We start from the raw sequence: 72,089 nt of genomic DNA on the forward strand, positions 1-72,089 counted from the left end.
TTTTTATGCTCAATATGTTAGGTTAAAACATTGAGGGTTTAATACTACTATTATAAGTGGGTCAATAGGTTAGTGCTCACCAGCAGAATTGCGAGACCTTGACCACAGCAAGTGAATTAGTAAATAAGTGCACATCAGTTGAAGTGTGAGATACTATAAGCACATCTGGAAGGAAATAATAATCCGCCCTGATCTGGTATTTAAAAGCAAAGACTAGTTTCGCTTTCAGTTATCCTTTGCTTTGTCATTACATGAAGTAAGTGTAGAACATCGGTCTGGTTCTCGCACACGTCTCTTCGTTCATCATGGGTCTCAGTAGTTCTGAGAAGGAGGGCTGCCGACAATTACTTTACCAGATGGATGTGTCTGATTTATTGTCTCTGTACAAGACTATCAGCAAAATCGAAACATCGGTCCGTGTCAAAGCAGGTAAGACATTCTTTTAGCCAAGTGAGACAATAACTACTTAAGGGCTAGAAGGATTTGCCACCTTAATGACCAGGCCATTTTTTGCAATATGACACTGCATCGCTTTAACTGAGAATTGCGTGGTCGTGTGATGCTGTACCAAAACAAAATTGATGTCCCTTTTTTTCCCACAAATAGAGCTTTCTTTTAGGGGTATTTGATCAACTCTGCAGTTTTTATTTTTTTGCGCTATAAACAAAGTGCCAATGCCAGTGACAATTCAAAAAAGTATATATATTTTTACTTTTTGCTATAATACATATCAAAAAAATATATATAAAAAAACAAGTGTATTCATCAGTTTAGGTCGATATATATTCTTCTACATATGTTTGGTAAAAAAAAAAAAATCGCAATAGGCGTATATTGATTGGTTTGCACAAAACAATGGGATAGATTTAGGGACTTTTTTTTAATGGTTTCTACTGGTAATAATGTCAATCTGCGATTTTTAGCAGGACTGTGACATTGCCGTGGACAAATCTGATCCAAAATGAAATTTTTTGGGAACCAGTGACATTATTACATTGATCAGTGCTATAATAATGCACTGATAAATGTAAAAATAATGCCGACAGGGAAGGGGTTAATACTAGGGGGTGATCAAGGGGTTAACTGTGTCCCCCCTAGGTATGTTCTAACTATAGGGGGGATGGGCTTCCTGGGGCATCATATAGATTACTGTTCCCAATCACTAGGAATAGGGATCCACCCTGTTTACAAAGGCAGATCCCTGTTCTGCCTCTGTACTAGGTGATTGCGGGCCACCACAGGCACGCACCTGCAGCTGCGCCTGCGCGAGCCAATGTACAGGGCCATCTATAATATTGACTGGACCCTGGGCAAACATTTTCTTGGGCCCCCTCTTCCATGCAATTTCACTCTCCACATGCTGGGGCATACAATAAATAGCAGCTAGATTAAAAATCAGTTTACTGAATCAGATCAGGCAGCGATTGTGATTGGTTGCCAGAGGTTACAGTGTATCATTACCGCTCACTGACTGGCTGCTAGAGGTTACAGCACACATTATGGCTCAGTGTTTATTTCCTAGAGGTTACAGCACATGACTTCTTGTTGATTGGTTGCTAGTGATTACTGTACATCAATACTGCTCACTGATTGATTGCTAGAGGTTACTGGACATCTATACCACTCACCAATTGGTTGTTAGAGGTTACTGCACATTATTACTGATCACTGATTGATTCCTTTTTTTTATTTTTGATACTGCATATCCTTACCGCTCAAGGATTGGTTGCAAGAGGTTAGTGCACAGTGTTACTGCTCACTGATTGGTTGCTAAAGGTTACAACACATCATCTCATCACTGCCTGCACACCATGGACTGGAGAGATGAGGGCACCCATCAATAGACAGAAAACTCCTAGGAATCCTAGAACTCCTGGGATAAGTGGTAATGCTGGGGGGGGGGGGGGGGGGATTAGCTAGGTGTACACTGTGGCAAATTCTGAATCATGTAGACAAATCCGGAAATCTTTGGCAAGTATATAGTGGATTCTACCAATGTAATGGGGAATTTACAATGACCACCAATGCGAGGGGGGATTTACACTGACCATCAATGTGAGGGGAAATTTGCACTGACAGCCATGTAATGGGGAATTTTACACCACCCACCAATAGAAAAGAGGGATTTCTACACTGACACCAATGTAATAAGCATTTACACCAACCACCAGTGTAAGGGAGGATGTACATTGACAACCAACCTAATGGGGGATTTTATATCAACAGCCAATAAAGGGGGGTTTCTACAATGGCCACCAATGTAAGGGGGATTTACACCCACCATCAATTTAAAGGGGGCTTCTACGTGGATCACCAATGCAAGGGAGGATTCGAAACTGACCAAAAATGCAAGTTTGGATTTTTTAAGGATTACCAATATAAAGAGGATGTTTTACACTGGCTGCCAATGTATTGGGAATTTACACTGAACAACTAATGTAATAGGAGCATTCACAGTAACCACCAATGTAAAGAGGGATTTACACTGACCACCAATGTAAGGGGTACCTTCACACTGGCCACAAGTGGGGATGAAAGGATTGTACACCAAGCCCCAATATAATAAGATTTACACTGGTCACCAATGTAACTGAGACATTTAGCCAGCGTTCACATTTGTGTGTGTCGGGAATACATGCAAAATAGCTTTCCTGACACCACAGAAACATGCTTAATGACGCCCTCATGCATCGCCTTTGATGTGCCGATTCACATGCACCAAAATTCAGGGTGCTCTGGCACCATGTTATTGTGAAGAAGGGTTCCACCTCATGATGTCAGGCTTAATGACTATAGTTGTAGGCAGGACTTTCAAGCATGCTCCTTTACCTCTCCAGTGGGCAGCATTCAGCTGTGATGGTAGATATGATCTAAGGGGACATGATATACATATGAATAGCGCCACTATTTACATATCAATGCAGGTTATTTACATGTAAAAACAGCGTATGCAGATGAGTCATCTGTACATGGCAATAGGGCAGAGCTGGGCAGCAGCAACAGAACTTTACACTGAGATATCGGGGAACACAGCACGGGACTAAAACTTTAAGGGATAAGGGAATTTAAACTGGGATAGTTGGCAAGTATGAGGCAGCTACTTTGGGCCCCACAACAATGATAGGGCCCAGGGCAGCTGCCCCTTTTCCCGTGCCTTAAAAACGGTCCTGTTAATGTACAATGACAGCGATTCATGCAGGAGAGCCAACCAGCCGCAGTACAATTGTGGCGGGCGGGCGTTAACTGCTTAAACTGCACACAAATTAATAACTGGGACATGTGTATTTTATAGTTACCTACTGAACACACACTGTTCATTATAACATATATAGAGAGGTATATAACATAGGTTAGAAAAACACCAATGAACAATGATGTAACTTAGTGATTTGGCTCGGAACAAATCTGGGTTTCTTCAGATAATAATATATCAAATTCCGTTCCTAATATTCAGAGAAAGTATCCAGATTAGAGTCCTAGGCAAATTTGTTGGTTCCTTAGGTTGCAGTCACACCTGAGCATAGCGTCTTTGAGCATTTTTTGTCGTACTTTTATGTGTGACTCTTTTATACATCGTTTTTAAGCTTTGGTGGTTTTTTTATTAGCCCATAGAGAAAACTATTATCTGTTGCATTATTTGTTTCTAGCTATTTCAGCTCTTTTAGCTTTTCCATCTGCTTTTACTTCTTCTTTTTATTATTATTTATTTCGTTATTTTCATTAGAGTAAGGGGATAGGATTAGGGGTTAGGATTACTTATTATTATTTTTTTGTTAGGGTATTAAAGTGGTTATAAACGCAGAAAAAAAGAAAACCCTGCAAGACAAAGGATACTACTACTACAATGGCTACTACTACCACTACTACATCATAAATAAATAATTAACCACTACACTTAACCCCTAACCCTAACAAAAAATAAATACATTATTATTAACTTATTTAGTTTTGTTTGGTTTTTGGGTGTTTATTATTATTTTACTATTATTATTACTATTAGTTATTATTATTATTATTATTATTATTATTATTAATACTGATAATAATCATCAGTTAGTTAATTTTTTTAAGATTAAGGGTTAATTATTATTTATGTATTATTACATTTTATAATTTTTTTTATTTATTTATGATGATTTTTATTTATTTGTGTATTTATTGTTCATTTGTTCAGATATTATTGCATTATGTGTACAAAAACACGTGAATGGCGTGTTTCTATACATTTTTATGAGAATAAATGGCTTCTGGTGGCTTGGAGTGGAGATGTGGACCATATCCATAGAGAATAACTGATTTGTTCTCCTCCAGCATTTAAGAGCTAATCATGCAAATATATTCTAAAACGTATAGTTGTTGGCACCCCTAGAAATTATTTTAAATTGGATCATAGTAATATACAGGCATACCCCACTTTTAACCCCCCTAGCGGTAATCCCGAGTCTGGCTCGGGTTGGGAATTTACTAGCAGGAGCGGTAACCCCGAGCCAGACTCGGGATCGCACCACTGGATGCAGGGGAGGACACAGTGAGATTTACTTACCTTGTCCCCTGGAACCAGCGATGTCCGCCGCACTGTGTGATCGAGCTGTCCTCCGCTCAATTCACAGTGCCGAATGCCACCGAGCTCCGTTCCCTGCGACGTTATGGCACACGGGAGTGGAGATCGGCGGCAAATTCAAAAAAGTGAAAAGACACAAAAACACACACAGTACTGTAATCTTACAGATTACAGTACTGTATTAAAAAATTACACACCCCCTTTGTCCCTAGTGGTCTGTGCAGTGCCCTGCATGCACTTTTATATTATAAATCCTGTTTTTTCTGCCTGAAATTTGGAGATTGTCCATAGCAACCAAAATGTGTCCTTTTTTCAGTGTTTTAGGATTTGATTACATTATTGAATAACTTTTATTATTCTTTATTATATTATAAACTTTATCATACCCGGGATGACTGCTAGACTCTGGTTTGAACAGATTTAAGAGAGTTATTCCTAAGAATTACAGGACTACAAAATAAAACGCCAGATTTCCATGCAAAATATTTGTACCGCTTTCAGCACCTAAATCCAGACTGAATCATACCGCCAGGGAGGTGAAGTACACAATGTGGTTTATTTACTAAAGCTGGAAAGTGCAAAATCAGGCTCACTTCTGCATAGAAACCAATGAGCTTCTTTTTTTCCTTTTTTTGCCACATCAGCGAATTCTCTAGAGAGACATAAATCAACTTTCCATTCAACATTGTCTCCTTTCGTCTTCACATCATTGTAGCATATCAATATATCTTTTTCTTATTAAATACAAATCTTTTATTCACCATACACCTTTTAATTTTTCCTAATCCCTTTCCCCGAAAATGTTAGTATTTTTCCCTACCCTTGTCCTTCACTCGTATAGGTCTATTATGATCTTAATTGTTCTGCACAGCTCCAATCTTAAAGTCTTTCCAACATTTCCATTTTTTTATTAATTCTTCTCTTTTATTTTCATCCCCACACCTTAAATTTTCCATACTGTGTGTCTCTTCGACTCCATCTACCCACTCCCACATCGTTGGGCATTCCACCTCCTGCCAATTCTTATGCAACGTATACACGACCGGACTTTTCGAGGGACTAGGTCTGACAGACTTTCGACGGAGTTCTGACGGACTTTCCAAATGAACGGACTTGGCCACACACAATCACACCAAAGTCCGACGGATTCGAACGTGATGACGTACGACTGGACTAGAATAAGGAAGTTCATAGCCAGTAGCCAATAGCTGCCCTCGCATCGGTTTTTGTCTGTCGGACTAGCATACACACGAGCGGATTTCTCGGTAGGAACTGGGTCCAGCAGAGTTCTGGCGGAAAAATTTGAAACATGTTCCATTTCTAAAGTCTGTCAGACTTTTGCAAATCAAAAGTCCGCTGCAGCCCACACACGATCGAATGGTCTGCCGGAATCATTCTGTCGGACTTTTGATGTTGAAAAGTCCGGTCGTGTGTACGCGGCATTAGGAATCAGTATTTTCGCTGCGTTAAGTAGGTGTGGGATGATAGTTTCTTGATATTGTTTTGCGTCCCTCTTTGTACCATGAAAAAGTACTATCCAGGGATCCGCTTTCCCAGTTGTATTAGCGTCTAACCTCGGATTGTTCAATTAAGCTTTGGTAATAAAACCTGAAAGCTCATTGGTTTCTATGCAGAAGTGAGACTGATTTTGCACTTTCTAACTTTAGTAAATAAACCCCATTGTGTACTTAAAAGTGGGGTATGCCTGTATAACTGTTTTCTGTAATTAGTAGGACACATATTCAATCTCGTAATTAGTCATTAAGCCTTTTTAATTGGAGAAAGGTAGCCATTGTGCTGTTTGATATTATTGAGCACAGTCGATCGATCGTCCCGCACTACTTACCCCATCCAGGTCACAGACGGCTTCACCGGTTTCCCCACTGCTTCTCCTACTTGAAGGCTTTCCAGGTGGCTTTGGCTGCTTCCCAGTTACTTCTCCCCCTCAGTGGCTTCCCAAAATCCATATCAGATCTTTATCTGAGCAAGCAGCAAGGGAGGTCAGGAAAGGGAGTGGACAAGCGACCGGCCCCTCCTGAATCATACCAGTTCTTAAATAGGTACATGCTGGGGCAGTGATGTCACAACAAGGCGGAGCAGAGCAAAGCCCTCCTGCCCCAAAGCACCCCCCCCCCATGTTGAGGGCATGCGGTCTGGTATGGTTCAGGGGACAAGCGAGTGCCCCCTCCCTTTCCTGACCTGCCGGGCTGCATGCTCAGATAAGGGCCTGGTTTGGATCTGGGGAGGGACCCCACGCCATTTTGGTGATATATTTTTTTGCCGGCAATTTTCTTTTTACATTCAGTTGACAGCTGATGACTCATCGGTTGTTAGGAATGCAGCAGCCGGCTTCCCAGGCTGCTCCTTAGCAAGCAGCTATATACAGATTTTTTAAAGAAAACAAAATGCAAAATGCACAAAAACTACATGCAAAAAGGCATCAAAAATGCAGGTTTAAAAATTCAAACGCATTGCAAAATGTGCCTGAAAAACACATCGACCACAACCGCATAGAAGTGAACCTAAATTAAAGGCTATAAAATCATCTCCAAGTAGCAGGATGTTCCTGTGACTATATTTTCAGATATTATTATTAGTTTAATGATTAAGGTCCATGGAAGTGTAGTCAACGTCCTTGGATGGCCCTGAAGAGGAAATCAGTCCTAGATTGCACAGAAGGTTAGTGTAGGTAGACAAAGAGTCAAGCAAAACCTTTAAATGACAAGCTGAAGTCCAAGGTTAAGAAAGATCAGTGTCCATGACTCTAAACTCACATTTTTTTATAAAATAAAATCAGAATGTTTAAACATAAGTAGAACATATCTTCTATTTCTTTCTTCCTTTACATCACTCAAATACATGCTTTTTTCTGTTCTTCTCAGACTTCCTTTCCTCAGATGGCCATATTTGTTCTCCATGTCCCCTTGTGTATGTGAACGTAGCCACCTTTTCCTGCTCGCCCAAGAGATGGACTACTTCATTCAGACACATTCAACCCTATAGGAATTGCAGTGTGCATAGAACGTATCATGTGGCCAGAAATAATGCACGCTCTATACTACTTGAAGTAAGATACATCAGTGGAGGATAGAGAGCATGCAAAGGACAAAAATGAAGCCTGAAAACAATTACAATATAATGCCCTGTACACACGGTCGGACATTCCGACCACAAAATCCATCAGATTTTTTCCGACGGATTTTGTCCGAAACTGATGTTGCATACACACGGTCGGACAAAATTGTCTGAAAATCCGAACTTTCAGAACGTGATGACATTCGTTGCGTACGACGGGACTACATAGAGGCTAGTAGCCGATAGCTTTGGTCTCGTAATTTGATCTGAGCATGCGTGGCACTTTGCCCGTTGGAATTCTCTACAAACGATCGGAAAAAGTCCGATCTGATTTTTTTGTCAGAAAATTTTAGATCCTGCTCTCAAATTTTTTCTGTCTGAATTTCCGATGTAAAAAGTCTGATAGAGCCCACACGATCGCATTTTCCGACAACATAATCCGATCGGACCTTTTCCGTCTGAATTTCCGAACGTGTGTACAGGGCATAAGAGACCTTTTAAACAGAAATAAAACTGACTCATAGTATACTTTATATTTTAGAACAAGTTTAGCGTCACTTTAAGTGACACTGGGATCAAAGGAAGAAGACTCAGGAAGACTTCACTGTTGAAGGAAAAACATAAAAAAGAAACAGAAAATTTACTGTGCTGAGAGCACAGCTCCCGATGCATACTTGAGATCGGGAGCTTTCAGAACATGTGACTGCTGTGACTGCCAATCATAGTGGTTACATGATTGGAATACCCACCTCCTCCTCCTGGCATGTAGAACCCCTTAAAGGGCCGTGAGGCAGCGGTGGGAAGGGGTTAACTAAAATAGTGCTTTTTTAGGCCTGACGTTTCAACATAGGTGTGTTGAAGGTGTTTTCCTCTAGTGCACTGGAGTGCCATTTAACAGGATTGCAAATGCATGCTTTGCCTTAATTGGCCTAAATAAAAGTATGACTGCCCAGAAGCTAAAACTCAAGGGAGACCTGCCTGTAAATGCCACAGAATCTAGGCGTAGCTGGAAGCTCTGGCTTAGAGAATGACGTAAAATGAAGACATGGAGTGATTCAACTCTCTGCCATCCACCCAAACGGGAAATATCAGTTTTACCCACAGCTATATTTTTATTTTATTTTCAGAACTTATTGAGAAAATCATACAAGAGAGTAATAATGTTGAAGAGCTCTTGCACCGGAAAAGGGTTTACCGACACATTATTTTTCAGTATCTGAATAACGAGCATATTTTTATTCCCGCTAACAGCACAAAGGAAAAGGCCATAGAAACAGCGCTACAACACTGGAGAAAATCAGTAAGTATTACAGACTTGATAAATTCCTCAATATTCTCCCGAAGGTTTTCTCTGAAAATGTTTACAGTTGTTCTCTTGCTGCAGCTAAAACTGGTCAGAAGTGAATAGGCTGCCCAATACAAAAGGTCCTAGACTACACTCATCAATTTAGGGCAAAGACATAATATATGCTTTTTCACACTATATAGTTTTGTACACAAGCATATACTAGTCTACGAGCTTCACACAGCTGTGTCTAGCAGAAAAAAACAAAAAAATAGGACACAGTTGCATCTAGGGCTGTAATTTTGGCCATATTTGGTGCTATGTGGGTGTAACGTTAGCACGTTTGTGCTAAAATAGGGTGAGTAGAGCCGAGGGACCCTATTGGCCACCACTGCTGCTCTTGACCAACCTGTCACAATTAACAATGTGAAATCAGCAGCTCCTGCATCTCTGATTACATACTATCAATCTGATCAAGTCCTTAATGCGCTAGCATTTTATGCACAGAATGACCTTAGGTAGTCATTCATGAATGACTTTCCAAGGACATTCTGCACATGCGCTACTAGCACATCATTGACTTATTCAGACCAACAGCGTGTAATCAGCAGTGTGGGAGTTTGTTGTACGCATATAAATGTTGCACAGATGTTCATGCATACAGCAACTATGCAGGATCTTTTTGCCAGCAAATTATTGTGTATTATGCAGATGTATATCGGACACATCCATGCTAATGAGCCATTAGGGGAGCACCTCGGGGGGGCTATTGTGAGCACTTCTGACATAGGAAGATCTGGTTATAAAACTGATTTTCTATCTTGACCTTCCTTCTTTTCATCATGAATACTAAAGGAGGGTTAATGTATATTTGAACTTTAACACTGGGCCATGCTGAATTTTGATCTGTTCTGTATACCATTGTGAGCATTTTGTTATATCAGTTTAAGGGCAAATAAAATGTTGATCTTGTCAAGAAGTTCAGAATTCTCCTGTATCCTCTACACACTTCCTATGCTATCTCCATGAGCCGTCCTAGTTCTTATTGTGGACTACAGAATAAGCCTTTATGTTGTGGCAATCTGTGAGTGAGAATGGTTGAGCAGTTTAGCAAAACAAAATACACTGGGCAGGGCTGACACTACTTTGTCCAAAAAGAAAATGCTTTGTGTTGGCAGCCCACAACAGGAAAGAGTGCATTTCTGGAAGTTCAAAGGTTTTTGTTATGTACTTGCAGGGTCTGAAATGAGTAGTGTGCATGTATTACAGAGATATGCTATTTTTTTATTTATTTTTTATTTTGCCTTGACATACGCTATAATTGTGCCTGGCCTGCAGCCAGCCTTCCTACTTGTACTAGGAGACTCTTGTAGATAATCAAGGAAAGGTAATGGAGAAAAGCTGGAAAGTGACCTGGGGTGTGCTGTGGTCACATGGTCAGTATGCCTAAAAGGGGGCAAAAATAAAGACAGTAGGATGATCATGAAAAGAAGGTTTATTTGAAACAACTGCACCACAAATTAATCAGTCAAGTGTGCAAATGCATGGGACATCTTGACCTGTAGATCTGGAATATACTTGGAGTAGCATGACAACTTCCACCTACCTAACATCTTGATAATGTGACCAGGTACCCCCTTGCTAGAGGCCGTTGAAGCAGTCCCTATCCTGAAAAAAAGACCCGAGTATGGATAAGGATGCAAATGTAGTATTCCTGCCAAGTATGTCTTAATTGTGTTATGGGACAGTTCAAGCTGTGAGAGGCAGTAGGCCACAAAGCCAGAAGGTATTGAATGTTGTAACAATCAGGACTAGGGTATCATGCTTGAAAAGTCTGGAAAGTATTCCAGGCCGTGTTATAAGCCTTCCCCGTTTTGGCAGATAACCTGTTGGACAAGCCTAGACCAGTGAGTATCTAATCCATCATTAGAAGTGAGAAGTGCGGGGACGGGATAGCACAGGCGTCTTCGTCTGGGACCTGCTGGAAAACAACGGTTAATTAAAAACGAGATAGGTTCGACGCCGGCCTTCCGGGGGAGGAGCCTGTAATGGTGTGTGTCTGTATCTAACGTCCAGGAGCTCCATGGCCCCCACCGCATGGACAACGCCGCCGATAGCGGCTCCCCGATGATCTCCTCCTTCTGACCCGTCCCCCTGGCTGCCTGTCTCTGCAAGGATCTTCCCTACCTTCCTCCTTCGTGCCTTCCCCTCGGACCGGGACGCACGACAACGGGCTGAGCGGCACCCTCGTTGGTGACTGCGACCCCTCAGTGCGGCTTTGGTGACCCCCTCGTAGGAGCGCGAAGAAGAGGTTGGAATGAGGGTTTATTTGGGCCATACCGAAGGTAACGCAAAAAGACAGTGATAATAAGAAATTTTAAAACTATAACGCAGTAGATAAGGAAGATCGCTGACACCTGTGGACATTAAATAAAATACAAAAAAAAAAAAAAAGGGGCAAGAACAGGGAAGAGGCACATCTAATAATAGCAATAGAGGCGATTAATTAAAGCTGTGCTAGATGAAGGGAAAAACAGCAAAAGCAGGGGTAACCCCGAAATCCCCACGTCGGAGCTTAGTCGCCAGCCCAGGTGCTATGAACAAATATGTTACACAGACGGCAATCACAGAGAAACAACAGGCAGAAAAACCTCAATCCCAACACATAAAAATCCAACAGACAGAAAGTACCGAAAAAAGGGAAAGAGAAAAGAGCAGAAAAGAGAAAAGAAAACTTCAAACACAAAATTCACATGACATGGATGTATTACTTGACGTTCCACCAGAGGAAGGAACAGGCTCAATAACTGAACCAGATCAAAGTATTGAATTTTCAACATCCCAACAGACACAACTAGAAAATCCTCAAGTATTGCCCACTAAAAATGAGATAATCTCTATGTTTGCAGCTCTGGAAAATACCATGAAAGTAAAAATGGAAAGATTACATCAGAACCTAGGACATATACTTGAAAGGATGGTAAAGGTGGAAGAAAAAGTGGAAAAAGACACAAACATAATAAAGAATTTGGAAGCAGAAATACAAAGTTTAAAAATGACACAACAAGAACAAGCATATCAGATCGAAAATCAAGAAAATAGACACAGAAGAAAAAATCTAAGAATACGAGGGGTCCCAGACGCACAACAACGAGAAGATTTAACGGTTATAATTAAGAAGATTTGCATTCCTTTAATGAACAAAGAAAGGAGTAATGAGATAAAAATAGAAACGGTTCATAGAGTAAGGAAACCTAAAGGTCTCCCACAAGAAACGCCACGAGACATTATAGTGCGATTCAAAAACGAAGAAGATAAATATCAAATATGGAAGAATATTAGAACAAAAGCACCATTAACATATGAAGGAAATGTTATTCAGATATTTCAAGACATCTCCCTGGAAACTTTGAAGAGGAGAAGAGCCCTTAAACCGTTACTGACAATCCTGGTTGAGAATGAAGTGCAATATAATTGGGGCTTTCCTGCAAGTTTAATAGGGAGAAAGGACGGCCGCACAGCAAGATTAAGATTTTTAGAAGAAACCGCAGAATTTTGTGGAAAATTGGGGATCCCAGTTCCGGGGGGAGGGGACGAGGTGAGGGGAGGGAGCAGAGATGAAAATTAGTCCCTCCTCTTCTCGCGAGGAGATGGAGGGTGACGTGAAGGATAAAGTTACAAATTAGTGAGGGGGGGAGTTATACTCCCAGTAGGGTGGGACGTTTTTCTTTCTGGGTGAGGAGGGGGGGGGAGGGTGCGGTGGGGGTAGGGGAGCCCCTTGTACGTGGATTAACCACCCCGCCAATGAAAGACGGGATGGGCGATCGCACCTTTGAGCAGAATTCCACCCTAGGGCCAAGGGATAACTGGAACGAGGAAGTTCCAGATAAAAGGTCCCGGACCAGTTGGTCAAATATACATCTAATGGGGGGATGGGGTGGGGGACGGGATGGGAGGGTAAAGGGGAAATGGGAGGTGGGTGGAGGGAGGGGGGGGAAGGTTAAATCTGTTGACAAGAAACCATTGCTCCTACTAAAAAAGGTTAGAAAAAATTTTAAACACGTATAATGCCGGAAATTAAAATAGTAACATACAATGTCAGAGGAATGAATTCTCCAAAAAAAAGGTATAAAATACTAAGGGAGCTGGAGGGCTATTTAGCAGACATTGTGTTTTTACAAGAAACACATTTGGCTCTTGATCTAAGTCTCAGATTAAACACACAGAATTATCCAATGTGGTATTATGCAGACACCCCAATCAGGGGCTCTAGGGGAGTGGCAATTGGGATCTCTAAAAATGTCAAATGGAAAGTAGAAGAAATAAAAACGGATCCACAGGGGAGGTACTTATTCGTAAAAGGATTAATAGAAAGAGACAGATACACACTAGTAAATATATACTGTCCCAATAAAGGCCCAAAGAAATATCTAAACAAAATGCTGAATATTTTAGAAACATGCAAACAAGGCCATATAATTTTTGGAGGGGACCTAAACTTCGCCATGGACCCATATATAGATAGCACTTCACTGGGTATGGTACACGAAATCAAACAACATAGAACCTTGAAAAAGAAGATGTTGCAGCACCAATTAATGGACACTTGGCGAATATTTAATTTAAGGAAAAAGGATTACACATATTATTCCACAGTACACGATATGTATGTTAGGTTGGACTATATATTTGTAGACCACGAACTACTAGAAAATATATTAGAAGTTAAAATAGGACCTATAACCCTCTCGGATCATGCACCTGTAATAATAAAATTAAAAGATCTAGGAAGAGAACATAGTAAAGGGTTATGGAGACTAAACGAGTCCCTTCTGGAAGACGTGGAAACTGAAAACATTATTAAATATGAAATTGAACAATACTTTCTAGCCAATGACTCAGAGGAGATCCCAAGGGCTACACTCTGGGAGGCCCATAAAGCCCTAATCAGGGGGAAATTAATATCTATAGGATCCTGGGAAAAAAAAGAGAGTGAAAAGAAGCTAAACGAGTTAAAAAAAGAACTTCACTTATTAGAACAGAAACACAAGTGTCAACTTGATAAAAACATTTATAAAGAAATAATACATAAACGTACGCAACTAAACAATAGATTGGAGCAAGAAGCAAGAAAAATCTATAAGCACGTAGCTAAAGAAAGATACATGTGGGGTAATAAACCTGGGAAACAATTGGCCAGAATAGTAAAGGACAAAAAAGCTATGAATTATATAGAAGAAATCAAAAACGCAAATGGTGAAATAAAATATAGAACATCAGAAATAGCCAACGCGTTTAAAACATATTATAGCGCCCTATACTCAATCAGGAACAAGGAGACTGAAAGTCAGAAGGAGACCAGGAAAATTAAAATACAAGAATACCTGAGGGAAGCAGATCTACCAAAGATAACCCCTGAAGTGTCTAATAGCCTAGAAGCCCCAATCACACCAGAGGAAATTGAGTTTGCAATAAAGGACACGCCCAACGGGAAAAGCCCAGGACCAGATGGTTTTACCATCAGGTATTATAAAAAATTCAAACAGCTGTTGGTCCCACAGTTATGTAAACTCTGGAATAAATGGGCAGAGGAGGAGCTTCCGAGGAAAGAATCACTCCTAGCTAATATCACATTAATTCCAAAACCAGGTAAAGATCCTTCGAGTTGCTCTAATTACCGTCCAATTGCACTCTTGAATACAGATATTAAACTGTATGCAAAAGTGTTGGCAACGGGGATAAAAAATCTACTCCCAGAATTGATCAATGAAGACCAAGCAGGATTTGTACCAGGGAGGGAGGGTCGTGATAACAGCTTGCGAACGCTGTTATTAATGGGGAAAGATAAGGAAATCTATCCTCCAATGATTTTGGTCTCGATCGACGGAGAAAAAGCTTTTGACCGAGTCGATTGGAGCTTTATAATGGAAACATTACAGTCAACGGGACTAGGCCCAAAAATGTTAAAATGGGTAAACAATCTATATACGTATCCATCAGCCAGAGTGGGGGTAAATGGGAGTATGTCGTCCGCGTTCGATATGCAGAATGGTACAAGACAGGGGTGTCCCCTTTCGCCATTGCTATATGTGTTAGCTCTGGAACCCTTACTAGCAAAAATTCGCAACAACGCAGATATCGAAGGAATAAGATTGGGGGGGGAGGAACATAAAGTGGCGGCATACGCGGACGACATACTCCTATACTTGACCAACCCCCAAACATCTCTATCAGGTATGATGAAGGAGATCAGAGACTACGGGGCCCTATCCAATTTCAAAATAAACCCAATTAAAACCGTTATCCTGAATATCGGATTAGATCTATACGAAGAAGAAAAGATACGGCATAAATTCCCTTTTACATGGGAAAAAAAAGAAATAACATATTTAGGGATCAAAATAACAAAAACAATCCGGGGGCTATATCAAGCTAATTACATCCCGTTGATAAACGAAGTCAAAGCGCTATTAACGAAGATGAACAAAGGAAAAATATCCTGGATGGGAAGGGTTAATGTGCTGAAGATGGTGGTATTACCAAAAATTGTATACAAAATGCAAATGCTTCCGATAAACATCCCAATAGGTTTTTTCAATATATTAAGAACGTTATTTTCAAAATTTATTTGGCTAAACAAAAAACCCAGGATAAAATTTAATTTATTAACCAGGAAAAAAAATAGGGGAGGAATGGCACTACCAGACATTCACAGATATTACTTAGCAATCATTTACACGAGATTGGTAGAATGGACAAATCAAAACACGAAAAAAAAATGGGCAAAAATGGAGGAGATATTGACCGGGTCACAATTAAAAAAAAATATATGGATTCCACCAAAATTTAGAGCAATTAGTAGTAGGACGCACGATATCACTTTAACGGCACTAAAAAAATGGGACACAACACAGCGTAAAAACAAATGGCAATATAATTCACCATTAATCCCCCTGGAGGGAACGAGTTTTTTTATACCAGGTCATGACACATCACTAGGGAATCGATTGAGGGATTTACAATTAAAAGACATCATAAGGGAGGGGAAGTTAATGTCAAAACAAGATTTAATGACGAACCATAATTGGCAAATATTGAAGGACTGGGAATACCTCCAGATTCAGCACTTCTTTAATTCCATCCCAAAACCGATAAGAAATGAAAAAAGGTTAACAGCAATGGAAAAATGATGTACAAAGAAAAGAGCAGTTAAACATTGTGTCTCACAGCTATACGACTGGTTATTGGAAATAGAAGGCCAAGGACAAATCCCATCCATAACTAAATGGGAGAGGGACTTGGGTTATGAAGTTGATGAGACCCAAATGATTAACTCAGTATATCACTCTGTATCTGATATTAGATCAATTGAAGTAAATTATAAATGCCTAATGAGATGGCACTTAACACCAGATAAATTACATAGTATGGAACCATCCAACTCCAAGTTATGCTGGAGAGAATGTGGGATACCGGGAACGATATTCCACTTCTGGTGGGAATGCCCAGTAATAAATCAATATTGGAGTAAAATTACAGTATATATAGAGAAAATAACAGGGCAAAAAATACCTTTAACCCCAGGGGTATGTTTGTTTTTAGGGGTAGATGTAAAAACGAGTAAGCTCCTTAAAAGAAGTATACAAAACTCATTAACACCCGTTTTACTCAATGCCGCAAAAGCTTTAATACCAAGAAATTGGTTACAGGTGAAACAACCCCTGATAAGGGACTGGATCCAAAGAATAGAATATATCAATAATATGGAATACCTAAGAAAAATGGAGGAAAATAACATGACAAAATACCGCAAAATGTGGGAAAAGTGGAGAATATTTAAAAAGACGAAGCATTATACTCAAGCATTATTGGAATAAAGAGTAGTGGGTATGGGGAAGGTCAACAGATGGGGAGAAGATGGAAGGGTGGGCGGGAAAAAACTAAATAAAACAAGGAGTCAAAGAGTTAAAGAGTTAAGGTAACAAGAATAAGAAGGCAATAACAACTAAGTAGAGGTCAATTTTATTGTTGGTTCTTCTTTTTTTTTCCTCTCGATTTCCCCCTTTTTTTTTTTTCTTCTCTATGTGGATGGTTCTTTCTTTTTTTAATGTAAAATATTAAACTGAATTATGCTAATAAAGGAAAAATTTAATTATAAATAAAAAAAATTAAAAAAAATAAAAAAAAAATAAAAAGGGAGATCGAGAAAAGAAAGTGAAATTTTTGCCACAATGATGTTAAGAACACAGGATAAGATTCAGACAGTCAATCTGATTAGAATCCATAAAAAACAAACCTTACTGAGTGGTAAAAAAAAAAAAAAAAAAAAAATTAAAAACGAGATATAGAGCGTCTGCAGCTGTATTCTGTATACCAACCAAGGGGGACCCGGAAACCGCTGATGTGCTGGGCATGGCGAGTGCCTCCGGGGCCGGGCATGGATGGATTTCTAACACCTCGACCCTGACTCGTAGCTCCTGACAGGAGGTTGCCAATGAGCTCAGGGTGGAGTGAATTGAGAGAGGGATAACCCAACCAAATGAAAGGAATGGAGCCTGGTGCACTTGGAATAAAAATTCAACTATGTTAGCCAAAGCCGGGTACGAAATACCCCTGTGCTGTAGTTCAGCCATGGTCTGGAGATGCTCCAGGATCTTAGGAAGGGCATGCTGCCATGTACTGAAACCCTGACCAGAGAAGGAGGGATGGAAGCAAAATCTTCAATATTCGCTGCCTGAGACATGACCTATTTGACTGAGAACAAAGCAAATAATTTATTCACGAAAAAGCGATAAATTCCCCCTCTTTTTTTTCCCCTTAGAAAAAAGGTGCTATGAGTGTATTCCATATGGTGGAAGTGAATTAGTTAATGAAATTCATGTTAATGTAGGCCTGAAACGTGTGAGCCTTGTGAAATGGATAGAGGCCAAGTTACCTGAGGCGTAGCAGGCATATTAAAAACGTAAACTCAGGCCTTGGATACCTGCAAATGTGTCAGGCAAAGATATAAGAGTTATGAAATATCGAAACCTATGATGTAAGTGTAATGGATGAGGAGACTTGCCACCGTACAAGCAAATTAAAAACGATTATCTCAATTCATTGATACCCATAAACGTGATGTAAATGGTGTAACGCTGTAACCTGTAAAAAGTTAAATATAACCTTAACCATGTATGTGATGAATGACAAAGTATACGTAGTGCAGGACTGAAAACATGTCAGTCTCCTCAATTTACCAAGGCTGAGTTACCTGAGGCATATCAGGCAAATAAAAAAAAATGTAAACTCAGGCCTATGCAACCTGAAGACGCGTCAGGCAACTGAGTAGTAAAATGTCATAACTTCTGAAAATCGTAAAGTAAGCCGTATGAGAAACGGATGAGAAGACTTGCACCGCACAAGCCGATTAGAAAAGAACATCTCAATCTGTAGATACAATAATCGTTATAGGTAACCTTGCAGTGGTGTGACGCCATGACACCTAATCGTGAAGATATGATCCTGAATCATGTATGAGACCAACCCAAAACACCAGAATAATTTGACAAAATGTACCCATATCTTGCTCTAACATGGATATAGATATATATATATATATATATATATATATATATATATATATATATATATATATATATATATATGTATGCACTCACATGTCTTCCCTGTCGAGACGAAAACATGGTCACGCTGGAAATGCCGCTGTACAAGTGATAATGTGAAGAGAAACGGCAACGGAAAGGGGAGGAATGGGGCAGATATTTATAGAGCGATCCTCCTCCTACAAATTCAGGCTGGCTTGTGGCCAGCCTTCCTACTTAGGATCTACCTTTACTTTAAGAAGTTAGTGCATAATGACTAGCAAGAGACTACCCCATTCTACTGAAACTCTCTTCTATCACATTCTATCTTTATAACAATCAGAAAAATATAAGAAAAGTAAAAAAAACAAAAAAATTGTATTTCCCTTTACAGGACACTGCAGCTTCTATTACTGCTGTAGCCCAGCTGTCCATCGAAATCAATGGTTTATCCATACACAACAGTCAGGAAGATGGCAAACAACTAAACAAAGCATGGTTGCTTACGAAAGGGGATGCTCAGGTAGGTTTACAATATTTATTTGATTTCATGAGTGACATTTTGCAATTAATTGAGCTGTTGGTTTTTCAGGTGGACCTGATCTGACCCTCCAGTCTCCCCTATGGAGTGGCGGATGTCAGCAGACACAGGTCCGCTGACACCTGCCCTCATCGGATCCTGCCTGCAAAAAACAGTTGGATGGTGTTCCTACTTTCCATTCGTCCAGCAGATCGTATGAGATGGAAACAGACATTCGGTCCATTTCCATTCGATTTCCCCATGTAGGAGAGCGGCACTGTGCCTGTTTCCACTCTGCACAGTGGAGCAGACACAGAACTGTCATCCGCCTGCTCAGTGGGGATCAGCGGAACGATCCTCATTGTGCAAGCGGAATCTGCTACATGGAGGCGCCCGTGTGAAAGGGGCCTTAAGGATTCTTTTTGGTTGTATATTGTGGCCTTACCCAGTGTAGACATTACAGTACCTGACTAGCTATGACCCATCTGGGCGATGTGCCACTTTATCCAGTACATAATTTCATGTGCTGTTAGGGCTTGTTTTTAGCAGTTGACAATGTTGTCAAATTCTTTTAATACATTGGATTGGAGGTAATTTTTTGGTTTTTATTTTTATATATAGTGATATGTGGGGTTGAGTCGGGTGGACCTATATTATTTGTGCTTCCCCTTTTTTTGGTCCCTGTATAGACCATTTAATTAGACCATTGTCTAATGCCCTATACACACAATCAGAAATTCCATCAGAAAAAACTTGGATGGTTTTTCCGACGGAATTTCGCTTAAGCTTGCCTTGCATACACACGTTCACACAAAAGTTCTCTGAACTTTGGACCTTCAAGAACTCAGTGACAACAATACGATGAGAAAATGAAGTTCAATGCTTCCGAGCATGCGTGATTTTTGCGTGTCCGAATTGCATACAGACGAATACATTTTCAGATAGGACCTTTTTCTGACCGAAAAACAGAGAACCTGCTCTCAATCGTTTGCTGGCTGGAATTCTGCCAGCAAAAGTCAGATGGAGCATACACACAGTCGGAATTTCTGACCAAAAGCTCACATCCGACTTTTGCTGGCAGATTTTCTGATCGTGTGTATGGGGCATAAGATGGGACTTCTGACTTTTGAGAGATTACTTTTCACTTGCTGTGGTGTCTTCAGGACAGAAAGTGAAAGGAAATCTCCCAAGCAAGATTTTTTTGCCATCTTTCAATGACCTACTGTAAATAAACGCAAGCCATAACTATATTATTGCTTTAACTGGAAAAGTCAAAGTGTTAATGTCTTTGAAGTAGCAATTTGTTTCAAAGTAAATATATTTATCATACTTTTTTGTTACATCATTTAAGGCTTACCAGAATGATGCAGCTGGTATGTCACTTCCAAGCGTCCGCAAAGCTGCTCCAAGAAGAACTCCACAAAAAAGTAAAGCTGTCCCCCGTGCTGCAGCAAATGTACCTTCTATGACAACCTTTACTACTCAGGTGAGATAATGGTCCTGCTCAATTTTAAAAGGCCATTAAGCTTTTGTTAGGATGCCCATACATGGTATGAACAAAAATTACATCAGTTCCACCAAAAATGGACAAATCTAATGGTTAGCATTAGCAGAATTTGATTTTCCCTGCACGCCTACACTAATGTCTGGTTATAAAAAGGACTTTGTGGTTGACTAGTTTTGGTACTCAAGCACAAGGCCCTACCCCCACTCGAGCCCTGCTAGAACCCAATCTCACCTGCTAAGGCCGACCTCTCCACCATCTTGTGCCCTGTTTCTTGCTATAGGCCTCCTCATGGCATTACCAGCCATGGACCTTTATATTCCAAAGAAAGAATATCCTCACAATAAATAACTTCACTGCACTTTACTGGTTGTTCGGGGAATGGCAAGACAGCCGTATCACAAGGACATACATTTCTGAGTCACTTGACATACATAGTCAATCACATAAAGTGGACGATCCACAGTAGTCACAGGTGAAAGCACATGCAGCACCTTACAGCCATCTCTCTACAGTCTCTCTTCTGCCCAGGGTGATCAGTACTTATAGGACTATGCTCCCTGTAAACACCATCTAGTTGGGTACATCTCTCCCGGGAACCTTCCAGGGAAGAAACCTTATACAGGGATCTCCAGCCTGGCGTAGAAGAGCTTTTGAAATCCGCTCTAGCCTCTACCTCCATAAGGGACAGAATGATTACAGCCGGCTCCTCCTGCCTACAGGTCCACTAAACCCAGTTCTCCTGCCCTGTCCAGGGCCTACTTGTGTTGGTTACATGCTCATGAGTGTGGAGTGTTTGGCTCCTATGCCCCAAGACTGTGTGTGTCCCTCCCCATCTAGATTATATACTGTATTGTTGCTGATTAACCCCTGACATCATCTGTGGGAGGTCTCTACCTAAAAGGGGCACACTACCTACTGTACCAGCCACTATTATGATACAGAGCCACTTAGTGGCAAAATGGCAAACTACACCTGCCTACATGGTATCTGTTGGAAAAGAACAGCATGTAATGTAAAGTTGTTAATAAACTGACAATACTGTATGCATCATACCTATCTATGCAGCAGGTGAAGATGTAGAAAGCAGCCAAAAAAGGGTTAAAACCTCCGGCAAATTGCAGATGCAGCGGCGCTATGCCGGCGGTTTGGCAGTGCTGCCCCATTGATTTCAATGGACAGGGACACTTTAGGAGCGGTGTATACACCACGCCTACAGTGCTGCAAAGATTCTACTTGCAGGACTTTTTTTTACCGTCCTGAAAGCGCACCACTCCAGTGTGAAAGCCCTCTGGCTTTCACACTGGAGAGACAGGAGAGGCTCTTTACAGGCGGTATGCCGACGCTATTTTTAGCGTTGTAGTGCCTGTAAAGCGCCTCAGTGTGAAAGTAGCCTAAAAGTCACTTCAAGAAAATAAAACCTGGACACTCACAGAGCTCCCTCCTGATCACAAAACTATAGGAAATAAATGGACTTTCAAAGTAAGGTCAGACGCAGAAAGGAATATCCACAAATACAAAGCCAGACTAGTTGCCAAGGGTTACTCCCAAAAATTTGGTGAAGATTACGATGAAACATTCACTCCCGTTGTAAAACACTCCAGCATCAGAGAACTTCTTAGCATTGCAGCTGGGAAGGGCATGCAAGTGAAACACCTAGATGTTAAAACCGCTTTGCTATATGGAGACATTAAGGAAGCATAGCTCGCAAATGTTCCTGATTTTGAGGGACTGTACCTGATTTGTAAGAAAGAATTGCTGTATTTGTAAATTTCAGTAGCCAGTAGAAAAGAATAGTTATGGTAAAAAAGCACTTGTGGGTTTAACTAATATTTTTTTTTGTATAAGTCTCCTTTATGGGGGCATGGCAGGGTGTGTGTCCTATGCCTACATACTTTGGTTAATAGGTGTCCCTTGTTCCTATCTCAAAAAATTGGGAGGTATGAGGAAGATCTCTACATAGAGCAACCACCAGGGTTTGAACAAGGAGACAACCTTGTGTGTAAACTTCAGAAGAGCATCTACGGTCTTAAGCAATCTGCAAGCATATGGCATGAGATAGTGAACAAAGTACTTACCAGAGAGGGATTCTCAAGAAGTAAAGCAGACCCCTGTCTCTACTCCAAGAATCAACAAGACAGATGGATATATATCCTTAGCTATGTCGATGACATTATGAGGGTTATTTACTAAAGGAAAATCCACTTTGCACTACAAGTACACTGAAAATGCACCGAAAGTGCACTTGGAAGTGCAGTCGCTGTAGATCTGAGGGGGACATGCAAGGAAAATTAAAAACAGCATTTTAGCTTGCACATGATTGGATGATAAAATCAGCAGAGCTTCTCCTCATTTCAGAGCTTTCCCTCAAATCTACAGTGATCTACAGCAACTGCACTTACACATGCACTTTCAAGTGTACTTGCAGTGCAGAGTAAATTTGCCTTTAGTAAATCAACCTCTATAACTTGTTTTGAACAAGAAGGGGATTACAATCAGATAGTTCACAGGCTGAAAGAAAATTTTGAAATCAAAGACCTAGGAAACATTAGCTACTATCCGGGAATCCAAATAGAGAGAGAAGAAGATGGAGGTTATCGTCTCAAACAATCTCAGAAAATCTCTGACAATTCCATATGCAAGATGCAAAGAAAGTGAAAACTCCTATTGAAACAGGCTAATGAGAAATGAAACAGAAAACTTGCTACCCAACAATGACATGTATCACAGAGCAATCGGTAAGCTGCTATATGTTGCCACTGTGACAAAACCAGACATAGCCACAGTGGTGGGCATACTATGCAGGAAAGTTTTAGCTCCCTGTCAGTGTGACTGGAACGTAGTAAAAAGAGTGATGCATTACTTCAAAGGAACAATTCAGATGAAGTTACGGTTACCAGCAACATCACATCCAAAAGTGGTCAGATATGTGGATGCTAACTGGGCCAGGAACTGTACAGTCCGCAAATCCACAAGTGGATTCATCTTCCAGTATGGGGAAGGAGCCATAAGTTGGTCTAGTTGAAAGCTAACAACGGTCACTCTATCTTCAACTGAAACAGAGTATTTCAAGCAGCACACACATGTCAAGAAGCAATATGGATTTGTCATTTTTTTTGTGGACATTGGGGTAGACAAGTCAAAACCAATTCCTATTTTTGAAGACAACCAGGGTTGTATAAAGCTTACGCAATCAGAAAGCATCAATCCTAGGACCAAACACATCAATGTCAAGTATCACCTACTGAGGGACAATCAAAAAGCAAGGTGTTATTGACATCCAATACTGCCCATCAGAAGAGATGACTGCTGATGCACTCACCAAGCCTTTTTTGAAGGAATGTCATAGTTATTTCCAGAAGAAGCTGAATATAATTTGACAAAGCTCATGCTGTTGAAAAGGGGTGTTGGAAAAGAACAACAGCATGTAATGTAAAGTTGTTATAAACTGACAATACTGTATGCTTATACCTATCTATGCAGCAGGTGGCGTAGTATTATAGTGTTCATGTTATAGTTCATGTTTTCTATGATATAACAGGGTGTATTGTCTATCTCAGTGCATGTACTTTCTCCATGCTGTATGGCTGTGTGTTGAGTTATTTTGAGGGGACAGCAAATTTACACTGTTATACAAGCTGTACACTCGCTACTTTACATTGTAGCAAAGTGTCATTTCTTCATTGTTGACACATGAAAAGATATAAATAAAATATTTACAAAATGTGAGAGGTGTACTCACTTTTGTGAGTGTAGAATATAAGATTATTCTCTCAATATTGTGTAAACTTATATTGATGAGAAAAGTTCCAAAGAACTTTCCAGTTCTTATGTAAAAATTGATTTAATAATAAAATAGCAAAATATTACAAGAACAATATTAAAAAGTAGAATGTAAAAATAAGATCAATAATGTAGTTATATTCTTCAGATGAAGATTGTTTATATAATCAGATGTGTGTCTGTGTGAGAGAAGCAAAAGGCAGCTTCCCTCATGTCGTTGTATATCATATATCTTATACAATATAACTTTATTCATCATCTAAATCAAATAATGTTACATAAATCAATATATGTATATATTCATTGAAAAGCCCTTGTTCTTATTAATATCCTAATCAAGAAATATTACATTATAAAGAACTTATATTCTTATACATATTCAAACCGCTATGCATCTTTAACCACTTATGCCCCAGACCATTTTGCTGGTCAAAGACCAGAGCACTTTTTGTGATTCGGCACTGCGTCGCTTTAACTGACAATTGTGCGGTCGTGCGACGTGGCTCCAAAAACAAAGTTGACGTCCTTTTTTTCCAACAAGTAGAGCTTTCTTTTGGTGGTATTTGATCACCTCTGCGGTTTTTATTTTTTGCACTATAAACAAAAATAGAGTGACAATTTGAAAAAAAAACATTCTTTTTTACTTTAGCTATAATAAATATCCCCAAAAAATATATAAAAAAAACATTTTTTTTCCTCAGTTTAGGCTGATACATATTCTACCTATTTTTGGTAAAAAAAAAAAAAAATCGCAATAAGAGTTTATTGATTGGATTGCGCAAAAGTTATAGCGTCTACAAAATAGGGGTTCGTTTTATGGCATTTTTATTAATAATTTATTTTATTTTACTAGTAATGGTGGCGATCTGCAATTTTTATCGTAACTGCGACATTATGGCGGATACATCAGACAATTTTGATACATTTTTGGGACCAGTGTCATTTTTACAGGCATCAATGCTATAGAATTGCACTGATTACTGTAAAAATTACACTGGCAGTGAAGGGGTTAACCACTAGGGGGGTAGGAGGGGTTACGTGTGTCCTGGGGAGTGATTATAACTGTTAGGGGGCGTGGCTACAAATGACACTTCACTGATCATAGCTCCCGATCACAGGGAGCTATGATCAGTGACAGTGTCACTAGGCTGAACGGGGAGATGCTTGTTTACATTACCCTTTCCCCGTTCTTCAGCTCAGTGAGACGGTCGCGGATATCCCCGTGGCGATCGAGTCCATGGGACCCGCGATCCTACTCACAGAGCTCCCAGCAGGGTTGCGCTTGCCGCCGCGCACGTGACCACACTTTGGCAAATTCAAAGGGACGTACCTGTACGTCCTTTTGCCCAGCCGTGGCATTCTGCTGACGTATATATACATGCGGTGGTCGGCAAGTGGTTAACAAATGTGATACCTTATCCCATTTGCGATAGGGAGAAGGAAAGGCTAATTACTACCATATGTAAGCTCTCCAAAGAAATGCTTAGGCTAATGAACCCTTTATATATCTATGCACACAGACTGTAAAATCTATTTGTTACTTTTCCAAATCTAGAAGAGATAAATCTATATATACTCAATTATACTAATAAAGATCCAATCCATTCATGCATATGTTAGTAATGCTAATTGGTAAATATTAGATGTTAAAGTAGATTAAGGAAGGCTTCTAACAGTAAGATAGTGTGTGTGTGTATATATATATATATATATATATATATATATATATATATTTATTTATTATACACACATACACACATATACACACACACATATATATGCATATAAACACACACAGTATATTTAAACAACATTGTCAATGTGCTTCTTTCCTCATTTGTGTATCTTTGTTCATGTCATAGACTACTGATAGCAATGCATTTGCTGTGCCTGCTACCTCTGGAGCCAAGCCGAAAGTGAAACCTGCATCAAGAAAATCTCAGTCTACTACAGTTACTACAGTCACAGTGTCAGTCACCTCAGTCTCACAAGTAAGTTTGTGGCCAAAACTGATGAAGTCCCTGGTCTCTATGGCAATATCTTAATTACTACAACCAAGAGCTATTCAGAGCAACAAAATAAGCAATTAATAAGCTGCTAATGCTATCCTGCACATCATGCAACTGTGCTAAAATCAGGATTTAACTCTAATGTACCTTCATCGGAGTTCATTCTTATGCCTAGCAAAGTTTACAGAACACTTCCCAGGTTTACTGGGAGTGTTGTTCCTGAAGCCTGTGCTATGAAACTACGTATCGTTGTGCTTCCTGTATCACCAACTACCTCCAGGCTTCCAAGGCCTATACTATGAACAGCTTGATAGCTCTGAGAAAACTTCTTAAGAGGCTACACTCATTACAGTGTGATTGTACTGTATAATATTTGTATCTTCTTTAGGCTCAGTTCACACCTGAGCAGGTTGAAGCACTTTTCTAAAAGAACTTTTGGGATTCTTATTGTATCCTATGGTGCCCATTCACACCCAAATGTCATGTTGCTTGAAGCTTGTTGTTCAAAGCTCGAATAAGTCCATGAACTTCTTTGCATCAGAGTTACGCGTTCTTGGTCCCTACAGAATTCAAAGGGAGCACCTGAAAAATTCCTTGAAAAACAAGAATAACACATGTTCTTCATGTGATTTATTGCCTTTCCTTTTAGTAACTAGCTTTCCATTTGTTAAACCAAATATGATCAAGCCTGAAAAAGGTCCTCACTTCGGCAGGACATATACTAAAATTAAAATGATACAGAGAAGATTAACATGGCCCCTACACAAGCCTGAAAAACATGTATAAAAACACCCCAAAACACTTGAAGAAGCTTGAGCTTAATTGCAAACTTAGCCTAAGGCCCCTTTCATACTGACGATCCGTTCAGGCCCGCCTGTCAGTTTTTCAGGCGGACCTGAATGGATGCTCCATAGAGCTCTATGGAGCGTCGGATGTCAGCGGTGACATGTCCGCTGACATCCGACCCGCTCCGATCTGAAAAAGTGTGACGGAGGAAAAAGCTATTTTTCCATCCGTCTGCGGATCGGATCGGGTGACGACGGACACTGCAGTCCGTCGTCATCCGATCTCCCATAGGGGAGAGCGGCGCTGTGGCAGGTCTGTCCTTGCGCAGTGTGCAGAGATGGACCTGTCATCTCCCTGCTCAGCGGGGATCGACGGAGTGATCCCCGCTGAGCAAACGGATATCCACGGGGCGGATCAGCACTGATCCGCCCCGTGTGAAAGGACCCTAAAGCAGCCCATGGACTGTGCAATATTATGGGTGGGAAAGAAAATTGCTCAATTCACAGTCAGTCCTACAGCACTATTGTGTTCTGCCTGTGGGTTTTTGAAATAAATATGTTTTGTGTTTAAGCCCTTCATTAACCATAATAGTTCTTATTGACTCATTCTACCCCTAGTTTGCAGAATTCGCAATTTTTTTTTATGTGCCTGTTTAACCACTTACGGACCACCCGCCGTCGTTTTAAGTCATGACTTTGAAGAGGAATATTATTGTTATGGCAGCAGCTAGCTGCCATAACCCCAGTATTCTCTTCTTCAGTGGACTGTCCGCTTCAAGATAAAAGTGGTCTCTGTGGCAGATTCACCGTGAGATCACTTTTATCGGCGGCGGGAGAGGGGCATCCCCCTCCCATCGCTCTCCGGTGCCCTCCACCGCTTACCGGAGCCGTTGGCAGCGGCGGAGGCGATCGTGTCCTGTCCCTAGCTTGGCATGAGGACTTGCCAGAGGAAGATGGCCCCCACCCGTCTCCATACCACTGCAGGGCAAAGGCGACATCAAAACGTCACTTCTGCCCATAGCTCTTAAAAGGGATTTTTATTGCATTGTAGAGTAAATATGAGATCTATGGTCTTTTTGACCCCAGATCTTATAGTTAAGAGGTCCTGTCATGCTTTTTTTCTATTACAAGGGATGTTTACATTCCTTGTAATAGGAATAAAAGTGACACAATTTTTTTTAAAAGAACAGCATAAAATAATAAAAATAAGAAAACAACATTTTTTTTTTAAACAAGCCCCGTCCCACCGAGTACAGAATCGTACACATACATGAGTAGCGCCCGCATATGAAACCAGTGTTGAAACCACACATGTGATGTATCACCATAATCTAGCCCTAGACCTCCTCTGTAAGTCTAAACATGCAACCTGTAGAATTTGTTAAACGTCGCCTATAGAGATTTTTAAGGGTAAAAAATTTTCGCAATTCCATGAGCGGTCGTAATTTTGAAGCATGACATGTTGGGTAGCAATTTTTACTCGGCGTAACATTATCTTTCACAATGTAAAAAAATTGGGATAACTTTACTGTTTACTAAGTGTATTTTTTCCAAAAAAAGTGCTCAAATACGGTATGACAGAAAGTATTGCAACGACTGCCATTTTATTCTCTAGGGTGTTAGAAAAAAAATATATAATGTTTGGGGGTTCTAAGTAATTTTAGGCTTGGTATTTAAGTGGTTAATGCCTGTTCACATCTACAGTATGTGCTGCAATTGCAACAGTATATTTATTTAAAAGTTCCCTTTTTTAAAATATCTCCACTGAAATCGCATGGTGCTTTTTCACTACTGCCATTAACTTAAAAACTGTGTATTTTCTTTACAACACCGCTTTTTTTGGTGGCTACATGCACAGATGTGAACCTGGCCTTAACAAGAACAAAATTAAACCTTAGAATGAAAGTAATTTTTTTTTTTTTCTATTTTCCAGCAAAACAGCAATGACGTTTCCCGGGCTACTAAAGGGTCCTGGAAAAAAAAACAATGAAGGAAGCCGTTATGTCTGCAGTCATTCAGGTTGTGAAGAATAAAATATAACTTTCTTAAACTTGGGCACCTAGTCTGTAACCCTAAGAACAATGATAATGTAATTTATTGCCATTCTTTTTACCTACCATATTTATCGGCGTATAACACGCACTTTTTTCCCCTTAAAAGCAGGGGAAAATCGTGAGTGCGCGTTATACGCCGATCCCCCGAAATTCTGAGCCTCTGGGCGGCTTTCAGCCGCCTTCGGCTCTTCAAGGCGACTTTCGGCCATCTTCGGCCGTTCTCTGCAACTTTCGGCCACCTTCGGCCATTCTCGGAAGCTTTCGGCCGCCTTCGGCTCTTCTCGGCGGCCGAAAGCTGCCGAGAATGGCCGAAAGCTGGCGAGAAGAGCCAAAGGTGCCAGAGGCCCACCGAGAACTACCGCACGCCACCGAGATACACATCCGGCTCTGTATCTCGGCGGCGGCATTTAAAAAAAATAAAAAAACAAATAGCAAAATAAATAGACAAGGCTGCAATGGGGGACAAGACTGCATAAGGCTGCAATGGGGGACAAGACTGCAATGGTGGACAAGGCTGCTTAAGGCTGCAATGGTGGACAAGGCTGCATAAGACTGCAATGGTGGACAAGGCTGCAATGGTGGACAAGGCTGCAATGGTGGACAAGGCTGCAGATGACACTGATGGGCATATAAATGTAATGCCGCGTACACACGGGCGGACTGTATGGCGTACTTAGTCCGTCGAAACACATTTCAGCGGACAGTCCGCTCGTGTGTGGGCTTCAGCTGACTTTTTCAGCGTGCAGTCCGGCGTACTAAGAATTCTGGATTTTTCGAAATTCTGTCCGTCGTACATTGGTTTCAGCGGACAATCCGCTCGTCAGTATGCTAGTTCGACGGACTAAGAATGGCGCATGCCCAGAAAGGATTTACACGGCGGAAGGGTGCTTTGCTGTGTATTGGACTTCCTATTTCTAGTCCCGTCGTACGTGCTGTACACGTCATCGCGCAAGCTTTCGACGGACTGTTTGGGTATCCGTGTGTGGTCAAGTCCGTTCAGTGGAAAGTACGACGGACTGTCCGTCGGATTGTATGACGAACTAAGTACGCCATACAGTCCGCTCGTGTGTACGCGGCATAAGTTTTTTTTTCCCCCCTTAAACTTCCCTTCTAAAAGTTTTTTTCCTTAAAATTCCCTCCTAAACTTGGGGTGCGTGTTATACGCCGGCGCATGTTATACGCCGATAAATACGGTATGTTAATTGGTTTACCCTTGAAAGGGCACCTACCATCCTTTAAAGCAATATTTCAGATTGTTGTAGAATCTACATGTTACCATCTTCCTTTTTTTCTCATTGTAAAGAAAAAGTGAAAGTGGTACCTGCACCTACTCTGCTATAGTCCACTGGAGCAAGCTCACAAGAAACAGTGGTCAGTTTTGGCACTGAGATGATAGGCTTATAATTCTCCAGTAGACTGCCCGCCCGCATCAAGTCATCTCTTAAAGTGTATCCAAACCCAAGAATAAAAATGTAATTTATTGCAGCTCACCAGTCCTTAGATGGGGTGGCTGCATTTGTTTTCTTCTTTTTAGGTTTAATTGCATTTATTTGCACACTTCCTAACACAAGAACAAATAGAGTGCTGTCATTGGTAATACTGGCTCCCGTTCAGCAGCAACCCACAAGACAGGGAACCTCCTCAGGGGGAAAGGGAGAGGTTGAGAATCCAGACACATACAATCCAATGAGCGTGGCAAAAAAAAACATCCAAGAGTACATCATAATTAATTATAAAACTGACTCATTGCAGAATAGAAACAACACATTTCAGAGCCAAACCCATTTGACTTTGTTTTCCAAGCAGTATATCTCAGTGCAGTATTATTTGGTGTCTGCTCATCTTAGGCCGCGTACACACGCGCGGACTGTTCGCCCAACTTTGTCCGTCCAACAGTTTCGGCAAACAGTCCGCTCAAAATTAGCATGGACGGACATGGCCACACACGACGAACGAACAGTTTGCTGAAACCGTGCGCGATGACGTGAACGGCACGTACGACGGGACGAAAAATACGACGTCCTATACACTGCATTATAGCTTTCGGCGTGAAAATCCTTTCTGAGCATGCGCGCAACTTTGTTTGACAAACAAGCCTACACACGGGCGGACTGTTCGCTCAAACAAGGTTTCAGCGGACAGTTTTTCGGAATTTCCGAAAAACCTTGTCCGTCCAACTGTCCGCTGAAACTGTCCGCTGAAAGCCCACACACGAGCGGACTGTCCGCCCAAACACTGTTCAGCGGACAAAGTTGGGCGAACAGTCCGCCTGTGTGTACGCGGCCTTACAGTCCCAGCTCTCTGCTCAGAGCGCAGGGGGAGAACTGAGTGAATGTTGGTGTTTGATCACACATGTCCGGGTCGGCTGCAGTGCAGATCCCAAAAGGGTCCTGTGCGTTTGTGGGTCCGGTTCAGGTGCAAAAATTTGGACCCGACTCGCACCTGAACCAGTGAACAGAAACAAACCCCTGGCTGGAAACCTTGGCTGCACATATGTGAACCTGGCCTCAAAGTGTATTTCCATGTTTGCATCCATATTGGTATAATATTATATTTGTTAAATGTTCACATTACATCATTTAAAAAAATAAATTAAGTTTACTTTTTTTTAGATGCAAACTTTTGGACTCTCCAACAAAAAAAATCCTAACTTGTCTTTTTTCTGGGGGAGGTGCTGGGCAGCTGTGGTTGCCATAATTAACCCTGTCTGTACTGTGCAGGCAGATCTTCATTATCAGTTTTAATTAGATTTGAACACTGAGTCTGCCCTAACAACAGGGTTAACGATTTCGAGGTTGGGTTTCTTGCATTGTATGTTAATGTGGACAGACTTGGGACAGACTCACTTTGATATCGTTCAAAAAATTCTGCAGTCAGCCATGACACCTCCTCCTGAGAAACATCTAGAAATTAAGCTATATATTAAAAAAATAGGTATGCTGTTTGATTAGGAACACTTAAGCGCCAGTTTGAGAATGTTAAACACAGGTCCTAATGGTGGGACTGACAGTCATTTGTCAAACTTGACTGTAGTTTGAACTCTTTCCTACGCTATCCAAAATGTAACATAGTGGGTGCCACCCGCTACCGCTGCCTGTGCTCTCTAACCCCCCCTCCCCCTGTATGGCAAACACTGTCAAGTAGCTGCAGGAGTGAGAAGTGAACACATCGGCTGTGACAGGGGAGAATAGAAGCTGTGGACTTTCTCTTCCCCTCCCCCACCGATCAAGGCATATGCTATCACAGCAGGAAACAGGAGCGGCTGTCAGTGTCCCCTTCCCTCGCTCGCCCCCTGCCTCCTGTCACAGCACGGGAGAAGAGAGAGAGGCAGTGGTGGCTGGTGCTCAAAATTTTTGTGTGGGCGCAAACATTTTTTGAAAAAAAAAATCATCAATTGCTGCCACTGTGCCCTCAAATGCTGCCACTGTGCCATCAATTGCAGCCACTATGCCCAAACGCTGCCACTGTGCCCATCAAATGCTATCACTGTGCCCAAACACTGCCACTGTACCCATCATTCCCATCGGGGAACACTCTCTGTGCCCCGAGCCCACCCTTTTTTGAAGCCTATTAGAGCCTCTGGCTGTAATCAGGTGCTCCAAAGAAATACACCCTGCCATAGGAATCCATTCGTCCGGCGTCCTGAAAGGGGCCGGGCGCATGGATAGGGAGGCGGCAGCAGGGATGGGGGGGCGCCACTGGAGAGAGGGCAGCTCTATAGCTTCCAGCCACCAAAGCTCCAGTACCCCTCCTCTCCCATTGGCTGAAGCATGGGTACCAATCAGAGGTGTCCAGAGGAGCATCACGGGGCATGTAGTTCTGAAGACAGGGGGAAAACTACAGCCCCCAACATGCCCAGATCAATAGAGGAGGGATAGCTGGAGGCCAGGAAAAAAAGGGGAGGAGGAGTGTGTATGACAGAGAGGGAGAGGAGGCTGAGGTGGTTCGGAAGAGAGAGAGATCCCAAGCCATAAATGTCCCTGGAGTTGAGCCAGCCTTGGAACCTGAAGCGGGGGAGAGATTCACACTGCCCCAGCATCTTAAGGCTACCGAGAGCCACGGAGGACAGCGTGGTGAGAAGGTGGGTGCTAAAGGGAGTGCCATGTTGGAAAGAGAGAAACTGAGCTTGAGAGGAGTCATTACTGTGAGTGAAAGAGACCGGAGCACCATACTTTGACCTGTGAGCAGGAGGACAGAGCTGCTGCCAGGATACAGTCCCTGCAGTGTCAGTTGCTGATGTCACTGGGATTGGTGAGAGGCCCCTAAGGCCATTATCTGTGACTGTCACTTCTTGCTGCTGTCATGAGAGACTGAGCCACCAGGATCTACACAGTCAGATACATATTAACTTTAACACTGCCTGCCTCAAAGAGCTCCAACATCTTAGCCAGCTGAAGAGTCAGGACCGAAGACAGTCCCTAACTCTCACTGCCCTTAAGCCTTTGCCCGTTTACTTTGTGTAGATCAGTGGTTCTCAACCTCAGTCCTCAAGTACCCAAAACAGGTCATTGCACAGGGGCTTTAAATCAGTGTTAATGGCTTGGTATTTTGGACAGCTATTTTAAGCTAAGAGAAATTCCCATGGCATGTTGTGGGTACTTGACGACTGAGGTTGAGAACCACTGGTGTTGATTATTATACGTTATACTGTTCATAAGGTTTATTCACATTACTTATTGCCGCAGAGTCAATTGTAGTTAAAGTCAAAGAACAAATTATTCTTTACTCAGATATATAGTTTTCATTCTGTATAGCTGACTGTTTTAATTTACTTGAGTGAGCCTTTTTTACCTCAAACTGTCTTTATTTTAAGTGGTTTCAATATACCAACTTACTTATCACTAAATTGGTGTGTGTGCATTTAGGCCGCGTACACACGCGGGGACTGTTCGCCCAACTTTGTCCGCTGAACAGTGTTTCGGCGGACAGTCCGCTCGTGTGTGGGCTTCAGCTGACAGTTTCAGCGGACAGTCTGACGAACAAAGTTTTTCGGAAATTCCGTAAAACTGTCCGCTGAAACTTGGTTTGAGCGGACAGTCCGCCCGTGTGTAGGCTTGTTCGTCAAACTAAGTTCCGCGCATGCTCAGAAAGGATTTACACGGCGAAGGTTGCATTGCAGTGTATAGGACGTCGTATTTCTAGTCCCGTCGTATGTGCCGTTCACGTCATCGCGCAAGTTTCAGCGGACTGTTCGTTCGTCGTGTGTGGCCAAGTCCGTCCATGCTAATTTTGAGCGGACTGTCCACTCAAACTGTTTGACGAACAAAGTTGGGCGAACAGTCCCCGCGTGTGTACGCGGCCTTACTCTACTAATATACAGACATGTGTGGGGTATTTTCCAAAAGTGTCTATATCTGTTGTTGCAAAGGTTTCTTGGATTTGAGAAGGAAGACAGGGGACCCAAAACGTAACCATCGCCTCCTTCACAGGTGGCGCTACAGTAAAAAAAAAAGTGATTTTTAGGTATTCCTTAACCTTAAAGGTCTATGACTAACTAGCTTACTGGCCACATGTTGTAAATTTTTGCTTCAGATTTAATCTGTCAGTCACCTGATTTACCAATGGCTTCATAATGTAAGGGGTATATGACTGGATATAATATTACTGGATTGTTTGGGATCTCGCAGAAAACAATTCTGGTAAATGATGGTGATCTGATAGATCAAAATTCTAAGAATTTGGCTGTGTGGCCAACTTAAAGTGTCTGTAAAGGCAGAAGGTTCTTTACCTTAAGGCTCCATGCACACTGGACTTAAAAAACATTGATTCTACAGGCGTTTGACGTTTTTTTCTCCTGCCTCTAGAAGTACTAGAAAAAATCCCTTCTCTATCGCCTTTTCTGGAGAAGTTTAGGAGCTGTAAAAACGTCAGTCTCTCCTAAACTCCTCTTATCTCCTCTGAACGTCAAGTTTCAATGTTTTTTTAGTAAAAAAAAGTGTGCTGTACATAATTTCCTGGCTTTTGCAGAGGGGCGTGTAGTGCAAAAAAACACCTATAATAAAAATGCTCTTAAACTCTCATAGACTCGCCTAAACTTTGTACAATATGCTTTCAATTTGCATCGTTTATGCCATGTTTTTAAGCTAAAAAAGTTTTCCTGCTCCTAGTGTGCATGGAGTCTAAAAGTCCTTCCACATGGGCGGTCTGCCTGGTGGACTCCGCTTTACGCAGTGGGGGGGAGGATCGATCCACTGATTCCCACTGAGCAGACGGATGACAGGTCCGTCTCCTCTTGCTGTGCTGAGACTGACCTGTCAGAGCCCTGCTCTCCTCTATGGGGAGATTGGATGAAAATGGACCGCCTGTCCGTTTTCATCCGAACCGATCTGCCAGACGGATGGAAAATAGGGTCACCATCCGTCTGGATTTATAGAAAGTACAGGCCGGCAACTCAACAGCTTCTCCATAGAAAATATTTATTTACGCATTACAGCAATAACATCATCCAAAAATTCTGACGTGTTTAGGCCTTCATCCAAAGCATACAAATATGACATTAAAACCAAGTATACTGTATATAAGGGAAGCAGCCCTTATGAGGTATGAAGGGCAAAAATCACTTAAAGTGGATGTAAACCCACTCTCATCCTTTTTAAACTACTGCAAAATTGGTTATCTAGAAGGATATACATGCCTCCTGCATGTATACTTATGTGTCAAATGTCTCCCCTCTGTCTGCTATGAGACCCGAAAAACTGCAGATTTTGTGGGTGTTTTTTTTCTCCAGGGCTCAGTGGGTGGAGTCGTGATGTCCGTAGACTGCCCGCCCACCTCTACACTTCCCTTATCAACATGCATTTTCTATGCAAAAATTACCGGTGAGAGCGGGCACCCCTGTCTGGTGCCCCTGGACACCGGTAAGGCATCTGACACCCCACCATTAGGACTGAGGGCTGCAACTGGATGATCGTACAGCAGCGATATCCACTGAAGGAAGGTGGGGCCAAACCCCATGCGGTGCAATACCTCTCTCATGTACCCCCAATCAATGAAGTCAAATGCCTTTTCCAGATCAAAAAACACCAGCCCCCCCCCCCCCCCGATGAGTCCCCATTCTCTAACTGAGTATGTATGTATACCCTCCTGATATTGATATCCATGTAGGCATGAACCCAGTCTGGTCGGGCGATATTAAATTATGTTTTATGTTCATTAACTGATTGGCAAGCATTTTAGTAAGAATTTTGAGGTCCATATTGAGCAGTGCTATAGGTCTATATGATGAGCAAGAGAGAGAGGATCTTTGTCAGGTTTGGGCAGTAAGACTACATGGGCCTCGTAAAATGAGGTGGGTAACGTACCTGTTTCTAAACAGTTCTCATAGAGTTGTAAGAGTCTGGGGTACAGGAGCTCTACATGTTGTTTGTACAATTTGGCAGGAATCCCATCAGGTCCCGGTGACTTCCCATTCAGAAAAGAGGCAACAGCCTTCGCCAATTTTTGTCTGAAAGGGGTGCGTCCAAACTAGTCGCCACCTCAGCTGGTAACACCGGAATCTGGACCAGGATGTAATCTCCACACTCCAATGTGTCTACCAGAGGTAAAGGTCAATACAACCTGTAGGGGGGGTGTGATCAGAGATTCCCCCGGCCAGGTAGGAGACCTCAGTGACCTGGGGCAGTAGAGCTGGGTTGGCAAATGCCAAGTCTATACGAGAGGAGGAAGTGCTGATGTGGGAAAGATAGGAGTAACCCCTCTCTCCGGGATGTTTCCACCGCCACACCTCTTCCAAGATCGCTGAGTCTGCCCAGTGTCCCAGCTCCAGGTTCTGCACCTGAGTCGAGTTAGAGGTGTCCAAGTCATAGTCCAGTATATTGTTAAAATCAGCAGCCACAAACAATTTTAGTTTTCCAAAAGTGGCAACCTTCCCGAGGACTGTATACAAGACCTTACTTTTGAAAGGGGGTGGGATATAAATATTCACTACCACCAGTCGCTGGCATTCAACCTCTAGGACCACTATGGCATAACGACCCTGAGGATCTGTCACCACATGCTCTATTGAACAAGTCAGCTTCTTGTGAATTAGTATAGCTACCCCCCTAGCATATGAAAAATGTATGGAGTGTATGGCTCTATGGATCCAAACCCTGTTTAGGGAGAGTACCCTGCTCCCAGTTAGATGGGTCTTCTACAAGAGGACTATGTGTGGCTGTTCATCTTTAAGATATTGGAGGACCAACAATCTCTTAAATTTAGAGTTTAACCCTCAAACGTTCCAGGAGAGAATTTTGAGATTACTCATAGTGATAATTCATAGAACATAGGGACAGGATAAGTGTAATAGTGACGGGGGGTCAGAGAGGTAGGATCTGGATGCAGAGAGCCACAAAACACCACATTAGCAGCATAATCCATACTAGGCAAAGAACAAGCACATTACTAGATTCTCTCAGGGCAAAACATAGAAAAAAGAAAAAATTGTAAAAAAAAAAGGTTGAAAAAATAAAAACAGAAAAAAACAGAGTCAAAAATGTTTTTTAAACAATGTATGTACCTTTCCATAGGGATCAGCACTCAAGATACGAAAATCGGTTACATAGTCCTCAACAGGCCTTGAGCCCTGTCGTAACTTGCTGAGCTTGGACTCTGCAGTCTGATGATAGAAAGGATCAGCGTATAACTGGGCCATGGCTGTAAAAAATTAATCAGTGGTAGCCAGAACAGGGTCATGTTGTTCCCAGAGATGGTGGGCCCAGGATAACAGGGTAATGATGAACCCCACCTTGATGTCCTCTGAAGAAAAGAGCAGAGAGAAATACAGCTCGCAGGAATTCCAGAAGGTACAAAACTTTCCACGGTCCCCGAAAAACCGTTCCAGAATAGGCACTCTGGGTTCCGGAGGGGGAGCAGCCTCCTGGAGTAACCTGAGCTCAGTTTGAGCAGAAGAATCTGTGACTGCAGGAAAAGCAGGGGCCGATGCGATATTGATCTTGTCCAAAAGTCGCTCTTCCATGAAATTCTTCTGTAGTCACTACACTGTACATGTTAGTGCAGTGATTGATCTGAAAATGTCCACTGGTTGGGAGGCCTACCTTTCAGACTCCATCTGTGGCTGACTGGTACTGTCACGTACCTGGTAGGAGTCTGATATGACAAAGTCGGCCTCCCTTGTATCTCTTGTATCTCCGACCCAAGCCCCACTGAATGTGGAACAGATGGTGGCTAGGGTTAGGAGGAACACAAGTGCCTGGGTGTGTTGTTTGCAGAACTTGCAGTTGAGGTTGTAGAGTAGACGGCTTAGGCAGAACAACAGGCAGAAGTCTGGGATGAGATTCAGTGGATCAGATGATGTTAAAGTAGCACTCCAACCGATGTGCAAGTTCAGGTTTTGTTTCTTGTCAGAACTTCCTGAGGACAGGAGACGGAAGTAGAGTCATGAGGATAGCCAGGTTTGGTAACTGGCGGGCAGCGAGGTACAAGGCATCAGGCAGGGGCAGAGTCAGATCAAGCTGGGATCAGAAGTCAGAGTCCAAAGGCAGAGTCAGGGCAAGCTGGGGTCAACAACGGGTATCAAGCAGGTTTCAGGCAGAGTACAGAGGATCAGGACTGTTTGTGAAGAGAGCACCCTTTAAATAGCCCCTCTTGTGCGAACTGGGATTAGGGGCGCGCTCATGCGCGTGCACGCTGTCCGTTGCGCACGCGTGTGCGCATTGGCGGTTCTAGAAGTCTGCTGTGGTCTGTGCGTGCACCCATGTGCATTAGCGTTTCCGAAAGTCTGTTGCTGTCTGTGCATGTGTGCATGCGCACGAGTGCGCGCCATGCGTGAACTAACAGTTTTCTTACAACAGTATTCAAACAGAAGTGTAGTAAAGTGTTTCCCCAAGGTAAAGCTGTCTGTACACAGTGTCCCAGTGAAGCAACAAAGAAAGGTTTGCAACAGTGGGCAATTGCCCTCTCACCAATGACCAGGCCGATTCAATGCCTTCCAAACAGTGGCTCCTGGAGAGGCGTCCTTGCAGCAGATCCCTTTGCGATGATCATCTGATGCGAAGCACAAAGAGCAGGTTGTCAGACTGTTGAGGTGGTGCTGAATAGAGGTCCGATGAACAGCAAACAGTGCTAGGCCCTTCTTGGCCAGGTTGGAATGTTGTACAACGTGTGGTAGGCCACAACTTCACTCTCCCTGCACAGAGAGGTCTGTCACACAAGGGGCCCAGGATAGAGAGCATGGGGCGGGTTTCTGGCCTCTTTTATAATTCTTCCCAGCAATCTTTCCGATGGTAGCAAAGATCTCTGGGATATGTAGTCCAGGTGTATAGACATGTGGGGCTATTGCCATTCTGAATAACTACCAATCCCACAATCCCTTTGGTTTGGCTCACAGAGATGATGTCAGACAGTGATGCTGGGCAGGACGAGGGACAATACAGTACATAGAAATGACAGGGAATCGCCACACTTTGCAATTGTAGTCCATATTGCTACATATAGTTTCTGCTGCAGACATGTGGGGAGCACTGTAATGTGGGGTAAATAGGTAGGGATAGAGCCCTGCTTGTGGGAGAGAGATAGGCTGAACCTAGAGGGAGGTTCCTGTGGAAAAGGGACAGTCTAGGGACATCCTGGACACCTCTTGTATGTACCTGGAGATGGAAAGGAGGAACTTCTTTACATATAATCAACACACAGGTCTTGTACACGCCTGTGCACCAGTAGCACAGCTGGGCAACCTTCTCAGAAGGTCACAGTGATCAGCCATAGGCTGAAGGAAGAAAACCTCTGTCAACTGTTGATAAGTGCCTAGTTGCTAAAGTTGATTCTGGAAGAATATTTATTTTGTTTTTGACTGCGGATAATGCCGCGTACACACGACCGGACTTTCCAGCAGACTAGGTCAGACGGAATCAGTCCATTGGACATTCCGATCGTGTGTGGGATAATCCGATCGTTTTTCTTAAAAAAAATTCTGATGGACCTAGAAATAGAACATGTTTCAAATCTGTCCAATGGACTCAATTCCTATCGGGAAAACCGTTCGTCTGTATACTGGTCCGTCTGTATACTGGTCCAAATACGACGCAAGGGAAGCTATCGGCTATTGAACTTCCTTTTCTAGTTCCGTCTTACGTCATCATGTTCAAAACGAACTGATTTTCGAACAGACTTTAGTCCGTTTGTGTGTGGGCAAGTCCGTTCATTCGGAAGTCCATCGTAACTCCGTCAAAAGTATGTCAGGAAGACCGTCTGACCTTTTCTGCCAGAAAGTCCGGTCGTGTGTACGCTGCATTACTCGACAAAATAAATTAATAATGGAGCCCTCTTTCACACTAAAGGAGGGTTTGAAATTGTGCATGTTCAACTAAACTCACATGATTTCAAACCCGCATTTTGGTGCAATTTCGGGGGAGGGGGTCATTTGAAAGACATCTGTGCAGGTTCATGCACAGATGTCTATTGAAATCTCCCCCAAAGTTGCCAAAAGTAGTGCGGGAACTACTTTTGGAAATTGGTGCAGCGCCACAAAGTCAGCTTTAGGACAGTGCCGTTGAAGGCAATAGGCTGTGTTTTGCATGCAAATTGACATGTCAAAACCGGGGGGGGGGCTTAAGGAAAACTTGCATGGACTGATCCCCCTTCTCCACCCACATACAGGTATAAACAACAACATATACAACAGCATAGTTACTTGAAAATCCTCTCACCAAGGTTGATATATAAGTTTCTTGTGACTCATACTTTTACACTTCACTAGTGGAGCTATCCACTGTTCTCAGCATATTTTAAATGTCAAGCACCTTTTCTTAAATCTGCAGAACTATCTTTAGAACTAATAAATTATATCAAAGCCCAAAAAAATAAAAAAAATACACAAAGTGTAAGCCCGAGTTCACGCTGCCACAGCTTTGGCACGACCTGCATGTGACTTCTTTAACAGAAGTCAATGCAAGTCAGACCAAAAGTAGTGCAGGAACATTTTTCTAAAGTCGGAGTTGCATCAAATAGAATGGTTCCATCGCACTGAATGGCATCCAACTTCTGAAGATGGAGCACTTGTCGCATCAGTGTGATGTACAAGGTGACCTTAGGAAGGAGTCTCTCTTATCTTCATAAGACAAGGTTCACATTTGTGCATTACAGGAACTCATGCAAAGTCGTACATATTTCTGCAAAGTATGAAAACTTGCATTCTTTTTGGAGGTGCATAGTGGTGTCATTAAATATACCTAGAAATAAAAGTTCCAACAATAGAGAGCGCTAATAGGGTCCAGACGATGTGTACAAAAATTCTTAATTAATATTTATAATATTCAACAATCAAAATTCAGTATCAATAAAGCACCCTGGATTTTCTCGGGCGTTCAACAACCCACAACATCAAAAGGATTGACAACATCCTTTAAGGACATGTTCTATTTAACCCCAACAGAGTACCATGCATTCTGGTGCTGTACATTTTTTTTTAAAAAGGGTCAAGCACTTCTCCAAACATGATGAGTGAAATTGTACAAAACTGTGCAAAACATGTTTGCTTCGTTGTAGCATTGGATGCAACTGCGGCAAGGTGAGGGTAATCTCACATGACCCCTCTCCCCAAAAAAGTTACAGGTATATAAGAAGAATTAAAACAAAAAAATAAATCCATAACAGAAAAAAAAAAAGATCTGAAAATGAAATCTGAAGAAGATGTTACAGAAGCAGAGTCTTTCTCAAGAACTGGATATCTGCCAGTTTCTGTTTCGTAGAAATTGTAAGCTGTTGTAGTTTCATTTCTCTTTACGGTCAGCCCCAGTGCATTGTTTATCTCCAGACAGAGAAATTTGTCGTATTAAAGCCATCACGGGTCTATGTTATTGGGAACAGTTTGGTTACAGGCGGATGGAGGGTCTCTGTGGAGTGAAAGCTGTCAGACGCACTGTGTTTTTTTTATAACCGTTTACCATTCTTTAGATATAGTGCCTAGTTTTCTACATTTCAGTACATTTTCTGCAAGTACAGAAAATGACCTGATAATCCTGCCATAACGCAAGTGTGTTTGTAACTTCCTATACACTGGGCTAAAATATCAGTTATAATCCTTCCCAGATATCACCTGTGGACTACAGAACACCTCACTTCTATGTTATAGAGAAAAGGAGTTAAGGAGTTGTTCTGTAGTCTTAACACACCTCATAAGAAAATCAGGATTATTTATACAGGTACTTATATAGCGCTGTATATTTACACAGTGCTTTACACATGTATATTGTATATTCACATCAGTAAAAAATAAACAATCAAAAAACAGCGCAACAAAGAGACTTGTGATATGGTGTGAGAAAACACATAAAAAACATTTATTAAATATGAAGAAAACAATGACAAAGACATCTGATCCTCCTGGGATCTTAAAAGCATAAAAATCATCAATCATAAAAAGATATATAAACTGACAGATGTTTTGTGATGAATCACCCCTGGAGTCTTTTGTTTGTGACTTTAGGATGATAGAAAAGCTGCACTGCCACCAATCAGCTGGAATATGGGGACTTGGTAATTGTGAACAATCCTCCAGAAAGGGGAGAGGAAAAAGTTAATAAAGTGCAGGTGAATAGAACTATGTTCCTGGAGTCACTCACTGTTAGTAGATGGACTGCGGCGCCGCCGCTCTGAGCCTGTGTAGTGGAGGGGAGATGTTCAATCCTGCTCCGTGTGTTAATGCAGACTCTGGGACGGAGGTGCGGTGCACGCTGAGTGGTATAGACTGAAGTTGGGCGCGAGGTGGCGTCCGCCTGGCGTGACCGAAGACCTGGAGCGCAATGCACAAGTCTGACGTGTCGTGCCGTCTGTCCGAACGGCTGGGTGTCACGTGAAGAGCTCCGTAGTGAGGAGGGTTGCCATGCCGACTGACCTGCTTACATGTTTCGCGCGCATGTTCACAATTACCAAGTCCCCATATTCCAGCTGATTGGTGGCAGTGCAGCTTTTCTATCATCCTAAAGTCACAAACAAAAGACTCCAGGGGTGATTCATCACAAAACATCTGTCAGTTTATATATCTTTTTATGATTGATGATTTTTATGCTTTTAAGATCCCAGGAGGATCAGATGTCTTTGTCATTGTTTTCTTCATATTTAATAAATGTTTTTTATGTGTTTTCTCACACCATATCACAAGTCTCTTTGTTGCGCTGTTTTTTGATTGTTTATTTTTTGTCTTATTCCACCAAGTCCAAAGTGGTTTAACAGCTGCACATTGATACCAACGATTGGACATCATCTTAAATAACGAGTATCTTAATATATGGATAACCGTTCTTAACAAAGGGAATATTCGTTTGTGCGCCAATGACTCTTTTTGTTTTTGTTTATATTCACATCAGTCCCTGCCCTCAAGGAGCTTACAATCAAAGGTCCCTAACTCATATTCATACATACAGTACATATACTTAGGCCAATTTAGAAAAGAACCAGTTCACCTAACAGAATGTCTTTGGAGTGTGGGAGTAAACCAATGCAGGCACAGAGAGAAGATGCAAACTTCAAGCAGATAGTGTCATGGTTGAGATTCAAACCAATGACCCTAGTGCTACTAGGCAGAAGCGCTAGCCCCTTTACCAGAACACCTTGGTATAGTGGTCATCTAGTCCATAAAGCAACAGACATCAGAGGCCAAAGAGTCAGATCTCAGAGGGTGACTTTTTTCAAAGCAAAGTCTTATTTTTCTATGGTGGTGCCATCCACCAATTCAGTGCTGCACCCTGCATGAACTATGGGCAAGTCTTTAAGGTGTCCCAAAGATACAATACCAGTCCTCTAAGCCCCTGTACACATGGTCGGAGATTTCGACAACCAAATCCGTCGGATTTTGTCCATCGGATTTTGTCCATCGGATCTTGTCCGAAACTGTTGCATACACACGGTCGGACTAAGTTGTCGAAAAATCCGATCATCCAGAACGTGATGACGTAATTTCGTTACGATGGGACTACGTTCAGGCTAGTAGCCAATAGCTTTGATGTAGGAATTTGATCTGAGCATGCGTAGCACTTGGTCCGTTCAAAATTCTCTACACATGATCGTAGTATGTCCGATCGAACCAGTTGGTTCGATCGGAAAATTGGGTCCGACGGATATTCCGACGGAATCAGTCCGATGCATACCACACACAGTCGGATTATCCGACGACACGGTCCGATAGGACACATTCCGACGGATTCTCCGACCCTGTGTACAAGGGCTAACACCTTCTGTGAAAGCACTATGTAGCACTGACCCCCGAAAGGAGCTGCTGAATTTTATTGGGCCTGCACTCTGCTATTAAACCCCCACTGACTTAGCTCAATCAACTTGAGTAAATAGTAAAGGATAACCCCACAATGTGCAATATAACAACAATATACCTTTGGAATTAACTGGGTATCCGATGTTCCAACTGCTGTAAAAGTGAACATCATTCCACACCAATTGTACTTAACCAGGAACGTATGTTTCCTGGAACTGGTAAAAAATAGTAATTACAGTATTTGCACAGTCACACAAACATAATGCAACAGCACAATAGGTATTCACAACAGTTTGTACATTTAAAGTGGTCTTAGATGATCCTTGAGAATGCCTCTCCAACTGGGACTAGTGCTCAGAGTTACAACACCTTAACTCTGGGCACCTTCCCACTTCCAGCACACTCTGGGGACCAAAGAAATGCAAAGTAATTCAATAAAGTACAACACAATTACTAGGAAGCTCCCCCTACTTCATAATTCAGTCCTTCTTAGCATTAATATAATGCAAGCAGGCAATGAGAGGAGAGCGCTCACAAAAAAGCACCACATCCCAGAAATTATAAACAAAGCAAGGAAGGACACTGGGGTTTTAAAACAAAACCCCGGGACTTTTAAGGTGCTAAACTGTAAAGTTAATTAAGGTCACATAAGCAATATGCTCAAACTAAAACAATTTTTTTTATTTACAAACAATAAAAACAATAATATTATCAACATAATGAATACAGTTCATAATTTCACTAGAATGGTGAAACCATAAAACAACTGATCATTCCATAATATACCACTCTACATGTTTCGCTTGTTCAGCTTCTTCAAGAGTATTTACGGTATATGAATGAACTGGAAAATACATAAAAAAAATTTATAATCAATAAATATGATTACATTCATGCCTCCTCTGGCTTCAAAATGTTGCTCCGCACTGAGCAGGCCGCAGTGCTGTGGGACACACACAGCCACAGCTCCTTGCAGGCAGGCCATGCTTCCAGAAGAGAAAGAAAATGGCCGCGCGGGCCCTTTTATATCCTACCCAGCATGCAGTTCAGTACTGAGTGTTCATAAGTAGGTCACTTGGCATTCTGGGTAGGTAGGTCATTGTATAATGCAAACAGTCACTTCCTGTAACATTTCTCCATGTTCATGAAAAGGAAATAAATTGAAGCCCATTTCCTGTGTAGGCCACTAGATGGCGCCAAGTACTAAATTATAACTGCTCATATAAGAAAAAACTGGGCATATAGCTCAGAACAACCAAGAGGAAACAGCCTCAAAGAGATGGATTTCCAATTGGTTCAGTGGGAACAGGGACTATTGCGGTATCAGAAAATATTGTGAAACAATCGTTAAAACACAATTACATTTTATTATAATTTAATCCATATAACAGATAATACAAAGACATTGCTGTAGCAGAACCACATTATTAAATCCAATCACAGGACCCAATTGGTTCACGTTCTAAACAATTAAATGTTTTACGGAGATACAGGGATGACGCATAAATCCGACCGGTTTCGCGGTACTAAGAACACCGCTTCCTCAGGGAACGTCACTTTTAAACAATCTAGTATGGAAAATATATATGTAAGTACACAATAATATCATACAAAATATCAAGGAGTTTTTTACAGAAAAAAAGGAAATAACAATAACAGCAGTAGTGAATAAACAATACATCAGCATTACATTAGAAAAAACAGTGTTGGATCATAACTCACCCCTGGAGCTCCCAACCCACAGCACACGAGCGACCTATTTCGAGACACCCTCAGAACAGGGTGCCCCCCCTAAGGGCGGACACGGGGGGCAAGGTGGAGAGACTCAGAGCAGCGCAAACAGGGACTGAAAAAATAATGATGCAATGGTCCGTTTAAATGGTGTTCAATAAAGAGGGATAAATATATCAGAGACCATGGGCTGGTAAAATAGAGCAGTATAGGGGAATAAGTGAAGAGATGAATAGATAAGATCTCTCATGTTGACAGAAGGCACCCAGTGAGCCATGGTCAATAAAAGCAGTGTACACCTCAGAGGATTATTGTTGTTTAAACGGAAAACATACCCCAAATACATATAACTGCTCATAGATTAAAACGGGAGTCCACCGGGACTCCGCGTTTTTTTTTTTTTTTTTTAAAGCCAGCAGCTACAAATACTGCAGCTGCTGACTTTTAAAATAGTGACACTTACCCGTCCAGCGCGCCCGCGATGTCGGCACCCGAAGCCGATGTGTAGATCGTGTGTCGGGTGCTGCCGCCGCCATCTTGGGTATGGGAATCAGGAAATGGAGCCTTTCGGCTTAATTTCCCGGTTCCCTACTGCGCATGCGCGAATCGCGCTGCGCAATAAGGACGGTCCCCGCTGCCTCTGGGATCTGTGTGTTTCCCAGCAGGCAGCAGGGCACTTGCGGAAAGGGGCGGGCACTTGCGGAAAGGGGCGTAATATACGCCCCTTTCCGCAGAGAGCTATCCCGGAAGTGGGTGCAGAATACCTGTACTGTACAGGTATCTGCACCCCCCTCCCCCCTGAAAGGTGCCAATTGTGGCGCCGGAGGGGGGGAGGGTTCCGATGAGTGGAGGTCCACTTTAGGGTGGACCTCCGCTTTAACATTGCATTACATAAGCAGGCAAAAATACCAGTGCTATAACTATATCTAAGGATACACATCTAAGAACAGGTAGGGTGTAATATATTAAATTTTTAATTTTTGGGTTTAGATATAGTTAAAGTACCTGGAGTCCTTCACCAGAATGGGCTTTTATGTCTGTAGGCTTGGCACAGTCACAGCAAGATGTGCCTTGTGGCTCAGACCTTGGGTGGCAGACCCATCCACCAAACAAGGCTGGTGCAGGATCCCCTTCAAGGGAAGGTCCCTATTTGAGCACAAGCTCAATACAGCAATCACCAGAGCGACATGGGGGGGGGGGAGTCCGGCTTCATCCCCCAGCATAGGAGGTTACTGTGCCAGAAGAATCCGGCTTTTGGCCATCTCGCCAGAACAAGAGGCAGAGAAGCAAGATCCTATAGGCCAGGGAGGGAGTTCTGCAGGCCTTGGAATACTCCCTCTGGGTCGAAACAGAAGAAGTCCAGGAGCCCCAGAAATTGTTTTGACGGTGTCCCTGCCAATGTTTGCCCGGTGGAAGCCAGGCTGCGCAGTTTCTGGCAAGTATGGATGGAAAATGTCCAGGACCACTGGGTGCTCTGTATTTCTGTGATTTTCTTGAGAAACCAAAGACAAACTTCATACCGACCGTTCTCCCTTCATGCTCCCTGAAAAAGGAGATTCTGCTTCAGTACGAGACTACACTACTACAACAACGGGTCCCAGGCTTCCAGAGGTTTCACATTCATCACTACTTGGATGACATCCTGCTGCTGGACCAAGACAGGGACAAGTTGTTGTCTCACCATGACAGACATTACAACCCTTCAACAGCTCGGGTGGGTCAAAAAACTGGAAGAAGAGCCAGTTAGATCCGTCCCATCTGCTGGTCTACCCGGGCGCAGAGCTGGACACATGATAAAATACGGTGTCCCTACCAGAAGGGAAGATTCTTCTATCTTAAAACAGGTAAAGTCCACAAGGTCGGCCAACTGTCTCCCTGCCGGGACCTGCCTCCAGCTGTTGGGCATCAGTAACACCCATGGTGAAATGGGCCCAGTGGAACGCTCGTCCATTCCAGTATGGGTCCCTCCGGTAGTGGGATACCCATAATTTGTATCAGAAAATATCCCTAACACAGTCCATAAGACAGTCTGGCCTGGTGGGAAGAAAAGAGGAATCTGCTGCAGTGTCACTCCCTTCTCCCAACATCCTGGATAGTGATCACCTGAGACGCCAGCAAGTCAGGATGGGGAACCCGTTGGAGACCAGTGTGTGCAAGGCAGATGGTCTCACCCTCCGAAGGAAGTTGTGGCCAACAGGTTGGAGCTGAGGACAGCATATTAAGCTCTCCTGGCCTTTGCCCATGGGGGCTTGGTCCTCCTAAAGATGGACAACATAACAGCCGTAGCATATATCAAGAAGCATGCAGAGTCTGTCCCTCCTGGAAGAGGTGAAACTCATAATAAATTGGGCCCAAAAGAACCTGTTTCACCTCTCTGCAGTATATATACCCGGACCTGCCAATCTCCAGGCGGACTACCTGTCCAGGACTACAGTGGACAACAACGAATGGTCCCTTCTGACACAAGTATTCAGGGAACTGGTAGTCTGGTCTTTCTCCCAGAAGTGGACCTCTTTGCATCTCTGGTCAATGCAAAGCTCCCCAGATTCTGCACAAATTCGATTCATCCACGGGCAGCCCTGGTAGATGCTCTGACTGCGAAGTGGGACTTTTAGACAGCTTACGCTTTTCCCCCCATGACGTTAATACTGCTCTTTCTGAACAGACTGAAATGGGAAGACATCATGCTACTTGCAGTGATCCCAGATTGGCCAAAACGCCCATGGTATCCTCTACTCTTATGCATTAATGTCAGGGAGCCTCGGATGTTACTGACAAGGCCAGATCTCTTGAGCCAGGGCCCAGTTGTACATCCAGCGCTGGAGAAACTCAGGTTAATGGCCTGGATGTTGAAAAATGGAGGTTCATAAACCTAAGGCTCTGTGGAAGTGGTACAGACCCTCATGAAGGTCTACAAAAATAGCACAAACAGTGTCTACAATAGAAGCTGTCAAAAGTTCCAAGAGCATGCAGCATCAGCTGGACTCGTGATGGAAAAACTCAGAGCCTGTCACATCCTTAGACTAAGTGCAAGTACGCTCAAAGGCCAAGTGTTAGCCTTTCTGCAGTCACGGGAATTCAGTGGGCCTTTAACAAACTAATTATCCAGTTCTTTAAGGCTGTAGTGAAACTAAGGCCTCCTAGAGAACCTGCACTTTCCAAGTGGGACCTGCCGCTAGTTCTGAATTTTTCTGCAGGACTGAAATAGTGGCTCTGGGGGCTAGAGAGCCTTCGGGCAGGTAGGGTCATTCTAAGGCCAATGCCAGACTTCATTCCTAAGGTAGCCACCAAGTTTCACCTGTCAGGAGATAGTGCTACCCACCTATTTCCGGGAGGATGGATGAGAAGTCAACCCACTGGATGTGGGCAGAACATTGAAAGGGTACCTTGAAGCAACCTCTAGCATCAGAATCTCTGACTCTCTGTTAGTAATTCCCAACAGAATACGCAAGGAATATAAGGCTTCCAGTAGGATCATCGCCAACTGGCTCGTAAAAGACAATTGCCATGGCATACAATGATAAGGGGTTTGCACCTCCAGAGAGAATAACGTCTCACTCCACGAGGAGCGTTTCAACATCATGGGCAGCCGCATGTGGTATATCTCCAGAAGCCATAAGCAAGGCAGCAACCTGGTTGTCCATGCACACATTTGTCTCTCACCGCATTCACCCGGCAATTTTAACCACAGCCGAATTTGGCAAAACTATTATTTCTGTGGTCATAATTAAACTAATTTAGTAGCATCCCACCCTTGTATTTCGTTATTTCCTAGTGGTGGCTGACATGGAGCTGTCAGGAAAACGGAATATTGTATATCAAAAATACTTACCGCAATTTTCCTTTCCTGACAAGCTCCATGTCAGTGCAGACTGCCAACCTATGGACAACGTTCTAGTTACGTAACGCTATTCAGTTAGGTCCTGATTGCATGGGGATGGGGGGGGGGGGGGCCTTACCCAGTGGTGGCTGACATGGAGCTTGTCAGGAAAGGAAAATTGCGGTAAGTATTTGATAAACAATTTTTCATTATTGTGACACATACTTTCACACTTCACTAGTGGAACTATCCTCCCTTCTTGGCCTATTTAAATTGCCAAGCAACTTTTCAAATATTTGGAGTACATGCATCCAGTAAAGCCTCAGGTCCATCTTATTAAAGTATATCTAAGCACATGTACATAACACCCTTCTTGGTGGAGGTGCTAAAGATTTATGAACTCAAAGACTGCCCTAAACTCCCAGATAGTGGAACCTCGGAATACCTCATTTGCTCAAGTGTTATCCCAGCGTCAGGTATAAGGTACAAAGTGAAGGTCATCACACAAATTCCACCCCCCCCCCCCCCCCAAAAACAAAAACAAAAGAGAGGGTTACAGACATATATGGAGAATTTGTGAGTTTCTGTAAAAAAAAAAAAAACATAGTAGTAGGTTTATGCAACAGTCTCTGCTTATTGTACCATATATCAATCCTGGATTTGTATTGTCCTTACTATTGCACGCAATAATACTTTAAATGATAAAAAAATAATTGTAGAAAATAAAATCTGAAGAGAATGTTACAGAAGCAGGGCCATTTCTCAAGAACTGGATATCAGGCAGCCTCCGTTTTGTAGACATTAAAAGCTGTTTTGTTTCTGTTTACTGTCAATCCATTGCATTGTTAACCACTGCTTACCAGTTATTAGATGTAGTAGCTCATACCTCCCAACTTTCTGAAATGATAAAAATGGACACCTTTTTGCACACAGTATGTGGACAATGGACATGACCAGGGCTGGACTTACCATTGGGCTTGACTGGGCTCAAGCCCATGGGCCCCGCTCAATAGGGGGCCCCGCTGAGATACATAGCCGAGTGTACTCGGCTCGGCTCCGCTCCGCTCACAGTCATGCCCAGTCCCGCCCTATGATGGACATAACACAGGGACTGGGCGTGACTTTGAGCCGAGCCGAGTACACGTGGCTACTCTCAGCTCCGCTCGGGACTGCCAGAGGACCTAAGAGCCGCCAAGAGGACACGAGAGCTGCTGAGAGGACCCAAGAGCTGCCCAGAGCCACGAAAGGACCCGAGAGCCGCCGAGATACACCGGACACTGTATCTCTGCGGCGCTATTTTTAAACTTCAAGACTGCAATGACAAGGCTGCAAATTACACTGGGGCAAGGCTGCAAATGACAAGGCTACACTGACAAGGCTGCAATGACACTGGACAAGGCTGCAGATGGATGGACAAGGCTGCAGATGGACACTGATAAGCCTGCATTGATGGGCATTTAAATGTAATTTTTTTTCCTTAAACTTCATTCCTAAAAGTTTTTTTCCTTAAAATTCCCTCCTTGGGGTGCGTGTTATACACTGGCGCGTGTCATATAATGATAAATATGGTAATGTATAGAAGGCAGGGCCCGAAAGTGACTCAAGCCCAGAGGCCCCCACCACCTTAAGTCCTGCCCTGGACATGACCCATCCATGGCCCATCCATGGCCCTGGTTACACGAACCACAAAGATCTAATATGTACAAAATGATTGATTAAACTTTACTTTTTCACTCCAAAATAACAAATGCTGCAATATAGAGGTTGAATAGAAAAGTTTAGTGCATAACACTTTTGGTAGTAAAATAATACGTTTTTTTTAGAGATGTAAATATCAGACCAAAAGAAGAGACGACTGAATTTGGTCTCATAAGAGGGACATTCTCTCCAAATGAGGGATAGTTGGGAGCAATGGTGACTGTATTCGTTTTCTTTTTTCTGTACATTTTCTACAAGTACATTCAAATACCTGTTGATCCTGCCACAAATCCAATGGGTTTGTAGCACCCTGTGCACTGAATTGAAATCTCAAACAATGATATTATCCTTCTCAGTTTTCTTCTGTGAATGATAAAACACCTTGCTCCTATGTTATGGTGATGAGGAGTTGCAGCTTAAAGTGGAACTTAAATTAACAAATAAAACATTTTGGACTGGCAGGATTTTTAATGCAGAAGGGACATAACATGTCTTTCTGCATTAAACATCCCTTACCTGCCTGTCCACTGAGCTGAGCATTCAAAACTCAGTGTAGAAATTCAGCAGTGCCAGGTGACAGACCTCCCACGCATGCACAGGAGCTACGTCATCTCAGGTCAATTAAAACTGCCAGGGATCCATACAGTCTCAGGACCCGATTCCTGATTGTCTGCAAGGAGAAGCAGGAAGACATTAGTGAATATTAATTTGCTAATGTCACACAAGTGGGTGGGCTCGGGCGTAGTCCTTTGCGCCCCGAGCCCACACTTTTTGAAGACAATTAGAGCCTCAGGCTTTAATCACGTACTTAAAAAACACATTGGAATCCATGCGACTGGTGCCCTGCATAGAGATTCAGGGCCAGGCGCATGGATTAGGGGGTGAGGCACCCCGCGCCCCTAATGGACGGGCAGTCACTAATACATGGAATCTGTCAGGCTGAAGATGTCATTGGTCGGTGGGGAGCTCGCGGGGGACTCCAGCACTGGAGAACAGGTGAGTATAGTTCCGCTTTAACCCCTTCCCACTGAGAGTATGCATATATGTGGTCTCACGAAAGTGGGTCTTTATGCATGGGGCCACATACACTCATCAGCCACTTTCTGAGGTACACCTGGTCAATTGCTTGGTAACACAAATTGCTAATCAGCCAATCACATTGTAGCAACTCAATGCATTTAGGCATCTAGACGCAGTGAAGGTGCCAGACGGGCTGGTCTAAATATTTCAAAAACTGCTGATCTACTGGGATTATCACACACAACAATCTCTTGGGATTAGAGAAAATGGTCCAAAAAAAGAAAATATCCAGTGAGTGGTAGGACAAAAATTCCTTGTTGATGTCAGAGGTCAGGGGAGAATGGGCAGATTGGTATGAGATGATAGAAAGGCAATAGTAACTTAAATAACCACAAGTTACAACCAAGGTATGCAGAATACTATCTCTGAATGCACAACACATAGTATATTAAAGCAGATGGGCTACAGCAGCAGAAGACCACACCGGGTGCCACTCCTGTCAGATAAGAACAGAGGATCAAAATTGGACAATAGAAGATTGGAAAAAACTTTGGTCTAATGAGTCTTGATTTCAGCTGCAACATTAAGATGGTGGGGTCAGAATTTGGTGTAAACAACATGAAAGCCTGGATCCATCCTGCCTTGTATCAATGGTTCAGGCTGTTGCTGGTGGGAGATATTTTCTTGGCACACTTTGGGCCCCTTTGTACCAATTGGGCATCATTTAAATGCAATGGCCTACCTGAGTATTCTTGCTGACCATATCCATCCCTACGGTGTACCCATCTTCTGATGACTACTTCCAGCAGGATAATGCACCATGTCACATAGCTGAAATCATCTCAAACTGGTTTCTTGAACATGACAATGAGGTCACTGTACTCCAAAGACCTCCACAGTCACCAGATCTCAATCCAATAGAGCACCTTTGGGATGAAGAATGTTTCCAACTCCTAGTTGAATCTATGTCACAAAGAAGTTCTGGGGGCAACAGGGGGTCCAACCCAGTACTATTGTATCTTTTTCTCTCTCCCTGCTAGAAAAAAATAAATTGTAAAATAATAATAAAAAAATAAAGATAAAATATCTAGATCAGGGTTTGATCTAGTTCAGTGTCAGGTTTAAGGTCAAGGTTAGAGTCAAGGGTTACTTTTTTTATTTACTAACAACATCGGTTAGTGTCAGGCAGGATACACAAAAGCAAAATGTTGCATTTTGGCTCTACTATGGGTACAAACAGCAATAACACACACATACGCCGTATCGCTGTGATTGTCAAGGGTTGAAGAATATGTTTTGGGTTTTTCTTTAGTGATAGGTCATATTAATAACTAGAAATGTACAGCTAAATAAAAAAAAATATATATATATATATATATATTTTTGTGCTAGTTTTCCTTTGGTAAAAAATAAAATAAAAAAATCATCCATTACTATTTACCACCAAATAAAAGCCCAATTTGTCAAAAAAAAAACAAGGTATAATCCACCTGGCTACACTAAGCAGTTGTGATGTTGAGTACAGTTTTACTAACACATGTCAAAGTTGCAAAACAGTGTTCATGTGCTAGAACTTGTTTTAAAGAGGAAGTAAATCCTGATAGGTTTACTTCCTCTTTGATTCCCTGCAAAGGCAAAGCATAATAGGCTACTATGCATCGCATAGTAGTCCATTATGTATCACTTACCTGACACAGGAGCCAGCGAAGTCACCGCTGTCCCCTGTAGTCCAGAGCATCCATCTTCTCAGTGGGTCTCGCTGCTCCGCCGCTGTCATTCGATAAAGCTGCGATGACGTCACTCCCGCGCATGTGCACGGGAGCTGCCACTCACGGCATATCGCCGTTGACAGTGGCACGCTCAGTGCGCCTGCGCGCCACTGTTTACGGCCCATGCGCCGTAGACAGCGGTGCCTGTCTTTCGGCAAATATCTTCTAAACTGTGTAGGTTTAGGAGATATTTCTTGGACCTACAGGTAAGCCTTAATCTAGGCTTACCTGTAGGTCAAAGTGGTTTGTAAGGGTTTACAACCACTTTAACTTCTTGTTTTAACTTCTCCTATGTCTGTAGGCTGGACCAGTGACTTGAACTGGGTTGTTTCGCAATACAGACCCCCTACTAGAGGGGGGCAAGGTGGTTATCTTAGAGAATTCAGTACAACAGATGATGTACAAGGTGTACCATACTATCTAAAGCAGAAAAAAATAAATAATAATACAGTATACTAAAATGTCCTGGATTGTTGTCAGTTTTAAGTAATGCTGCATTATAAACAAAAATAGGTCAGCCAAAGCCACCCATGACTAATATCCACTACCAACCACCCATGCCATCATATACAGTATATCTACTTACTCTTCATATTTTATAAAATAAAATAAAGCTGGAAAACAATTGCATTTATAAATTGCAACTGGCACTGTTTTATTCTACAGGCTCTCTGCTTGCAGAAACTGTATGTTTTGGGGCTTGTAAGCAATCTTCAGCCCTAAATGAAGCCGTCTTTCATGTATGAAAAAAAAAAAAAAAACACTTTTGGCAGCGATAAGATTTTAATTGTTGTCCCTATTGGGGTTTTTTTTTTTTCCATCACTTCCTCTCAAAACAGAATGTGACTGGAAACTTCTCAGGTACATTAGACACAAAATGGGGTCCCGGAAATAAATGAAAACCAAACAGAAATTTTAACTATGTGAAGACATAAAAGATGGATCTCATACCAAAATGAAAGTCACTATCACAATTGAACTGATTCATCCCAATGGACGGGGTACCTCCACAACTAATGAAAGAACCAAAGGGGAAGGACAAGGGAAAAGAGGAGGACCAAGAAGGCCACCCCACAAGACAAGAGTTGCATATGGATAACATTTGATAGTATAGACTTTATTGTACAAAAATTACCAAAAATAAACAAAACAGTTGGCAGGCACAGTGGCCCACCCATCCAAATTCCAATTAAAAATGGTTCTAAAAAAGGACAACGTTGTCACTCATACTCAGCACAACAGGACACCAACAAGAACAGTAGGCATACCACAATTGACCTAAATAAACTTCCTAATGTCTAAGCCTTGGAGGTCTAGGTAAGGGGTCATTGGGTGCTAAGCAATACTTGTCCCTTACAGGGCTAATTGTAAGCTAATTGCACCACTGACTCCTCTGTTGCCTTGGACAATTCTCCTGGATTCACGTCTCTCTGCTTAGTAATATATACTAGGAAGAAATTGTGTGGTTCATAGGCTGCAGCATAAGACCTATAACACTAATTAGCATCTCCAAAAAGTCCCAAGTATATCCCCTAGGGCAGGGATATGCAATTAGCGGACCTCCAGCTGTTGCAAAACTACAAGTCCCATCAAGACTCTGCCTCTGGGAGTGGCTGTCAGAGTCTTGCTATGCCTCATGGAACTTGTAGTTCTGCAACAGCTGGAGGTCCGCTAATTGCATATCCCTGTTGTACAGCATGGTCAGAAGCAGCTTTATATTTTTGAAGGGAATTTAAAACAACTAAGACATCATTTTTTTATGTATGGTAATCTTTTATTGTGCGCTTAAATAATATGGACTACATCATTATTATTTTTTCTTTTTTTATAAAAAGGTTTGCTATCAACTGGCTTGATTAGTGTATAAAATCAGACTCATGGTGCTTGGAAAGTCTTGGAAATCCCCTACATACCATCGGAAAAGCTCAAAGGAAGCATGTTTTCCGGACATTTCATTGTCAGAATCATGATCCTAATATTTAAAGCTGTATTAAACCTAAAAACAAAAATTAATATACTACAGCTTACAAATCCTTAGATGAGGTGGCTTCATTCGTTTTCTTTTTTTTTACCCTTTATTTCACCTGTTATTCCTGCCAGTAAAAAGACGCCTTCAGACCCGAATTGTTGAACACCATAATGGTGCTGCCTACAATAATGACAAAAATGTATCTAATGAATAAAGACACTTCAAATATGTACATGCTGGTAATTTGAATGTGTTTACTTTCAGTGGTCTAGAGAGGGTTAAGAGAGCTCCTCAAAACCAACCCCAGCAGATGGCATGGCTCCCCAAATCATCACTGACTGTGGAAATTTCACACTGGACCTCATGCAACTGGGATTCTGTGCCTCTCCACTCTTCCTCCAGTCGCTGGGGCCTTGATTTCCAAATGAAGTGCAAAATCTTCCATAGTCCATAATGATTTGGGGAACCGTGTCATCTGCTGGTGTTGATAGGCGTGGGTTGGTGTTTTATCAAGTTCAAAGAAATCGTAGCCCTCTACCAGGAAGTTCTAGGGCACTTCATGCTTCCCTCTGCTGACCAGCTTCATGGAGATGCTGATTTCATTTTCCAGCAGGACTTGGCACCTGCCCACACTGACAAAGGTACCAATACCTGGTTTAATGATCTTGGTATCACTGTGCTTGATTGGCCAGCAAACACACCTGACCTAACCCCATAGAGAATCTATGGGGTATTGTCAAGAGGAAGATGAGATATCCCAGACCCAACAACAGTGGCGGCTGGTGCTCAAAATTTTTGTGGGGGGGGGGGGGGGTCGCATCAAATGCATCAAATGCAGCCGCTGTACTTTCAAGTACAGGCGCTGTGCCCGTAAAATACAGCCACTAAGCCCATCAAAGGGGATCAGGTAGTGAGTCAGGCGGCAAGCTGTAGAATGAGCAGCGGGTGACGGCGACGGCTCCAGTGTCCTCCATTTGCCTCGTCTCCCTTCTGCTAGGTGTCCAATCACACCGTCGGTGCCTTCAGCCAATCAGGTTATGGATATTAGATCCACGCCTCCTGATTGGCTGAGATGTGTTTCAGTGTTAGAAAAGCAAATATTCATTCACTTTTCTAACACATCTAGGTGGGCTCGTAGTGCAATGCTCTGCGCCACAAGTTCACCTTTTTTGAAGTCCATTAGAGCCTATGGCTCTAATCAGGTCCTTCAAAAACACCCCGCCTGCTGGAATTCAGGCGCCCAGCTTCCGAAATGAATCTATCCATACTACACAGAGGGGGGTGGCGTAATAGAGGGGGTGGTGCCCAATCGCCCCTAATGGACGCACCGCCACTGCCCAACAATGCAGAAGAGCTGAAAGCCACTAATAAGAACCATTTCCCACTAAGGCGCTCAAAAACAGCCCATAATACGTTGGTTGTTTTTGCGGCGTTAGCGGTGCACTTTTTTTTTTAAGGCCACGTGTCTCCAAAAAAACATTTTGATGTGCTTTTCGTGTGCTTTTTAGGCACTTTGAAGCGCTTCCCATTCAATTCAATGGACAGGGGCGTTTGAGGTGATTTTTTTAAGGGTACTTTCAGACTGGGACGGCGGGACCGTTAGCGGTAAAGCAGCACTAGTTTTAGCGCAGCTTTACTATTGTTTTAGCTGCGCTTTTCAGCTGCTAACGGAAGTGCTTTTAACCCCCGCTAACCCAGAAGAAGGGGTTAATAGCACCTGTGTTGCGGCGTTTCTGAAAAGCTGCCCATTTATTCCAATGGGCGGTGTATACACCGCTCCCACACTGCCCCAAAGATGCCACTTGCAGGATTTTTTTTCCCGTTCTGCAAGTGCACCGCCCCAGTGTGAAAACATTCAGTCTTTCACACTGGGGAGGCATGAGAGGCAGTTGTTAGGCACTATTTTTAGCGCTAAAACATCTGAAAATTGCCTCAGTGTGAAAGTAGCCTTGCTCCAAGGACCTTTTTTTACCGCCCACCAGCGCAGAGCCCCAGTATAAAAGCATCCATTGAAATGAATGGGAAACAGTTTTCAGGAGTTTTTCAGAAGCTATTTTTTAGCACTAAAGTGTGAAAGGTGTCTTCAGAAACCTGGGCTTCCATAAAACCTCAGCAGTGCCACAGGCTGATCGCCTCCATGCCACCCGCATTGATGCAATAATTCATGCAAACGGCTCCCTGACCAAGTATTGAGTGCAACACAAACTGTACATGGACATACTTTAGCAAGCCAACATTTCTGTATTTTTATTGGTCTTATGTAATATTCTAATTTTCCGAGATACTGAATTTTGAGGTTTTCACTAGCTGTAAGCCATAATCATCAAAATGAAAAGAAAGAAATGCTTGAAATATATTGAATTACTGAAATAAATTAACTTTTTGATAATATTCTAATGTTATGAGATGCACCTGTATGTTTTGCAATACTAATTTGTATCAGTTCATCTTTTTGTATATACGGCTGTCTTTTTGTCGATAACGAAGGTCCATGCCTATACAGTACCTTCTCTTTCTAAGAAGATTTTAATTAATTGTGATCATTGTAATACAGCCCATGAGTGGGTGGAGTTTGTAGTAGTATAAATGGTCTATGTTTTTAGTGTGTATTTTGCTGTGAACAAGGCTACTTGCTGAAACATGTAAGCATTGTATCTACTCCTGTGCACAAAATAAAGATATTCATATGGATGTTGGAGTTTCCAGCTACTACTTTTGCTTCATGCTGAATTGCTGTAATGCTGGCCATAGATGGATCGAATCTCGGTCAGTAATGGCTATTGGGTTATACATAGATGTTTGGTTACTAGCACTGCTCTCATAGGAATTTTGGACTCTTATAGAAAGACCACCTTTTTATGCTTCTGTACTCATTTACAGAGTATTACAAGTGGATTTACTAAAGGCTTTTTACTTTTCAAGGCAATTTTGACTTTTCTAGGGAATTTTTCTAGGGAATTTGGCCCAGAACGTAGTAAATAAGGTGAGGCTCTGCTGACGTCTAACTACCAATCATTAGTAAGACCTCATCTGGAATATGCAGTTAAGTTTTGGCCCCCAGTTCACAAAAAGGATATCGGGGGACAGGAGAAAGTGCAGAGAAGGGCAACCAAATTAAGAAGAGCAAAATCCTTTCTTGTATTAAGAGTGAGAGAGAGATATTATTTTGGCCCTTCATATGACGGTGTCCCAGAGCGGTAGCTCTCACGCACCTGCAGGGGCACGCATCGCGGCAATCGTAGCCACGCCATGTTGCTAGGACATGGAGCGACCAATTTCTGTAAAGAGCTGCGTCCGCGGCGCTTTAACCATGTGATCGGCTGTGTCTAATCACAGCCGGTCACATGTAAACATGGAGTTTAGGGTTGCCACCTGTCCACCCGGACAGTTCTGGTTTGGAATCATGCGTCCGGATTTCAGACTGCTTGAAATCCGGACACATTAGACTGGACTATGACTTTCCAGCAGGGTTGCTGGCTGCAGTCATCTAAGCTGAGAGTGTCTGTTACTCTTTCACAGCCTAAAGCCAGCATTAATAACCCCCCCCCCCCCACCCCAAACACACACACAGACAGGAGAGAAGAGAGAGCTCAATCTGCACCTCTTCCCTCCACCGCCACTCCTTTGTGTCTGCCCACACTCCAAATTTCCAGCCCCAACTTTCCTTTTCTGAGGCATAGTGTCGGGGATTGAAGTCCAGCAGCCTCAGATACATCTAGATGAGAAGTGCTGACTGCCAAGAAGTGAGTGAGCTCACCATCTATCCCTGTCTGTGCCTGAAGTCTCCCCTCTTCTCTCTTCTGCCTCTGAGTCAGTACACAAAGGTAAATCAGGGTTCTCAGAGCACCCCTCACATCAGAGTTGCCCTTTACACCAGAGGTCACAGTGTTTCCCCTTACATCAGAGTCCTCTTCGTACATCAGAGTTCTGTGTTCCCCCTTAAATCAGGGTTCCCAGAGAATCCCTTATGTTAGAATCCCCAGAGTTCTCCCTTACATCAGAGTCTGCAGAGTCCCCCCTTACAGTGAAAGGAAACTCTGCTTCATATGATTATAAATGCTATTTAATAGCAAAATATTTGTATAGTGTATACTATAAAAAAATGCTGTGTGCCGCTAAGCCCCGTACACACGGTCGGACATTCTGACCACAAAATCCATCAGATTTTTTCAGACGTATTTTGTCCGAAACTGGTGTTGCATACACACGGTCGGACAATGTTGTCGGAAAATTTGATCGTTCGGAACGTGATGACGTTCGTTCGTTCCGACGGGACTACGTTCAGGCTAGTAGCCAATAGCTTTGGTCTCGTAATTTGATCTGAGAATGTGTCGCACTTTGTCCGATCGGAATTCTCTACAAACGATCGGACAAAGTCAGATCGGATCATGTTGTCGGAAAATTTTATATCCAGCTCTCAAACTTTGTTGGTCTGACATTCTGACGGAAAAAGTCAGATGGAGCCCACACATGGTTGGATTATCCGACAACACGGTCCGATCGAACATTTTCCAGCGGAATGTCCGACCGTGTGTACTGAGGCTAAGTGTGTTCGAGTTTGACTTGAAGAAAAGGTGGCAACCCTAATGGAGATGCCGGTAATCGTCTCTCCTCGCCTCTCACTGACAGAGTGTGTGGCAAGGAGAGCCAATCAGAGGCATCTCCAAGCAGGGGGACATCTAGGAATGTAATCAGGGCACTGATCATCATTTACATCAATTCATTTTGCGTTAAAAAGAAAACAATAAAATCAATGTAAGTATAGACTGCAGGTTATAAAAAATAAATTAATATCTATTACAATAAATAATAATACAAACACCAACAGTTTGATTAATAGGTTGACACAGATACTATGCTTTGCAATGAAGTTTAAAAAGTATTTTGTTATCACAAATTATATACCTATGAGATAGAATACAATAATGCTTTTCTCCTTCTTTAGATATCCTAACCAATTAGATAAAATCTGGCAGATAATCTTGACCCGTAAGCATGCTACAGCCGAAATACCGGGTGAAGTTCGTCTAAAGTTATGCCAATTAGGCAAATTAAAATGACCAAATTTAGGAGTGTTAGGAGACCTAATGGGGTAGCAAATCAATGATCATAAAATACTTGAATACAGAAAAATCAATAATAAATTTTGGAAAATATAGTTACCCTTTAAAATGGCTATTTGTTTTAAAATGGTCACTGCCAGACTCTCCTAAGATGGCTGCTGATTACTGGGTGAAGTTTGCCTTCCCAAAATGGCATCTAGCTTGGTCAAAGCTGTGTGTCTTGGCGTTACCGAGGTGTGTGACCTAGATGATGAAGTCTTCTAGATTATGGGATCTCTATATATGTGAAAGATGATGGGTGTTCCTGATGAGTTCCTGTCTGTGTACCTGACTTGTATATTTATATTGTAAAGACAATAGAGTTATAAAACACATCAGAGGGTGGCCCACAAGGTAGAACCTTATTTTTTATTGGTGGATTTGTTTAGAAATGATCAAACCCGTGTTTGCTTACTTGGCCACCAGATGGCATCCTAGGAAAAGGAATGTCCATCCTGAGTTTATTTGATATCTCCTGGTGATTAGCCTTGATATAATAAATTCATACACAGCTACAACTAAGTCAGTTTCTCTAAAATATGTAGAAAGCCTTAGAGAGTTTTGTGGTTTCCTATTTTATGCAAGAAAAAAAGTAAAAAAAAATAACTATAAAAGGGTGGAATTTCCTACATAACAATTAAAATAATAGTTGTACACATACAGAGCAAAGAAGAAAATAAATAATATGATAGTAAATGACTTATTCATTAGACGAGAGGGAATTATCGGCAAAAAATGGACACCAGACCAAAGCTGAGAGGTCCAAACACTATACAAATAAAAAGGAACCAATTCATAAAGGTGGCTCATGGAAACAGAGTCCATATGCAAGTAAAAAAGTCAATGTAAAGTCTGTGTATGGCTCACTGAGGCAGCTCTGTGTAGAAGCAAGAAGCAGCTCTAAGGCTGGGTTCACACTGAAGCGATGCGGGAACGCCGCGAATCCGCGGCGGGTTCCCGCATCGCATGCCTCCCGCCGGCAGTTCACACTGCCCTATGCGGACTGCTGGGAGTGTCAGTGAAACGTTAATGACACCCCCAGATCAGTTCGCATATCGCAGTGCGATCTGCAAACTCGTACAGGAATCGGATCGCATAGTGTGAACACCCATGCGATCCAATTCTGCTGAGGACCAAAAAAAGGGTCCTGTGCGAGTTTGGAGCGGGTGTGATGCGAATTCAGCCATACTATCTGTATGGCTGAACTCGCATCGCACAGAGATCGGATGTGATTTGCACTGCAGTGCAGTGCGAATCACATCCGGGTCTCCCAGCCGCAGCAGTGTGAACCCAGCCTAAGGCTGGATTCACACCTATGCATTTTTTGTGCTTTTTGCATTTTGCAGATTTGCACTACGGATCGTGTTCCATAGGAAACAATGTTCAATGGACTGTAGTGCAAATCTGCAAAATGCAAAAAGCACTAAAACTGCATAGGTGTGAATCCAGCCTAAGGCTGGATTCACACCTATGCATTTTTAGTGCATTTTGCAGATTTGCACAACAGAATGTGTTCCATAGGAAACCATGGTAAATGGACAGTAATACAAATCTGCAAAATGCAAAAAGCCCTAAAAATGCATAAGCGTGATTCCAGCCTCAAGGAAAACACAAGGAAAAAGCACAGGTATCTTCTAAGGCCCCTTTCACACTGAAACTATTTAAATGAAATAGTGCTGCGCAAAAAGGAAAAATGTGGGGGGGGGGGGGGGAGAGGGGATAAGGAAGGGAATGAAGGGGTGGGAAAAACAGGGATTGGTGTGGCAGAACTGAGACTAATTCAAATCAGATGAACACAAAAGTGTACAAAACTCAAGAATGTGATGTAAAATTCAAATCACTATCTATATAAATGGACTCTTTCTGGTGCAAGAGTGCTAAATTAAATTATGTGCAAAGTCAATAAAATGTGACAATAAATAGAAACCTATATGGTCAAAGTAGAATAAAAAACAGAGAACATTTCATTTAAAGCTCAAAAAATGTCCATATAGGCTAATGCCATATCAAGTGCAACGTTGTGATAATACAAATGAGAATACATATAAAGTGCAAGTGTCAGTAATATGCGTGCAAACAATGTGCAAACTCCGCAATGCAATACTACAAGTGTCCGTGCAAACAGCATAAAAAAAATTGATTCAATTTGTGTACAGTCTTTCAATAACTTGGGGTATCCCAAATAAAGTGCTGGTGCTCCGAAGTGGTACCACGGCAGAGAGGGGGGGTGATACTCCTTTCCTTTTTCGTTCATTAAGTGAATGGATGCCCCCTTACCTTACTGCTGTAAGATTACAGCGTAAAAGTAGATTGTGGAGCTCTTATGTGTCCCCAAACGGGGTATCCCCCGGGCGATTTCACTAGTATCTGGTCATCTCCGGGTACACTTGGGACAAAAATACAATCTCTCCTTTCTCATCAATATAGTGGATGGACTTGTAAAGCATTAACAAAGCTTCACTCTCATTCCAGGCTGCTGTGCGATCTCTTTGCACATAATTTAATTTAGCACTCTTGCACCAGAAAGAGTCCATTTATATAGATAGATAGTGATTTGAATTTTATATCACATTCATGAGTTTTCTACGCTTTTGTGTTCATTTGATTTGAATTAGCCTCAGTTCTGCCACACCAATCCCTGCTTTTCCCACCCCTTCATTCCCTTCCTTATTCCCTCTTCTTCCCTCTCCCCTTTTGGCAGCGCACTTTGTGGGCGCTTTTAACCCTTTATTTGGCCACTAGCGAGGGATTAAAAGCGTCCGCTATAGCTCGAAAAATGATGGTAAAGCGGTTGACATCAGCGCTATAGCCAAATGATGGCCGCAGCGTGGACCTGAGTTCCCGGGAGGCCGTCATATGGCCTCCCCTGTGCACGCTCCCTGTGCACAGGGGATGATCACTGAGTCAATGAGACTCGGATGATCACCGATCCGTGTAAAGGGCCAAAGACAGCTGATCACATGATCAAAACAAAAGCTCGGTGATCGTTTTTTTTTCCCTTACGCTGACAGCGGAGGAGAAAAAAAAAAGTCGATCACCGGCTCATCTGAAAGGGACATCGGTCCCAAAGAGGAAGAGGCAATTTGCCTCATCTTTGCCACCTGCCATTGCCACCTGACAGTGCCACCTATCAATGCCCACAAGTGCCACCTATCAATGCCTACCAGTGGTGCCAATCAGTGCCACCGATCGGTACCTATCACTGCCACCCATCAGTGCCCATCACAGCCACCCATCGGTCCCCATCAGTGCCGCCTCATCAGCGTACCTCAATGACGAACAAAAAAGTCTTATTACATTTTTTTAACAAAAAATAAAAATTGCAGAGGTGATCAAATACCATCAAAAGAAAGCTCTATTTGTGGGAAAAAATTATAAAAATGTAATTTGGGTACAGTGTTGTATGACCGCGCAATTGTCATTTAAAGTGCATCAGCACTGAAAGCTGAAAATTGGTCTGGAAAGGAGGGGGGTTTAAGTGCCCAGTAAGCAAGTGGTTAAGCGGTGCTTTACCAGCGTTTTTTGGGCACTGGAAGTGTGAAAGGGCAAGCACTTGGGCTTTCACATTGGGATTGCAGATGAGGCTTCTTTCAAGCACATTACATGCGCTTTTTTTTAGCACTGAAGCGCCTGAAAAATGCCCCAATGTGAAAGGGGTCTGAGTGTAGCTGGTAGGAACTTTTTATTCAAAGTAAAACAAAAAACTACTCACAAATGTAATCTTTAAAGAGGCATATAGCTCATGGCAATGTATGGAACAGTCCCCAGCAACGTAACTCGGGGGTTTCACATAGGACGTTGTCATCTGTCAGGCTGCGGTGGATACCAGCGCCGATGGATTCCAACACCTCCTGATCCATGGAACGCACTAGCAGGGCAGAGGTAAAGTCACTTCCTGTCTGTGGCATGGGAATGTAGACAGCATGCGCGCCTTCTTCAGGCCACAATAGCGCCATGTTGGAAGAGGGCTATGTGTGGGCATGGCTGTGGTGGTAGCTGGTAAAGCACCGCCCCAGTGAATAACATATACGTATGTACATTATGAACAACTTATTGACTAAAACCTTGCTAAAAGCAAATATGGATAGAATATGGATAGAATTAAAAATAACAATATATACACACATTACACAGTACATTGAAAAACATCAAGACGTGAGGTGATCTATTATGGGAAGTGCACTGACTGTATGGGTACTTTATGCTCAGTGTGTTATAAGGCAAAGACATTATTTACTAGTGATTGATTTATCAAGACTATGGAAAAAATTATAAATGTAAAAAAACCTATACAGTATATATTTAAAAGAGATAGTTACTATAGATGAAAAATGTGTGTATAGATATAAATGAATAAAGATAATATATTGATAAAAAAAAACCTATATGAAAAACATTAATCTCAAGAATACCTGGGCCTTTATGAGTTCATATGTGCATGTACAAGTGTGAAAAAAAAACAGTATACAAATGTGTGTGTATTTATATTTATCATTTTTCAGAGAATATGAATGATAACACAAAAACATTTCTTTCACTCATGGTTAGTGTTTGGCTGAAGCCATTTATTATCAGTCAACTGTGTTTACTCTTTTTAAATCATAATAACAACAAAACCTACCCAATGACCTTGATCAAAAGTTTACATACCATGGTGATTTTGGCCTGATAAAATGCACATAAGTTGACACAAAGGGATTTTAATGGCAATTAAAAGGTAACCATCCTCACCTATGATCTGTTTGCTTATAATTAGTGTGTGTGTGTATAAAAGGTCAATGGGTTTCTGGACTCCTGACAGACCCTTACATCTTTCATCCAGTGCTGCACTGATGTTTCTGGATTCTGAGTTATGGGAAAAGCAAAAGAATTTTCAAAGGATCTGCAGGAAAAGGTAGTTGAACTGTATAAAACAGGAAGGGGATATAAAAAGATATCCAAGGACTTAAGAATGCCAATCAGCAGTGTTCAAACTCTAATCAAGAAGTGGAAAATGAGGGGTTCTGTTGAAACCAAACCACAGTCAGGTAGACCAACTACAATTTCAGCTACAACTGCCAGAAAAATTGTTCGGGATGCAAAGAAAAACCCACAAATTACTTCAGGTGAAAAACAGGACTCTCTGAAAACATGTGGTGTGGCTATTTCCGGATGCACAATAAGAAGGCACTTGAAGAAAGATGGGCTGCATGGTCAAGTTGCTAGAAGAAAGTCATTACTATGCAAATGCCACAAAGTATCCCACTTACAATACGCCAAACAGCACAGAGCCAAGCCTTAAATCTTCTGGCACAAAATCATTTGGAGTGATGAGACCAAATTTAGCTTTTTGGCCACAACCATAAACGCTACCTTTATAGAGGAGTCAACAAGGCCTATGATGAAAAGTACCGAGGTGGATGGCTGATGTTTTGGGGATGTGTGAGCTACAAAGGCACAGGAAATTTGGTCAAAATTGTTGGCAAGATGAATGCAGTATGTTATGAAAAAATACTGGAGGAACATTTGCATTCAGCAGCCAGGAAGCTGCACATTGGACATTCCAACATGACAATGATCCAAAACACAAGGCTAAGTCGACCTGTCATTGGTTACAGCAGAATAAAGTGAAGGTTCTGGAGAGGCCATCTCAGTCTCCTGACCTCAATATCATTGAGCCACTCTGGGGAGATTTCAAACGTGCAGGTCATGCAAGACAGCCCAAGAATTTACAGGAGCTGGAGGCTTTTTGCCAAGATGAATGGGCAGCTTTACCATATGAGACGATAAAGACTTCAAGCTGTCATTGATGTTAAAGGGGGCAATACACAGTATTAAGAACTGGGGTATGTAAACTTTTGATCAGGGTCATTTGGGTAGTTTCCATTGTGATTATGATTTAAAAAGAGTAAACACAGTTGGTTGATAATAAATGGCTTCAGCCAAACACTAACCATGAGTGAAAAATGTTTTTGTGGTATCATTCATATTCTTTGAAAAATTGCCAAGAAATCATAAATTCTGCCAGGGTATGTAAACTTATGAGCACAACTGTATGTGTGTGTATATATATATATATATATATATATATATATATATATATATATATATATATATATATATATATATATATATATATATATATACACATACACACAAACATGGATATGTGGTAAATGCACACATCAAAGGTGTTGAATACGCATCCCTGTGCTTTGAATGATTAGAGTGCGGTGAAAAAATGTACATTATGTATAACCATATATATGGATGGCCATCTAAGAAATAGTGTTGAAAAACCTATATATGCAGACCATATATGTAAAAAATATGTGCACATTTCCTATTGGGGGGGGGGGGGGTTGATGCTACGGTTTTTCTCCCCATGTTGTCATGTTGCTATGAGGTAATGATGATCCAAAGAGTCCAAACATTGGTATTAGCTTCCATGAGGCAATTCATTCTAGTAGTATTTACTGTAAATGTGTCTGTACAGACCTTAAAGGTCCATGATTATATGGAGATAACTTGGACTTATGGGGGAATATTCACCTGTAGGTTGAGTGGTAGATAAATCGGTGTGGTAGGTTCTGGGTAAGGGCAATTGTAACCAATCGTGTGATGGAGATAAAACCCAGAACTAAAAGTAAGGTATTCAAATCTATCTCCTCATTCAGGCCTCCAGACCTCTGGCAGACACGTTTGAGAGAGACCCTGGTATGGACTTAATGACCCACACTCTATAACCTTCTGAGGATTTTCCATGATTCTCTAGAAAGTGTTTCTTGCCGTCACCACCCTCCACAAAGTGTTCCCTGAACCTCTTTCTCAATGTTACATAGTATGTATATCCCTGTATGTTGCGGTCATTCAGGTGCTTATCTAATAGATTTTTGAAACGATCTATGCCCCCTGCTGAAACACCGCCTGTGAAAAGGGAATTACACATCCTTGCCGCTCTTACAGTAAAGAATCCTCTACGCAGTTGAAGGTTAAGCCTCTTTTCTTCTAATTTTAGTAAGTGGTCACGTGTCTTATTAAACTTCCTTCAGCGAAAAAGTTTTATCCTTATTGTTGGGTCACACAATATTCCGATGGTTCTTCCAACATAGAAGAGACCACAAGGACAGGTAAAAAGATTAAACAACAAATTCGGTGCAATTGTAGAATTGTTTTATGGGGTATGCTTTACCCTTGACAGTGACATTTTTCTGTCTATGGATAACGTGTTTTTCCGACGGATGTTGGCTCAAACCTGTCTTGCATACACACGGTCACACAAATGTCGGAATTTCTGAATGTCAAGAACGTAGTGATGTACAAGACTTACGATGACCTGAGAAAATTGACGTTCCATAGCCAGTGCGGCTCTTCTGCTTGATTCCGAGCATGCGTGGAATTTTATTTCAATATTTCTTTATTGATTTCAATAAGGCAAACAAGATAAACACTTGAAACAGCATAGCAGATGTTCCGACTAGAGCAGACAGAGGCAAAGAATACAAAGTAGGGTTAAGTTACTCAATACCAGTCCACAACGCAGACTAACTACAGGTGGTTAAATGATGAACATTAGAATTGTAGCATATTAATGCAGTAACTCCAGTCGGAGGGAAAAGGGGTGTGAGAAGGGGAGCATCAGCTAGACACTATATTAGTTACACCAGAGGGGTTAGGAACACAGGAGAATAAATCAGGTGCATAGCAATAATGACAAAAAAGAAACTACACGCGGGAAAGAAACTCATGTGATTACAGAACATTTCGGATGAGTAAGCCATACATGCCAATCAGATAAAAACTTTTTCATACTTAGATTTTTGCGAGCTAGTAGTCTTTCCATCTCGCATTGAAAGTTTAGATCAGAGATCGTATGTGTGATGGATGGAGAGTCAGTGGTTTTCCATAGTTTTGTAATGTTTAATTTTGCTGCAAGAAGCAGGTGAATTATCACTACGCGTGTGTGTGGCGGAAATTTGTCAACACCAAGGTGTAGTAGAGCCAGAGAGGGGTTGGGGGATGTTGGAATCAGTGATAAAAAGGATATTAAAGTGAAAATTTGTTTCCAGAAGGAGCTTAGGGATCTGCAAAACCATAAAATGTGTGCTATAGTACCAGTACTACCACACGACCTCCAACATGTAGAAGGAAGGTCCGGGAAGAATTTAGAGAGACGATAGGGCGTGAGATACCATCTGTGAAGTGTCTTTTGATATGATTCCCAATGATTGGAACAGTGTGAGGCTGTGTAGGTATGTCGAAAGGCACGTGTCCACATGTCGGGTGTGACCGTAATATTTAGTTCTTCCGTCCATCTGGAGAGAGACGAAATTTGCGAGTAAGGCCTATTATCATTCAGAATAGAGTATATGACCGATATACCATGTTTAGGATATGTCGAGCTAGTGTAAAATTTATGTATGTTCTCCGGAATAATTGACTTCGTAGAAATTTTAAATTGTTGGAGAAGGTGCGAGATCCTCATGTACGTGAAGATTTCTGTGGGAGGGAGGCCAAATTCAGTTTGTAGATTATCAAAGGTTTTCAGAACATGGTTAGCATTATAAAGATCTGATAGGGTAGTTATTCTTTGTATCGTCCAGTTTCGAAGATTTAAGTCTGGTATTTGTGACATTAGTGATCGGAGAGGGGTTTGCAATGTACGATAGGGTTGGTCCGAAATTGTCGTCTGTGTGAATTTCTTCCAAATTGTTAAAGAGGCCGTTATTGAAGGTGATTTAAATTTCGAAGTGGGAGGAAAGCCCGCTGATGTAGCGAGAAGTAATTCACTTAGTGAGTTTGGGCGGAAGGACGAGGATTCTAAGATAGACCAGGCCTTATTGGGATTAGGATGCCACCAGTAGTAGAGTTGGTCTAGGATGGAAGCATGATAGTAGTTCTGAATATGGGGAAGGTTGGTCCCCCCTTTTCTATGATGCCTAGTTAAGATATATTGAGCGCACCTGGGTGGTTTAGTTTCCCACACAAATCTGGAAAGCTGTGTTTGTATGGAGGCAAAGAATGAGTGGGGAATTGGCATAATTACTGTCCGAAAAAGATAGAGTAATTTGGGTAGAATTAGCATTTTAAAAGACGCGATGCGACCTAATTTCGAAAGGCCTGAGGTACGAAGTTGATTTAATAGTTGGGGCAGTCGTTTTTGGAAGGAACGATAATTGAGATCATAAAGTTGGGGTATAGATGGGGCTAGGTTTATTCCAAGATACAGAAGGGAATTGTTTGACCAAGAGTAGGGGAGAGTACCCTCTAGGAGAGATTGTTGCCTACGTGATAGGTTAAGTGGAAGGATTAGAGATTTAGAGGAGTTAAGTTTGTAAAAGGAGGCAGAGCTAAATTGATCAATGATGTCCTGGAGTGCAGGCATGGAGATGGTCGGGTTTGTGATCATTAAAATGACATCATCAGCAAAGAGGCTGATTTTATGTTCCATGTCGTTATGCATAATTCCTGAGACTCGCTTGTCCTCTCTGATTTTAGCCGCAAGGGGTTCCATTATTAGGGCAAAAATGAGAGGGGAGAGCGGACATCCTTGACGGGTGCCATTAGAGATCCCAAAGGGTTTAGATAGTGTGCCATTGGTCAAAACCCTGGCTGAAGGGTTTGAGTACAGTGAGAGAATGGCCGTTTGAAACCAGCCTGTGATGCCGAATTTGGACAATACTTCTTTCAGGAATCCCCAATGTACCCTGTCAAACGCCTTCTCTGCGTCCAACGATAGCAGCAGAGAAGGCGTTCGAGATTGGGCAATCTGGTGAATCAGGTTAAGAACTCTTCTAGTGGCGTCTGGGGCTTGTCTGTCAGGCATAAAACCAACTTGATCTGGATGCACAAGGGAGGGAAGAAATTCTAACAGTCTTGAGGCTATAACCTTGGCAAATACTTTTACGTCTGTGTTGAGGAGAGATATGGGTCTGTAATTAGTGGTGGAGGTGGGATCTTTTTCTGGTTTAGGGATAGTGGTAATGATAGAGCGCAACATATCTATTGGTAGAGAGCCAGAGGTGGCAGCAGAGTTGAAGAGGTCCGTAAGATGGGGGGCAATATTTAAGGCAAATGATTTGTAGAATTCATTGGTGTAGCCATCCTCTCCCGGAGATTTGTGAAGCGGTAGTGAGTGAATGGCTTTCAAAATTTCAGCAGTAGAGAATGGTCGAGAGAGTTCCTCTAATTGGACGTGATTTATAGATGGAAGATCAATAGAGGATAGAAAATTGTGAATATTTTGGTCAGTCGGTTGGGGGGTATTGACATCACTGGATAGGTTGTAAAGGGAAGAGTAATAGTCGCTAAAGGCATTGGAAATATCCTGTGGGTTTGTCAGAAGTTGTTTGGAGGTGGGGTGCTGAAGGGATATTATCTTACTTTTAAGGCGTTGAGCTTTAACTTGTCGGGCTAGTAGAGCTCCAGATTTATTGCCTAAGGCATAATATTTAGCTTTGGTAAGTTTAAGGTTGTTCTCAAACTTAAAGAGTAAAAGAGAACGGAGTTTTTGTCGCTGTTCGTAAAGCTCAGTAGCTAATTTCTGGGAGGGGTGTTTTTTATTCCGGTTTTCCAAAAGATTAATTTGAAGGAGGACCTCGTCAACTTGCTTAGACCTCTGGCGTTTAATATTACT

At 42.2% G+C, this 72,089-nt stretch overlaps 1 protein-coding gene and 1 non-coding gene across 2 annotated transcripts; both read left to right on the forward strand.

Moving 5' to 3' along the window:
- Positions 1-240: 240 nt before the first annotated feature.
- Positions 241-29,438, forward strand: LOC143981913 (uncharacterized). The gene is made up of 6 exons (XM_077480162.1): positions 241-429; positions 8,764-8,936; positions 18,900-19,028; positions 20,377-20,511; positions 26,175-26,303; positions 29,040-29,438. Exons 1-6 carry the CDS (start codon positions 306-308, stop codon positions 29,094-29,096), a joined length of 747 nt encoding a protein of 248 aa, XP_077336288.1. The 5' UTR covers positions 241-305; the 3' UTR covers positions 29,097-29,438.
- Positions 27,019-27,125, forward strand: LOC143986249 (U6 spliceosomal RNA). Its single transcript, XR_013276462.1, has one exon. It is a non-coding gene; the product is annotated as a U6 spliceosomal RNA (small nuclear RNA).
- Positions 29,439-72,089: the final 42,651 nt, after the last annotated feature.

This window comes from Lithobates pipiens, unplaced genomic scaffold (assembly GCF_037356315.1).
Source record: "Lithobates pipiens isolate NorthernLeopardFrog02 unplaced genomic scaffold, aLitPip1_a1.2 Scaffold_16, whole genome shotgun sequence".
Taxonomy (NCBI): domain Eukaryota; kingdom Metazoa; phylum Chordata; class Amphibia; order Anura; family Ranidae; genus Lithobates; species Lithobates pipiens.

Coding starts and splice junctions, on each gene's coding strand:
- LOC143981913 (XM_077480162.1), top strand. CDS start 306: ATGGGTCTCAGTAGTTCTGAGAAGGAGGGCTGCCGACAATTACTTTAC. Junction 8,937..18,899: donor TACAACACTGGAGAAAATCA/GTAAGTATTACA, acceptor TTCCCTTTACAG/GACACTGCAGCTTCTATTAC. Junction 20,512..26,174: donor TGACAACCTTTACTACTCAG/GTGAGATAATGG, acceptor TTCATGTCATAG/ACTACTGATAGCAATGCATT.